Source organism: Microplitis demolitor, chromosome 4, assembly GCF_026212275.2.
Source record: "Microplitis demolitor isolate Queensland-Clemson2020A chromosome 4, iyMicDemo2.1a, whole genome shotgun sequence".
NCBI lineage: Eukaryota > Metazoa > Arthropoda > Insecta > Hymenoptera > Braconidae > Microplitis > Microplitis demolitor.
In genome coordinates, this window is record NC_068548.1 from 14,235,736 (window position 1) to 14,299,054 (window position 63,319).

The following is a 63,319-nucleotide window of genomic DNA, read 5'->3' on the forward strand; positions in this document are numbered from 1 at the left end:
TGACATATATCAGTTCTTTTTTTTTAATGGTATTCAAAGTGAATAGAAAAAATTTTCAGCTGGTTAAAAAAAAAATTCCATTTTTTACGGGTAAAATGGGGTGCCCCTAAAAAATTTTCTTGTAAGTAGTTTACACAAATAAAAAGAACATTTCATTTAAATTAATAAAAAAAACTCGATTTCATACAAAAACAAAATTTTTCGAAAACAGTAAAAGAACAAACCTGATTTTGAAAAATTTTTAAAATAAACTTTTTTTAAAACAATTTTGGGGTAGTCCATTTTACCCCTTCCTCCCCTATATTATGTTCTATTATTTACAAATTTATAATATTTATTAATTAAAAAAAAAAAAAAAATTAATAATTATTTTTAAAATGAATATGATGATAATAATAACATGAAATAATAAAATTTTGTGTTAAAAAAAAATATTTTGCAGAAATATAATTGTTAGATTTTAAGATAAATGGTGAAGGTTGAGCACTGCTGGAACGAGGGGTTAATTTGGCGACACCTAGTTTCATTAACAACGCCATTAAAAGTAATGGCCGACTTGGGGTGCGGAGGGTAAGTGAGTATAGAGGGGTAGTAAAGAGAGACAGAGAGAAAAAGAGAGAAAGAGTAAAACAGAATAAGATAATAGTACCTAGAGATATGATAGCAGAGGAAGAAAACCTTGCGGGAAGCAGCCTCTGGTCTAGGGGAGCTGGGAAATTCTAATTATGGAAGAGGACCTTGATGGTGGATTGCTAGAATATGCTTTCTCTTACTCTCATGTCCGCGCACTCTAAAACTTTCTCGTTCTTTCTTGTTATCTCTCTCTGTATTTACATCTATATGTATACTTGTGAACCACGCGCTTACTACTTCACTAATATATGTATATGAATGCATCTATATCTATATCTGTATACTATAATACTCGGTATTACTCGTTGGTATCCAGATATCTGGGCTCAGTGGGAATACGCGGTGGGAGAAATTCAAAGACAGAGATATACTATGAAATGAGACGGGGCGAATGAGAGACGTAGTCATATCTCATATCCAAGTTAAGCGGCATAATTGCTCTCACGGGTGATACTTGGAGCTCATGGTTAATTTATTTGCAACGATGCATCAGAGACAGCATATACTATATATGAGAAAATGTTCGATTCTATGTATACATATATAAATATATATAAATTACTCAACAGTAAATCCCAAGTTATGGTAATTTAAATACAACTATTTTAGTTAATCTAATTATTAAAAAATGGTTTAAATTTTTTGTTGTTTTTATTTAAATTTTAAATTTATTCTTAATCACATCATTTTTTATTAATCAATATCACGATAAGTGTTATTATACTTCATTATTAATCGTTTTAATTAACGATATCTTGTAAATACACGTGATATTTTCAATTCTTAAGCCGACAAGAATACATTTGATAACGTAATCTCAAATAATTAAAATTGTATTGGTAAGGATTTAAACTTTTTATTTTAAATAGAACGCTTGAGTATACACGAAGAAATTGTTTTTAATTGATATACTATATGGTATCATAGTAAAGCTGGACCATGGCAACCTGCAGAAATTGAAATCAACACATGCAAAAATGATTATTACTTTAGCAAAATTAATAACTGTGTAGTAACTTCCTGGGTCATAATATCTAGGCTCATCGAACCTCAATCTAGCCTTATCAAACCCAAGTAAGCCTCAATCAAGCCTCACTTAGCTAAACATGCATTTTGAGCCTCAAATAATGCTCATATAGTCTCGATTAGCCTCAAATGAACCTAGTCTCGACTCAATGAATCTCAAATAATAATAATTTTACGAGTTTGATCAAATGTAATTTAAATTCGATTAGTATTATTTGAGGCTCATTGAGGCTCTGTGAGCATTATTTGAGGCTCAAAATGCTTTTTTAGCTAAGTGAGGCTTAATTGAGGCTTACTTGGGTTTGATGAGGCTAGATTGAGGTTCGATGGGCCTAGATATTATGACCCGGGTTGTGATATAATCGTTGTCAATTTTACTATGCTCATAGCAATTTTTCCATTGTTGGTTTCAATTTCGGTAGGTAGTTATCATGGTCCAGGTTTATTATGACACCATAAAATTTTAAACGAGAATAATTTTTCCGTGTAGATATAGGGATGATGGGCGAAACGGGACCGTTTTGGAAACAATGGATTTTTGTGCATTACATACACACTAAAACCAAGTGTTACAAGTGTATTATTTTAACTCATATTAAATGTGTTCTATGTTTAAGGCCATAAACGAAACTATAATTTTTTGTCGTTATTGAAAACACGTTTCACGGTGTATTAAATATCTATAGATTGCTTATGGCGTTTCAATGTTATTTGGCAAGGGTGTTAATTTTGACTATACACTTGGTTTTACAGTGATGAAAATAAAGTTTTTTTTAAACTATACTCTCAAGCAATTTAAAATCCAACAGCAACATTATAATTATATATTTTTCGTTATCAATAAATTTGCTGTTTTATAAATAATCGATAATTAATCGAGAATATCCAATCATTATATCAATACAAAGTGAAAAGATAATCATTCGGACAAACCATTTAAGAGTTTATACACACAGTAACCAACATTCAAACTTTGATTAAATATCGATTATATCTACCGATCATTGTTCAATTATAAATTTTTAAAAAATCACTAATGTCAATATTTAATTACATACATTAAATATAAGTGTATTTTTTTTGCTTTAAGCAAACAACGAAAACCTCAAAATATATCTAAATCACTAAAATTATTTTAATTTTATTCTTAACAAAATACTTTTATGTTTACCCATAGATATTTTTATTTAGTTAGATTATCCAACTGTCTCTGACCATAAAATAATAATAACAATAATGATAATAATAATACCAGTAAAGTATATACTCGTTGTCAAGTTTTTCTTGGTGGTCCTTAACTTGTCTCACAGGTGATCCATCATTTTTAAAAGTGGCTTAAGGTATATATATATAATATTATCTGAAGTGTAAAGAAACTACCAACGACATTGGACACTAGATAAAACAATTTTAAAAAAATATGCCAAAAGTTTATATTTAAAATACTTGTTAATACTTATTTCAATAATTATTGCGATAATAATAACAATAATAATTATGATTATTATTTAAAAAACCCTAAACTATAGAGAAAAAAACACTATCTTGAATCAAGACGAATTGACTTGATCCAAGAATATTAGTATGAAGAAAAAAATTTTTTTTTTTTAATTTAACTTATTGACGGGATTATAATTTTGCTCGATTGGAAAATAATAATTTTTCTTCAGAGAACCTCTTATTCTTGTTTCAACAGTCTCTTGGTTTTTAAATACCTTCATTTCACTGTTTAAACCATGGAGAATAAAGAGACCTCTATGTCGTTGTCATAGTATTTATAGTTGATTTAAGGCTCTAGTATCTCAGACGTATGTTGGTCTAGTGGATACCATGCATGACTTCTAATTCAAAGGGCGCCAGTTCGATCCCGTCATAAGTCAGTGTTTTTTAAAAATTAAATTCAAACGTCAAAATATTCACTAACCTTGACGTCATGTTTTTCATTTAAAAACGAAAGTAGATGTGTTAGTATGATAGTGCCTTGAATCAAGTCACTACTGTCTCAAACCAAGAGAATGAAATGATACTTAGATCAAGAATATCGCGCTATTGGTCAAAGAGTAAAATAATTTCGTTCGAATCATCATAATTTTTGATAAGACTTGAAACAAGAGTTCAATTTTGTCGAAAAAAAAAAATTCCTGATTCAAGTTAAATTTTTTTTGCGTATAATTATTATTATTATTTACAAAACCGTATACTATGCATACTGAAGGTTCAGTGTTAACGATCAGGATGTCTCAATACACATTTGCGTATGCATAGTAGTGGTATGTTATGAATCCAGTTAATGTCATTTAGTCCATGTACGTTGTTAGTCCCAAATTACCTGTCCTTGTATAAGTTATATACATGAAATATCCTCATGTCTCTCTTGAGTCCTTCAATAGTCCATGTTCGATCGGTGCAATTATCATCACTTTATTACCGATGTAATTACCCAAATGATATCAATATAATTAATAATCATTGATAAAGATTTTTACTTGTCTGATTATTAATTTTATTTGACATTTTGACTTTATTATTTAAAAATTATTGTTATTATCATACTTGAATATCTTAAAAATTTTCGTGGGATTGTGTTTATATTGATAAAAAAAAATTACGAGACAATTTAATTCCCAGGCGTTTTTATAGAATCAATTAAAAAATAAAAATAAAAATTAACAAGCGAATTGTCTCAGTTAAATCGCAGGCTAAATCGTTGAATTGTCTCACCACAAATTTACTAAAACCAATCTCGACATTCTTGAGCTCGATTTAGTCTGACATTGCGCATGTAATCTTGGCAAAGAGCCTGATACACTGGATCTAGATGCATAAAATTTAACATTTTCTAGTATTCTCTTATTTCTTAACTGGAAAAGCTGTATAAGAGCAAACCAACTTGTGATTGGCTGAAAGAGCCGCAAGTTTGCCAGTATACAGTGCGCCAAGTACAACGAGATGTACCGCAGCATCCGTCTCTTGTTTGTGTTCAACTCTCACAATCTACTTTTGTTCCATACACATATATATTTGTGCTCTACCTTCCGATATATAGATATAGCAGTATAACAACAGCTTTATTTCATCTTCTGTCTTGCTTTGAGAGTAGAATTCCCGCGATGGTGGGTGGTGGATGGTGATATAGAGCTGAGAGGCGGAGCTCAACTGGGGCGGGGCACCCCACGATTAAATCGCCGTGGCGCACGCAAGAGAGACGGCGGAAATGCGGATTCATAGGGTGGGAGATAATTTTCGGATTGTACGCACGCGGTGGTCCCGCTTGTCAGGATTCACTTTGCGACGTTACGCTGTCGACAACGTTCTGTTCATCCCTTGTGTTATATATATATATATATATATATATATATATATATGTATAGATATATATATATATACATATATATATGTATGTATGTATGTATATATATATATATATATAGACCACGAGTATCTTTTTAACGAGTGGCTGAGTAGTTTTATTCATTTGAATAATTGAATAGTTAAGTGAGCTAGTGGATGAAATAGAACAAAAATACAGTTGATTTAAATAATAACGAACAAGTGAGTAAAAGTGAAGTGTTTATCGGAATTGTTTAATATAAGTTTATTATAGATTAATAAACAAAAAAATGAATTAATGTTTATGTTAATATGGCTGCGATGCATTACAATACGACAATGGTAGCTGAGGATATTCATTCACGTCATCCAAGACATACTTATAGTTTAGATGAAGCTGGTGGTGGATCACCTAGTTCTGAAGAAGCTAGATCACCAGTTGCTGGATCACCCGTTGGATCCACCGTTGGTTATACCAATGCCAATGAATCAAGAAGAGATTCTGATAATGATGCAATCAATTCACGGTTGATTAATTACGACTCGTTCAAGTTTAATGATGATAATCAAAGAAATTCGTTTCGGGAAGAACATCCGGCTACGAAACGTTATCGTAAAAATCAAAGTGATGATAGAATTTGCGGAGAAACCGGGATGTGCGCATCACCATCAGATGACAATGAAAGTCATAATGAACAACCTTCATCGGAAAGACACCAACGTGGTACAACGGGAAAAACATCTTTTTGCATTGATGCACTTCTTGGAAGGGCGACAGGAAATAATCAAATTCGGCATTCAGATGTCGAAACGTCATTAAGACTTTCAACGTCTAGAAGAGATTTAGACGACGATTCCGAAACTCGTGGATCCGAATCACTTCTACCACCGCCTTCACGAACAAGTTCCGGTTCTTTAGGCAATCCACTGCATCCATTTGTGCCTCGAATCGAACGGAACCCTGTGGTATTGAGTCCAATTACCAATTCACGGATGCTTCATGCTATTAGGGAATCGAATAGTATGCGTTTATCATCATCGTATGATAGATTTGCTGGTACCCCAGAAGACTTGGCAACAGACGTATCTCGTTATGACAGAAATAATGATGGTAATCAGGAAGATGATGCAACTACTGACGTAGATGTCGAAGAAATGAGAGATGATGATAATCAAAGAAGAACCAGTAGTGCTAGTCCTGGAAGCAATGGAAGTCATAGTCCTGCATCAAGTCCGCCAATTTCACCAGGTTCAGAAGACCTTATGTCCAATCCGCTCAATAATTCGGGAATAAGTATTGTTGGCCATCCAAACAATCGAACAGATAATCTATCTTGCGGGCCATATAGTCTAGGTGCTACAGGAGTCAATGTAGCCGTCGCTATGAGACAGAGCCAGCAAGGTCTTTTATTACATTCAGGTAGTCCTCTGATACATCCCTCGGGACTTTACTACCACCCGGCAGGGTCTACAAGTGCTTTTCACTCTATACACAAAGACGCACAGTCTTTAGGTCATACAAGGGCTGGAACCGCCGGCAGTGGAGCTGGCTCGACTGCTCCACCACATCCTTCACCGTCACAACAACAATCACATCATATTTATCCATTACAACTTGAGTGGCTTGCGAGAACTGGGATGCTTTATCCAAGACTACCTGCTGATTTAGCTGGTAAGTGTTTATATTTCAATATTCCCCGGGAAAAAATATTCAGATATGATCATATATGATCATGTATGAATACTTAGATCTGATCAAATCCGAAAAATGGCCCTGCATGATCATACCTGTTCATACATGATCATGAATGATTATAAATTGTCCTGCATGATCATACATGAAGTCATGTATGAGTTCATATATAAACATACATGAACAGATATAACCATGCATGATCATACATGAAGTCATGTATGAGTTCATACATAAACATACATGAACAGATATGATGATGCGTGATCATACATGACGTCATGCATGATCAATGATCATATATGCGATCATGCAGGATCATACATGAACTGATATGATCATATCTAAGTATTTTTTCCCGAGAGGGGCTATTTTTATAAAATTTTGAGGTTACCCAATTTAGCCCCCCCCCCTTCCCTATACTCATTTTATCGATTTTTAAAAACTTGTCTTATATATGAATTTCACTATATATAAATGTATGTCAGAGTGAAATTGAAAACACTTATAGATAACAATAAAAAAAACGTCAATAATGTTAAAATTAGATAAATATTGACATTAATTGTTATAGATATTGAGAGTTAATTGAGAAAAGTTAAATAATAATAAAGGAAATGAAGATGAGATAGGGGAAAATCTCGTCGTCATTTGATAACAAAAACCGTTAACACCGATACCTATCTTAAGAAAGTTATAAATTGTAGGATTTAATGCTGTCGTAATTGCCATCATATTGATATAAAGAAAAAAAAGAAAAAATATTATTACATTACGTTAATGCCGACGCTTGTAATATCCGATTACGTTATCGGTACGTGGGATCAAGCTATGAGATATCGATAATCAATTTTATGATCTATAATATCCGGCATAACAGCTTAGGTTTTTCCAATCATTTACTCTTGAATCAGTCGAAAAAGATATTATTACAATAGAATATTATAAATAACTTTTTTTTCGTTGAATAAAAAAATGGCACTAATTTTATGATAGTGAAATATATGTCAACTTAATTAAGTACAATTTAAAAAGATATATCGAAGATAAGTAGTATCATTGAGTCACATCGTTAAAAGTCAATATCATAAGCGTTTCATTTTTAAATTAATTTTTTTAATGTATATTATTTTTATCATCAATGAGTTGTTCGGGCTTAGAGAATATGGGTAGAATAAAAAAAAAGATAAGGTATTTAAAGCAAACATTACCTTTAGCCTGACTGATGTATCACGTCATCTTGAAAAAGCACATGTTACTGTGATAGCTCTCGACACCTATTATCGACTATTAGTTCATTTCGTTGTCGCGTAAGGTAACTAAGGAGACACATCAGTATTGAAGCAGGCAGATTGGTTTAGAGACAAGATACAGTTGTTGACATGCCTAATGGACTGTTATGTCCTGTCATATCACTAAACTGATATATAGGTACTATACTCTACATTATTAAATTTTTTTATTTTACTGAAAATGATAACATATCCAAAGTACTGAAATAAAACAGCTTAAATTATAAAAAACACCATAACGTGTTGATCAAATTTATACTCCTTATCGTTATATTAAAACCGATTGTCTCTATGATTGATTTTACTTATTTTTCTAATATTTTTATCTTGAATATATTTTTTTTTGATTACTCAGTATTTGGATAACATTTTTTTTTTTAAATTAAGAAATAATTTTAGACACAATTCTAAACGTTTGTTTTACATATACATGGAAAAAAATGATGCTCAAAATTTTAATAGTATGTAGTTTATTTTCGACTCAAAATTAGTATGTTCGATACTAATATCAAACCAGGATCATTATATATATATTACAAAATGGCTATTATTTATATTCAAATTTGATACACATAGAGCAAAATTTGTAATTTTGTATATTAAAATTAATATGAAAAAGAATCGATAAATTGGTATCTACAATTATTACTATTCAAATAAGCATAGAAAAATTTAAAAAATGAGGAACCGAAAAATTAGTAAACGTACATATTAATATATAAAGATCTAGTATACCAATTTTTCATTTCATTATTTACCATTTATTCGATATATGTATATAGTAAATTAATTTATAATAATGAATACATAACATTTTATATCAATTATTAGTCAATGGGATAGAATTTATAAAATAAGAGTTAAAAATTTTCGGTATTTTTATGAGCAACAAAATCAGTATCCAGTATACTAATTTTTCATTCTATTATTTACCACTTATTCGATATTTGTATATAATAAATTAATTCATAGTAACGAATAAATAACATTTTATATTAATTATTAGTTAATGGGATAGAATTTATAAAATAAGACTTGGAAATTTTCGGTATTTTTATGAGCAACAAAATCAGTTTCCAGTATACTAATTTTTCATTTTATTATTTACCACTTATTCGATTTATGTATATTGTAAATTAATTGATAATGATGAATAAATGATCTTCAAGCTAATAATTAATCAGTGATATCGAATTTATAAAATAAAAGTTTGTAACTTTTTCAATTTTCGGCTGGAAAAATCAGTATCTAAGATAGCAATTGTTAATTTGACCAATCATTACTTTTAATAGATTATGCCATAAATTAATTAACTTTCACTAATAAGTCACGTATTATACTTAAAAGTAATGATATTTAGTTAGATTTTGAAATAATTGATAGTAGTTTTTAGAAATCTACAAAAATTAGTAAACTACTTTACATTAAGCAAATAATAGTACTAATTATTGATAACAGATTACACTTTTTACCATTATTTATTAATTTTTAATATTTTATTTTTTCTGTGTATAGTCAAATAAAGGTAATATTTCTTTTTCATTTAGAGAAGGGGCTAGAAAATAAATGGTCTCACAAATTAAGTAGCCAATTTTGCCTGTCCATAAAAAAAAAAATTTTGAACGAGATATTTAATTTAATTAATTCAAACAGAGGTAAAAAAAATTAATTTTTAGAAAAAATAGCGGTAACTACTTTGTCAAGCCAATCAGTCGAAGCTTTCATCGAACAAATTGGTCGGCGAACGAATGAACGCACACGTTAGTAACAATGTAGATTGTATGCGTGAGGATGAGGACGCAAGTATTTTGGCAGATGATCCTGATTGGTAGTTGCTGAGCTACTCTAGAAAAAAAAAACATTGATATATATACACATATCAAGGTTTTTTTTTAGTAGTGGATTTATTAGTATAGGAATAAATTGGTGTTGGTGAGACGTGAATGATCTCACGAATTGTAAAAATTTGTGGCAGCACCATGTGATTTAAAGCACCATATATATATCACAGTATATACTATCAACGTCATCAATAGTTGATGTTTATCTCTTTTGCTCGATGGACCAATTGTAAATAGTGATGTCGAACGATTTTTATTTACTGAATATTCGGAGCTGGGTTATGAAATATACAAGATCAACATCATGTTCCACTATCGCTCCATTGGCATCGCGAGCACGCATTTTTTTTACATTCTCATTGAAACATGTATTGTTATTTAACTGCCCCACAGTACCATGTTATATTCAAGTATCACGGGACATTTTATTATTATATAACATTTTATAAATACTCTATAGATATGATACTTATATTATTTATATACAATGCATGAAAGACGTCATCATCATATATTAATAGACTATTGATGTTCACCAATTGCAACAACTTTGATTTAATTTTGTAAAGTACTGTAATGAGAATTTAAAGATGAACTAATTTATTTTTTAGACTGGTTTATCATTTCCTAATTGTTAGATAAGTTTAATATGTAAATATTTCAAGCAGTTCCTTTTTTATGTCCTTTAAAGTAAAAAGTGATCACTACCTTTTTATTTTCTTGAATTTAGTACTGGTTTTTTCGTGTTCATTTCTTAATGGTACTACACGGATATAAATATAAGGTAACAGTTCCTAATACATTTATGAAATATCATCTCGTATCGTTATGGTAATGATTACTTGTAATTATGGGATATAAGCCCATTCTGGGAAAAGTTCTCATAAGTATGAGAACAATTGCTGTCATTATGGTAACAGTCATCGCATGTGAAAGAATTATGGTAATGATTACCATATTTATAAGAATAGTTCCCATAAGCAAATAGAAACCAATCCTATAACCATATTATTATGGTACTAAGTGCATATGGAAATAAACTCTCTATATTATGGTAACCATTCCCATTATACTATCGTAAACGTTACCATATATTATGGTAATGGTTACTATAATATATATAGGTACCGTTCCTATAGTCGACATTTCAAAAAAACCGGTTACCATGCTTTATGGGAACCATTCCCATAATATATTGTAATTGTTACCATAAATTTCTCTCCATGTAGCACATATAGTAATGAAAATTATCAAAATTATTAAATTTTTTTCTTATGATTCAAATTTTTTTTTACCTTTTTTAGAAGAGGTCCGTCGCACCCCGGAAAAAAACTTTTGATAGATTTGTTTGAGATAGATCAAAACAACTTGTACCTAGTGCTCAAAAGTTACAAAAAATAATTAGCGGATTACTTATCTATAGATAGGGGGGAGGGGGGTGCTTACATTTATAATGCATATAAGTCCTTTTTTGTTAAGGGCCCCCCTCCCCCCATTCTACAATAAGTAATATGAAAAGACTCATTCAAGCAGTTTATAATAATTGAATCAATAAGTAACGTATACAATCACTATTTGTACTTTTTTATGCATTTATGTATTTAAAAAATAAACACTAACTAAAACGTCAAAAAATCCATCATAAATTACCAACTTAATTTTTGGAGTAAATGCGATAAACTGTCGAGTAAATGCAGAGCGGATAATTTTTTGTTTATTTAAACCCTTCGAAGTAAAGTTTACTCTGAGGAAGAGTTTATTTATATTATTCATGGGAAAATTCCACCGAATGATATACGAGGGGCAAAAATTATTAATACTTATATAAATCATTCATTTATAATTTCGCATGAAAAATTGTTTTTAATAAATATAAATTCATATAGCAGCATTGAAATTCTGTAATCAGAGTGAAAGCGGATCAAATAAAAATTCCCAATCGCTCCAGAAGTAGTCTGCTGGCAAAAACTCTCTATTTACACTGAACGCGGATATTTTTTTTTTAATCTGTAAGTCTATGTAACGGAGTGAATTCGGATTTGAAATTCCCTCCAAATTTACTCTTTTTATCGAGTGTAGAATTAGAATGATATAAATGAAAAAACAAAAAATTGAATTTTCAGCCAAATCCTTTTGAACTGAAAAAAACTTTTTTTGTTCGGTCGGAAATTACCCATATGAAAATCACATATATGGTCAAAATATATGATAAATATCCGAAAATATATGTGGCCAATGTAACTATATTTTCTCATATATTTTTTTTTGTATTAAAAAATATAATATTCATCATATACGAGTCTGTATATCTTTAGCATATATAAAATATATATGTCAATCATATACAAAAAATATATTTTTATCACATATAAAAATATATATTCTTATCATATGCAAAAATTATATTTTTTTCATATATAAAAATATATATTTCTATCATATACGAAAAATATACTTTGATCATATAGATAGATAGATAGATAGATAAATAAGTTTTATTTGATCTTGGAGTCGAGACTCCCTCAAGACCATCAATTTTACATTAATTTAATTTTTAGTATACATTAGATACAGTGCTTAAAGTAGTGAAAATATAACAGTAATCATATTAAATAATTTTCTCAGACAATATTTATTAGTTGATAGTTAATAGTTAATAGCCAATGATAAATAATTATATAAAAACATATATTTATATTGTATATGGAAAAAAAAGTTTCTTATTCGTATGACGAACTACAATTAAATTAGATCTAAATTTTAATATTCTCTTTAAATTGCAGATAAAATTTTCAAAATTAGTTAATTTGATGCGAATATATGATATACCCATATACATATACATACACCGAATAAGATATATGCTAAAATATATGGTGCCATATATAGTATAAATTATATGCTACCATATATTTCATTTAATATAAAAATTTTATATTTTTTGAATATAAAAGGAAATATATCAATACAATATATTATAAGGTAAATGTAAATGGATATTTAGCTTCATATAAAAAACATATAAGTTACATATATGGAATACATATATTTACTACTGTATATAATTTTATATTAAATCGGCCAAAATCGTTATATGAGTTTTTATAATATACAATATACTATGTCATATATTTTTTTGTTGCAAACATATATAATTTTATATATTTTAACCATATGTTGATTTTTCGTACGGGTATTTCTAACAAAATGGATTTTCGAGTAGAATGAAAATAACTAAAACATAAGAAATAAAATAATTGGTTAAAAAAGAACAAATAATATTAGAACCAATAATAAGTAAAATCAATTGACTTGATTGATAATAGGAAAGTTTAAGTAACGGAGATAAAATTATAATACGAATATTTGAACGGACAATTTGTTCAGGGATATTCTTCTCTCGCCAATTACTTTGACAAACTCGTGGAAATTTTTTTGCCCTCGGCAATTACACATTTCTCCTGTCATCCGGGAAAACGACGAGACCGATGACGTACAACGAAAGAATAACCCACGGTCTCGTACAAGAGCCCAGCAATGGCCGATTGAAAAAGAGAAAAGGTAATACATATAAAACTGTATAGAGAAGGGTAGCAGAGAAGGGATGATACTCGAGAGACGAATAGAGAGGGGTCCGTACCGTGGGGTCGACGGATGATTTAATTAGTTAATTGTGCGTCATTCATCCGTCTATTCATCCCCTCGGCCTTCCATCACCTCATCGTCGTCATCCTCTCCCTCATCCTCATTCTCTCATCCCACTATCGTTATCTCCTACTCTCTCTTCATCCACACAATTGCCATGGTATCCATGACAACCATTTTTGGACTCGTAGGCATTTACCAATGTACAAAAATAAACCTCTGATAAACACTAATCAATTATTATTTTTTAATTTAATTACAATTAAATCATTGTCATCAACGCAATTTAAAAATTGTTTAATAATACACTAATTCATAATAATAGCGGGGATAAAATTCTTCATTAAGCTTTTATACAAGCATATATATTTTTTTTTTCAAGCATAAAAAGAAAATTACGTAATTTGCATTTTATTTTAGTTGTACTTGTACGCTTTCGAATTAAACCATCGCATTCATACAATTTTTTTTCTTTGATAATTACATGCATCGAGCTTTGTATAATATCATTTAAACGTTAATTATGAATTAAAAGAATAAAAACAAACAAATAGGATAATAAATGTTATAGTATGATAAATTTTATTGGATAATTATATGTATAGTAGGTACTCACCTGTGTATGTTGAAACTGTGGGATGGAGTACAGGTAGATGTGATATATGTACATATATATGTGTACGTGTATTGGAGAGCTCATCGCTCGATCGTTGGCGCGTATTGGTGGCAATGGTGTTTCTGAATTAGCTGGTAGCTAGTTTGGCTGTCCGCGAGCAAACAGATCTTGGTTACCCGATGTGTAACGTTCGTGCTTGCATTTAACGGATCGCACGCTTTCACATACTACCACATAGTATGTATATGACTTTAGCTGGCGTGTATGTACAGTTGGCTGACCACACATTAGGCATTCGTGTCGCGTTAATTTACTACTGAGGTACATCTCAAAATCATTACTCTGTATTATCTATTTTCATGGTGGTTTGTTTATATATTACGGATTGCTAAATAATCATCGATATTGTATAATCTGATATATATCTTTTATATTCATTAAGCAATTGATAATAGTTATTTATGTTTTATTATTTTTTAAGTAAATAAATATAGTTTTATGATTTTTGGGTTTAGGTCCAAAAAGGAAAGTTATAGGGGGAGGGGAGGGGGGGGGTAAGGGGCCAATTTCCCCCCTCTTCCCTTTTTAGGGGAGTGTGGGGTAAAATGGACCCCTTGGGGCAAAATGGGCTGGCATTAATATAACATACAAACACTCATTTCTTAAGGGGCCCATTTTTCCCCACCTTCCCCTACTTAAAAATTTATTTTGGTATTAAGTACAAATACACTTATTATTTATACAGTAGAATATATACAATACTTATAAGTATTAATCTCAAAAATGTTTATTTTAGCAACAAATGACAATCCGAAATATTGTTTATTTCCTAATACGTAATTGTTCCGAGGATGTTTATGGAATATCAACCCATACAACATTATGGTAATAATTACTTGAAATTATGGGATATACGGCCATAGTATCTAGGAAAAGTTGCCATAACTATGTGAATTATTCCATTAATTATAGTGATAGTTCCTATATCGTATGGTAATTACTTTTATACTACTATGGTAAAATTTACCATATATTATGTTGTCATAATAATATGGTAGCGATTACTGTAATGGTATGGTTATCATTACCATAATATTATAGTGATAGTTACTATACTATTGTAGTCATCGTTACCATATTATTATAGTAACCATTACCATAATATGTATCATGGTAATGGTTACTATAATATTACAGTAGCAATTACCATAGTAGTAACGATTACTTTGATAGCATCGTAACCATTACGATGATATTATGGTGATGGTTATGATACTATTATATACGCTGAAAAAAAAGTGGTAATACTTGTCATCTTAACGAAGTAACTATTCCTATTCTTACATTTTAATGATTCTCATTCTTTTATGTTAATTATTACTATCGAAGATGGCATTCGTATCTAAATAGTAACCATTCCCATCCGTCATGATAACCATTACTATCTTAGAAAGTAAAATTCAAAATTTTTCAGACATAAGAAATATTACGATCTAGATGGTAACTATTACTCTCGGCAATAGTAATTATTTCTATACGAGAAACGAATAGTTAACATAAACGCATTATAATGATTATCACATACACGATTGTAATCACTCCCTATCGCAAGATGGCAATAGTTATCATTTTTTTTTCAGAGTTTACGGTAACAATTACAATAATGGTATAGTAACGATTATAATAATAACATGGTAACCTTTATAATGATATTATGACGATGGGTACAATAATTTTACGGTAACGATTACCATAGAGGTATAGTAATGATTACTATGATAGTATGGTAACCATTACCATAATATATTTTGGTAATAGTCATCACCATAGTAGACGGTTTCGTATACCATAGTAGTATCGAAACCATTACCATGATGGAACAGGATTATGACCTTAATTATATAGAAACTATTCGAAGATCGTATAGGAATGAATCTCATATGGATAAGAATGGTTGCCATTATTTGTATAGGCACCATGCTTATAACCTATATTAAAAAAAACCTGTTACCATACAGTATAGGAACCATTCCTACTATATATTGTTGTAATTATTATCGTGCATTCCTTTCCATGCAGTGATTTTTTTTTTAAACTCCAGAACTTTGAGTGACAGAGTAATTTCGGATTGTTATAAACTCCATATACACTTTGAATTACTCTTAATTTTTTACTGTGTCAAGTTATTGATACAAATAATATAAAATTAATTTTTTTTTATTTGATAACACATATATTGTAAAAGATAAAAGAGAAAAAGCGAGAAATACAGCTCGAGATAGCGGATGTTTACGACGTGATTTGTGGATATACATCCCCAACCAAGAGAGCCACTGAGTTCGGGATTAAATTCGGTCATTTAAGGCCAAGGGAAATATAGCTCAATAAAACTTTAGCCAACTATACGGCAGAGAACTAAAGTACAATGCTGTCGACGAGTGAAAGGGATGGAGATTTCTCAAGGCTTTTCACGAGAAAAAGTATAGATTAAACGTAAAAATTCGCGTTGTTTATCTTCTTTTAGCTCACACGTTCAAATGTAATAACAGATAAAAATAAAGTGAATAAAATAAGTTTGTAAGAACAAAAATAGTTAAATTTTCTAAAACCACCTCACTTCCTGCAGATATATATTTTAGTTATAGATATAGATACGTATTCGACACTATCTGGCATTCATTCAGGATTTGGTTGAGAAACTGAGTAAAGGCGGAGCATTACGGGGGTGAAATAGGGTGTTAGAAGCTCCGCCTTTGCACCCTTGTAAATTCCACAGTGCATAGACTATTGTAACGCGTATATATCACATCCACACTGTCATCAGCTAAATCGTTCAAGTATCGAGGTAATAGTTTGAATAATAAATCGTTAATGTTTCAGACATAGTTTCAAATCTGTAATTAAAACTCACTTATGGATATTAATTTTGAAAAAAATTTTACAAAGAGATTCTTTCTGTGGTATAAAAAAAAAATGTCTATTATTTTAGCCTCTTAAAACTTGTCTTAGGATTTTACAAGTTAATTTTTTTTTATACCTCATTGGACTAAAGTTGTCGAATAAAAAAAGGTTGTTGAACAATTTAGATTTTCGAATGAGTTATATGAGTTTTAAAACTGGAAAATGCTTCCCCAGGGCTTCGAAATGTAGCTGCCACTTATTATTTTTTCATTTTGCCGCACATTTCAAACCCTCTTGACATTCAAAAATTGAGATTTTGTAATATGATATTGATATTTATTATCAACTGTAGTTAACTAACTGATTGAAAATACAATTACAATTAAGGAAATATTTTTTTGACTCAAAATTTGAGCCATATTCTGTATGTCAACTTATAATTAGCTACTAATTTTAGATCTCTCCGTCGGTCATTCAGATCAATAATTTAAAAAATTAAAAAAATTATTCAAATACTGCACGGAAAAAAATAGGTGCTGCAACAGGACACCGCCCTGTCACTACAACTGGATTTTCCTGTTGTACCAATAGGAAAAATCCTGTTGCATCATCTATTTTTTTTTCCGTGTGTTATTAAATAAAAAGTATTAGGTCAATTTAGAAGTACATGTAGGTAGAGCGTGATTTTTCATAATTTCGCTAAATTTAGGTATCATTGAATACTGAAGATCTTCGAAATTGTAAACCTCTGATCTTTGGTTCCGCACTTTTAAAAAAAATCACAGTTACAGGATATCCCAAGATTAAAAAAAGAATTTTTAAGCAGAAAAATTCCGATACCATTCCAACTCGACTAGAAATTTCAGTTCGTTTTTCATTAGTCCGAACCAAGCATACGAAATTCCGAGTTTGCGTCCAATCCCTGCGTAATTAGAAAAGCACGAGACAAAAAAAGAACGGTAATTCAGTCAATTGAATAAATATAACTATAGTAAAATACTCTTTTACTATACTTAATTTTTCGCCCAAACACGTTTATTGACTGGATTACTGTTCTGCCTAGCAATGGTTACTGTTTTTTTCTTCTCCGTGTAAAATAATGAATAGTTAAATGAAATGGTAAACATTTGAGAGATGATAAACTAAATAGTTGTAAAAAAAGCTAAATTTCCCACAGATAAGTGTATTAAAACACATACCGAGTGCTTGAAGAGGGATATTCACTGTTAATTAGTTTAAACTCGTAACTCGACACTACACTACATACTGGCAATGACGAAGAGGAGTGGTCCTACTCGTTTGAGAGCTTAACGAAGCTGTTCTCTCTTGTGCTGCACTTCGTTAGCGTCAAGAGAGCAGACGATCAGCTCGACTGACCGTAAACGTTGATTTGACTATCAGCTTTACAATTACTACCTCACTATCTGACTTGCCCTCACATCTTTAAATTCTTAATTTTTATTTTATATTCTTTTGCGAACTTCGATACGCTCACAGAATAATCAATTCAATCGTCTATCCAAATAATCAAATTCATTCGATTTATTCCAATAGGTTTCCCGAATCGAAATTCAAAAAGTAATTTAAGCTGCCAAATTCAATATGAACCCTAGGGCAAAGAGGTTGGAATTATCATTTTAGATTATGATGATCTGTACTACAAAATGATAATTTGAACCAAAACTGGGTAACCTTGTTCATTTTTACGAAATTCGGGTTTTACGAAATTAAATGGTTAATAAATGGTTAAATGAATCAAATAAATAGTTAATATTAATGTATAAAGTACTCAACCTTTGACGACTAGTCCATGACAGTCATTAAGTGGCCATAATGTACAATGTTTACCACTATGACAATCGTCGATCAGAGACACGAGATTGATTATATTCATTTATAGGGTCGTAAATTTATAAACGCCGTGAATCGACCAATGCAACCCCAAATAAATTAAATTATCATAATAAAAGTTTATTTGTAAGGGTGTTTTCGTAGGGTGTTTATATATTTTATCTTCTTCAATTTAACCATTACTACAATTACATTTGTCTCCTTTTTTCTTACTTAGAAAAAAATGCTTCAGCTCGTTGTTTAGCTCGGGATTAGTTTGACTCGATTATCTCAGATAATTTAGACTGCATGTATCTGTTTGTGGATTCAAACGAGAGCGCGAATTGTGTATTGTCCATTTGATAGAAGTTGCCACCCTCCTTGTTTACCAACATCTGTCACTATTTATGGGCTACGTATGTATTTCATATAAACTAATCTTTCATTTTGCCTCTGTCTAATTTTGTTTTCTTTATTTATATTTTAGTATTACTTGAAAAACTTTTATCTAAAAAATTGTTATGTTAAATGTCATATCCACTTTTATTTATTAAATCCGGGGTAGAATGAAACAAAATTCTAGTGAGACAAATTGGTCTATTTTCTTCGAAATAATGTCTTATTACGCCCTAACTTCTTAAAACTAATTTCTCCAAATTAATATTATATTTAAAAAATAAATCTAGAAATATATACTAACCATAAATCATACAGTGGAAAGCAATATATATGTAACAGAATACATTAAAAATAATATTGTGTACCTGGGGAAAAAAAGATGCGTATGGCGATCATCTAAATCTAAATGATTGTCATAACTTTAGAGCTGAAGGGAGAAAGAAGAGATCAGAGGTGATGAAATAAATAGTGAGTAGAAAGGACTAACGATTGAGGGTAAACTATGGACAAATTATAGTGGCCATATGTGCCCCGCAGGGGGTAACCACCCTTGCGACGATAAATAGCCCGCTAAATGCTACATACTAAATGCTAAGTGTCGAAATACTTAGCATTGAACACCCAAACTCGAGTGTGCTCAATGTATCCCTATTATGTCGATAAATATCGCAACTTTTTTCTGTCCTTATGCTCAATGTAGACCGAACAGTTTAAAGACAGCTTGTACTACACACGAGTCATAATATTTTTTCGCACGTGCCTATAATATTGTTGCGCCATATGTAGACCAACAATTTAAAAGTAAATAAAGATAATTAAAAAAATATTAAATAATTCAATTATGTGACTAAAAAGTATTCTATGACTTGATTTATTTTAACCAAATATCTATTGTCATTTTTTGAATAGAATTTTTTTTAATTTCAATAATATTGTTGGTAAAAAAATGGATACTTCAGTTTTATTAAAAAAACAGTTAATAATTTTTTTTCTTTATTTATTTTTCAACTCTCGTAAATTTTTTAATCATAACTGAAATCATAATTCATAATTTAATTATTATAAAAACAATTTAATGATTTATAAGCTGTATGAAAATAACATATATGGTCAAAATATATGATAAATATCAGGAAATATATATGGCCAATTCTACTATATTTTTTTTTTAATATTAAAAAATATAATATTCATCATATATGAATCCGTACACGGAAAGAAAATTCTAGTAAAATTTACGATAATAATATCATAATTTGTCCTATTGATTATTGTAGTGGTGGACTAGACTTTCAAAATCGTAATTTTTACGATGTAGCGTTGGAAATTTCATTTAAGAAATAATACTTCAGACAAATAATACCAAGTCTTAAGCTCTCTAGTATAAATTACGATATGAATATCATAAAATTTCAAGAGAAACTTTAAATAAATGAATAAAATAATAATCGTCCGGACGTTGGATTCGAATCCAAGTCTTTTCGAGTTCGAAGTATCGGACGCCTTGGACCACTCGGCCATCGAGGGCTTAACTCAAATTTATTTTTAAGGTCCATATAAACGATTTGAATATACATTCATAAGTCATGAGAGCGTCTCTTGCGGAGGACGCAGCTAATATTTAAAAATTACGATAAATTATCGTGATTTTTCGAGCTTACATCGTATTGTAACAGAGGCAGCACTGTAATATTTATTTTATTCAAAAGTACATAGAAAGATAAATATAAGAATAAATATAGGTTTTGAATTGTAATTTTTATTTCTTATTTTTTACGATATTAAATTGCAATTTTTGAAGTAATTTTTAATCCTAAAAGTCTTTGTTAAAATTACGATGTTAAATAGTAAAAAATATAACCAATATAGTAAATTTTGAAATAAGATATTTTAAAATTGACGCTAATAAAAGCCTAGTCCGATATTAAAATCGTAAATTTTGCTACAATTTTCTTTCCGTGGATATGTTTAGCATATATAAAAAATATATGTCAATCATATACAAAAAATATATTTTTATCATATATGAAAATATATATTCTTGTCATATACGAAAACTATATTTTTTTCATACATAAAAATATATACTTCTATCATATACGAAATATATACTTTAATCATATAAAAAAACATATATTTATATTGTGTATGGAAAAAAAAAGTTTCTTATTCGTATGACCAACTCCAATTAAATTAGATCTAAATTTTAATATACTCTTTAAATTGCAGATAAAATTTTCAAAATTAGTTAATTTGATGCGAATATATGATATATACATACACCGAATAAGATATATGCTAAAATATAACAAAGAAAATATATGGTGCCATATATAATGCAATCATATATTTCACTTCATACAAAAATTTTATATTTTTTGAATATAAAAGGGAATTTGTCAATACAATATATTATAAGATAAATGTGAATGTATATATAGCTCAATATAAAAATCATATAAGTTACATATATGGAATACATATATTTACTACTGTATATAATTTTATATTAAATCGGCCAAAATCGCTATATGAGTTTTTATATTTATAATATACAATGTACTATATTATATATTTTTTTGCTGCAAACATATATGATTTTATATATTTTAAGCATATATTGTTTTTTTATACGGTAAGTTAAACAAAACATCAATTAGAAAAAAAAAATTAGAACTTAAAGAAAACCAACACATGATAAATAAAATAATAGAAATAGATTGAATATCATTGAATAACGATAATCAGCTTGAAACGATCCCCTAAGTTAGCACGATAGGCTCAAAATAGTACCTGCATGCTTAGCCCAAACCAAGCAAAGTGAATCACACGTCAGACAATCCATACGTCCCAACTTGTCTGGCTGGCATGTGTACAAACATTGACAGCTGGTTCATACACGTACGTATGTAGGAATAACGGACTAATAAAGTAGAGCTTGTTAAGTCGGTTTAGTAGTTTTCCTCATCCTTTATGACTTTACCATGTCACGGAGCATTTTTAATATCAACAATTCATAGCATTTCACTTTGGCTCATTATTTATATAAATTGAAAATATGTATTTCGTAATAATTCCTTCCATTCGTATTATGATATAAGATGAAATGAAAATATATATAGAAAATAAATAAATTAATTTTATAAATCGTCGGATGGAATAAAAATTGTAAGAGGGTTGGTGTATATCATGGATCGAATCGGTGGCTGATCACTCCTGTCCGTTTCAACCTAGACTCATTGGCAGAGCTAATTGGAAGGGCGGTACACCACGGACGTTTTTACTCTTGGTTACACTTCTTCCCCTATCTCATTGCTTTTTATCTCTCTCGAAATTCGAATCATATCTCCCCCCATTGCCCAAACAATTCCACTGGGATTTATGTCGTCATATAATTACATTAGCATTGGCTGATTTTTATTGGATGATCTTGCTTTGAATACAAATTTATTTGACAAAAAATTAATGTTCAATAAAATTTATACGGACTAATTTTTTTTTATGATTAATATAATGATTTTTTACTGAAAATATATGAAATTTCTTTAAAAAACATAAAAACAATGATGGATGTAGAATATAAATACTAAAAATAATTGTATTTTTTACAGGTTGTGCAGCTCAACATGCGCTTTTAGGTAAAACAAGACGACCCAGAACGGCATTTACGTCACAACAATTACTCGAATTGGAAAAACAATTTCGACAAAATAAATATCTGAGCAGACCTAAAAGATTTGAAGTTGCGACTTCGCTTATGTTAACTGAAACCCAGGTATTTAATCATTTATTTACAAATAATTTTATCGTTCCTCAGTTTTTGACTGCACAGAAAAAAAGCTAATTTGAATCAAAAAGAATATACTTGATCCCTGAATAATAAAAGTGTATTAAAAAAATACATTTTTTCGATTTAATTTGAATTATTCATTATGAATCTTAATTTTGAAATTGCGGTGAAAATATTCGTCGTATAAAAAAATTTTTTAAACAAAAGTTGTTCAAAATTTAATTCTATAAAAAAAATGTCTCTTATAATTTTTCCATAGGACTAATAAGAAAGCCGTAACTTTAAAATTAAGATTTTAATAATTATCGAAAATTTGAGTCATTCATTATGAATCTTAATTTTGGAATCGCGGTGAAAATATTCGTCGTATCAAAAAATTATAGGAGACATTTTTTTAGAAAATTAAATTTCCTATAATTTTTATTTTAAAACTTTTTTTATAAGATCAATATTTTTGCGGTAATATCACACAATTAAATCATTCATTTTAAAATTAAGGCAAAAATCTTCCTAATTATAACTTTTGATCAGAGATTAAATTTTCTCAACTGAGATTCTAATATTTGAACGATAATATTTCTCGTTTTTGATGCAAGTAAACATCTTTTCGAATTGAAAAAACAAATAGACTCAAAACAAGAATTCAATTTTGAAGGAAAAAAAATTCGCGATTCAAGTTAATTTTTTTTCTGTGTGAAAAAATTTCGCCGAGTAAAAATAAGGGGATTAACAATTATTAATGCTCATATAAATCATTTATTTATTATTTTATAAAAAAAAAAAAATTGTATTAAATATAAATTTATTTTAAAATTAAAACTCCGTAATCAGAGTGGAAGCAGATTAAAATAAAATTCACACTCACTCTGGAATGATTCTGTTGATAAAAACTATCTATTCACTCTGTACGCGAAGCATTTTTTTTACCTCTGGTAGTCTGAGCGATGGAGTGAATCAAGATATGATTTGATTTCGAATTCATTTTCAATGCTACAATGCCAATAATTGGATTTATCCATTAGAAATTCAACTTTCATAGTAATGCTATTTTATTTGTTAATATTCAAAAATTTATTTTAAAAAATTATGTTGTTTTTTTATGAATAATAAAAATGTTGATATAGATAAAAGTACTCAACAAGACTAATCCCATTGCATTTCATTTGATTCCTTTACTGGAAATCACCGGCATACTGCCAACTTAAACGTAACTCGAAAGCATTGCCCATTCCCTGACAGATGGCTCGGCAAACACGCGATTCTCGTGAAAGTCTGATTTATGGAGGGCTCAGACTCTGATTTGTTTCGATAATTTACCGATTCTGTCTCTGTGTTATAGCGATGCAAAAGCACAAATAGAGAAATAAAAAAAACAAGTGTAGTGAAAAAAAAGTATATAAATACTGATAAAAATAAATAAATAATAAAAGAAAAAAATAACGATTTAGAATACTTAAATTGTTTGACGTAACAATTTACAATTTGTAAGCGACACAATTTTACGTATAAGAGTAACTCTTAGAGTTACAGGTATCCTATTCGTGTTCGTGTGAGCATAAAAATATGAAAAGAAAAAAAAAGATCTCAAAAGGAGGAAGGGTGGTATAATATGAGAGGAGTCGAGAACGTGGCACATGAGGGTAGACGACGTGGTGGAATGAGATTGGCTTGTTGGCTGAATCCTGCGCTGCTAGCGTATGATATGTTGTCCGAAAGATTTACATGGTACTCTCGCGTAAAGTGAGGGCGAAAAATCGAGTTCCCTTACTTTATACATATATATTTATACAAAGATATTTTATGACTCTCTTTCCACTACTCATGTGGCTTACGGTGCGAATACAAATGCGAGACTGTCGAAATCTCGTTGTATCTTGTAAGCTATTTGTTTCACTGAAATTTAAACAAACACTTGAGATATTAAAAACAATCACATTTACTTAAAATTCCTGTAATCAAAAAAAAAGTGTAGGGGGTACTTTTTTTATGTTTAATAAATATGGTATGCAATTTTGGGATTTTCGACTATACGGAATTTTTTTCAAACAAAGAAAAATCAAATGCAAGTACCAAGAATGTCAAAATTTTCTATTTTCTATGAGCCTCATTGTTAGGAAAGGAATGTTAAAAAAAGTTAGATTTTCGATTTTTTCTAACTTTCCTTTCATACCGAAAAAATGAATTGCTAACTGCTAGGGATAATTTTGTTCAGTATACTGATGAAATTCAGAGAAGATTGAAAATTTTAACGCATTTTTGATACGAATTTCATATTTTAAGAATTTCAATAAATTTTCTTGAACACGGAAAAAAATGATGCTCAAAATTTAAATAGTTTGTAGTTTATTTTCGACTTAGAATTTGTATATTCGATACTAATATCAAACCAGGATCATTATATCTATTACAAAATGGCTATTATTTATATTCAAATTTGATACACATAGAGCAAAATTTGTAATTTTGTATATTAAAATTAATATGGAAAAGAATCGATAAATTGGTATCTACAGTGATTACTATTCAAATAAACATACAAAAATTTTAAAAATAAGGAACCGAAAAATTAGTAAACGTACATATTAATATATAAAGATCTAGTATACCAATTTTTCATTTTATTATTTACCATTTATTCGATATATATATATACAATAAATTAATTTATAATAACGAATAAATAATATTTTATATCAATTATTATTAGTCAATGGGATAGAATTTATAAAATAAGAGTTAAAAATTTTCGGTATTTTTATGGGCAACAAAATCAGGATCTAGTATATTAATTTTTCATTTTATTATTTACTAGTTATTCGATTTATGTATATTGTAAATTAATTTATAATGATGAATAAATGATATTTTAAGCTAATAATTGATCAGTGATATCGAATTTATAAAATAAAAGTTTGTAACTTTTGCAATTTTCAGCTGTAAAAATCGGTATCTAAGATAGCAATTCTTAATTTGACCAATCATTACTTTTTAATAGATTATGCCATAAATTAATTAACTTTCACAATATGTTACGTATTATACTTAAAAGTAATGGTATTTACTTACTTTTTGAAATAATTGATAGTAGTTTTTAGGAATCTACAAAAATTAGTAAACTACTTTGTATTAAGCGCAGTACTAATTATTGATAACAGATTACACCTTTTACTATTATTAATTAATTTTGAAGATTCTGTTTTTTCAGTGAAAAGTCACAAATTCTGATTTTTTATAGATTTTATTGGAATGTACTGAATTCTAATTCTCTATAAATTTTGTGGGAATGTGACAAGTCCGAATTTTTTCCATGTTTTTCCAAAAAGTTCTCTTCCAAGGAGTTTTTTGGAATGCAATGTCCTGTTTTCCATAGATTTTCCTCATATTTTCTTGGAGACTGTCCTTTTTTCTATAAATGCTATAAATTTTCATAACCTGTAAACTTCTGACGTTTCTGTCTATAAAAATTAAATCTGATTCCCTAGCAAATCCTAATTACGACAAATTACCGGAATTTACCGCAAAAACCATAATTTACGATATCTGTAATCATGTCCGTAAATTGCCGTATAATCCGGTAATTTATGACAACTTTGCAGGAATTCGCCGTAAAATTTACAGTATTTACGGTACTTAAAAAAATTTCTGCAAAATGCGGTATTTTACCGTTTACGGGTCTTGCGGGAAAATTCTGCATTTTACGACAAATTTGCCGTAGATTACGGTATTTTGAGGTAAAATAAAAAAAATTTACCGTAACTTAGATTCACTAGTGAATCGTCAATTATTATAAATCAAATTTAATTAGACATCCCATACATCTTATTTCTGCACATATATTCTTGAACAGTTTTCAGTGTCTCTTGTAAAATATTCTCAATGTAGGTTACGTCCTCTTAGAAGTAAAGCAGTAATTTATAGCTAATGAAGTAGATTAATTAACAATTATTTGCGAGTTAATAAAACTCTAAGCAATATTATTTTTTTTATCAGTGTAATTCAAATACCATTAATACCACTGATCAGTTAAACGATATTCAAATGATTATCAGGGATTAAAAGAAATACTAATGTGTATCGATTAATTTTTTGTAGGCGTTCTATCCAAAGTCTTTCTAGTTTCCATCTGGCTAATTACACAAATCGAATGCGATTGTTTCTTATTTTCGTTGTAAGAAGGTCAAATAAAATGGGACGTTCAAAAATATGCACTATCAATATTTTCATAATGAAAAGTATAATTTTTTGTCAATAAAATACGGAAAAGCTGAAGAGATATTTTATGAGATAAAATAAAAGTTTTAGTTATTTAAGTAAAATTTTATGTGTTACAGGTAAAAATTTGGTTTCAAAATCGACGAATGAAATGGAAACGAAGTAAAAAAGCACAACAAGAAGCACGTACTGTGAAATCCGATGATTCAGGGACATCGTCAACAGCACCAGCAGCAACAACAACGACAACCACAACAACAACAACTGGGAGTGCCGGACGAACAAATTCGTTGACGGCACGTGAATCTGCAAGCAGCAGTAATATTAATAGTGAAGTTGGTGCTACCTCGAGTGCCAGCTCAACTGCTTCAAATTCAGCAGCAGTTAATCCTACCATCGGATCACAGTCTGATGAAACTCGTGGTAATTCACACGACAATCATCCAAGACTACTTAGCGAGCTTCGTGAACCTCTTTACAGGCCTTACGTTGTTTGAATCTTTTAATTTTATCTAACATTCGTAATTATAATTTTACCTGTAAATATACTTAGTTCGTAGTTTGTCTGTCACTAGACGAATTTATGATTTTAAATAATTAATTTAAAGTCTGTATTATTTGTCACAAATAAATCATTTTCCGATAATAATTATTCATTATTTATAGTGATCATCACTTACTAAAATTTTTATATGGTAAGAAAAAAAAAATTTTGACTGAACAAAATAATTATATTCAGATCATATTTATAAACTATAGAGTAAATATCTCCATTGTCATTCACGAAATTTTTTTTTTCATAATCTGTCATTTTGGTTTCGATTAATTTCAGTCTCTACTAAAAATAACAATATAAATTTTTCCCTTACATACAAGCAACCAATTTTAATTAGTTTGGTCCCTTATTTTGTCGAGTGTCCAAATAATTACTTATGATAAATATAAATATATATTATTATACATACATACTTATACGTATTTTGCTTATGTATTATAAAAATATTTAAAATAAAAATTGTAAATAATGATTGTGTAATGTAAGATAGAAACAAAAATGAAAATTGTGATTATTATAAAAAAAAATCTAATATATTGCGACAAGTTCCTATAATAAATTATCAACACAAAAATATTAAAAAAAAATAAAGTGCTAATTTATTGATAAACCCCTTACGGAAAGAATCTTACACGGAGAGAAGAGAATAGCTCTGATTCCTATGCTAACACAGTAACCATTACTATGTTACATATAAACGAAGATTTTTGTGAAAATTCTGAATGAATTTGCTGGGAAAAATCTTTAGAATTGTGGCAAAAATTTAAATGATAGCTCATTCGATGCGGAATGAAATTTTGAGCAAGATTTGTTCTTTATTTTTTTTATTTATCAAAATTTCAATTTTTTATTAACAAAAAACATAAACAAAATACAGTATCTTAGCTTTTGGTTAATAACTCAATAACTATAAGTGATATCAAAAATCTAAAATAAGATCCTTAAAGAGGAGAAAATTTCTGAAAAAAAGTCTCGACTTTCTGAATCCTAGCTCCATAAATAATAATTTTTATTTAATGTTGAAAATGGGGATCCGCGCGGCTGCTATCACATGGCGTGTCGAGGTTAGAGTAAGACAGCAGCCTCTGTTAGAGTAAGACAGCAGCCTCCTCTCTTTAAGGATCTTATTTTAGATTTTCGATATCGCTTATAGTTATTGAGTTATTAACCAAAAGCTAAGATGATGTATTTTTTTTATGTTTTTTGTTCATAAAAAATTGAAATTTTGATAAATAAAAAAAATAAAAAGCACATTTTGCTAAAAATTTCATTCCGCATCGAATGAGCTATTATTTATATTTTTGCCACAATTCTAAAGTTTTTTCCCAGCAAATTTATTCAAAATTTTCACAAAAATCTTCGTTTATATGTAACATAGTAATGATTACTATGCTAGCATAGGAATCAACGCTATTTTTTTCTCTCCGTGTACGGTAATAATAACAATATAGTATGGGATTGGTTCCTATATTGTATGATAACAGTTTTTTTAAAATACTGAGCATAAGAATGGCGCCCAAACAAATTATGGTAGCGATTCCCATCTAAGGTACCGGGGAGTAATAAAGCTAAGGGAAATTTTGAATAGAATCAAAAATATTGCATTTAATTATCGAAATCATTAATCTTTACTTCAACACATTAGCCATAAAATGTAATCAAGTAATAGTAATTTTTACCATGAACAAACAAAAAAATTATACTTTTACAAAAACCATACGAATAGGCCTTATTTAGCTACGGTGGGGTAATAAGGCTTACGGGTTAAACAAACTGGAATAGTTTAACTATACTTAATAAAATTGGTATTAGAGATGAATCATCACTTAAATTTAGCAACAATACTTTTGTAAGAGTCAGAAGACTAGATTGTTTTTTATAATTTCTTCTGCGCTACGACAGCATATGACGGATGATGAAATATAAAAGACAGAGAACATGGTATCGGGACTCTATAAATTTGTCGTAACATCTCTATGTAAGACCCTTCTTCTAGAGTAGCCTTTAGCGGAGGCGGTTATTATAAATATCATTTCTGTCACTTAGACCTTATTACCCGACAGGCCTTATTACCCACGGGTACCTTACATAATTTTCATTTCTTTATGATATAGGAACAGTTCGTATGCCATTATGATAATAGTTCCCATACTACTATGGTAATCGTTGCCATACTGTTATGATAACCGTTATAAATTATGATATTGATTACAATGTATTATGGTAATAATTATTGTGATATAAAGAATTTCTGAATGGTATGGTAACCATTACCATACATTATGGTTATACTGGTACACATTATGGGAATTATGACCATAATATATGGTAACGTTTACTATTGTAGTATGGAAACTATTGCCATAGTAATATAGGAGCATGGGCTATGGTCTTATGGAAATGGTTACCATGATGTGTAAGGTTTATTCCCATACATACCTAAGAACCGTTACAACGCGAATATAGAATCTATTCTTATAGGATATATGTAATTATGAGAACTATTCCCATGAGTATGATAATCATTATCATAATTTCATTATCATACTACAGAAACTACTACTACGATTATAGGAATCGTTCTTATAATAGTTATGAAAACTTTTCTCAGAAATTATGGGCGTACAGCCTATTGATTCTCAGAAATTTTTTTTTGTTTTTTTAGAAATTTCTCAAAAACGACTAGATACATCAATTTTAAAATCTGATCGGCTTTAGAACTCAATAAAACGCGTCGATTGTCACCTCAACCTCGAAGAGCTCGAAAATGTATTCAGGTCGTCAATTGTAATGTTGAACATGCACTCCGTGAAATGCTTTTCAGCGAAAACAGAAACTAATACGAAAAGAGTTCTCCCATTATTTTAGAATAATTTGGCCATATTGAGTATAGTATACAGTTTTTATTTTGATTTCTACATAAAATTTTCAATCAAATAATTTATAATTAGATAACACAAATAAATTATATTTTATTTTTCTGTGAATATTTATTGCTGAGTAATAATAATTTCTGTTATAGCTTTAGACCAAAAATTAGCTATTATTAAATAAGTATTAGCGATACAATTTCAATAAAATTTAAGTAAATGACATATCTGTCGGGCAGGACAATTACGAATATTGTATGATGAAATTTCCGTTGAAATTTCGCTATAAATTTCTGGAGTTATAACAACATCCCACGGACAATTTAATGAATCGAGTGTTAAAGGATATTTTGAATTTTCTGAAGAATATAATTTGATGATTGAATATGATTGATCGGAAACTTTACAAATAAGAGGATGCCCATCTGTTGGCTATAAAGAAAGATTTTTGAATTAGTCGTGTTAACTAATAAATGAAAAACAAAACCGATATTTTAGCAGTGCACAGTCGTAAAAGTAGTTTAGTTAATATTTTTGTTCGTATCGAAACACAGCTAAAAGTTGTGCAAACACAGCTAAAAGTATAGCAAATTTAGTGGCGCCCACTGAATTTGCTATACTAATACTGATTAGACGGTTTAGGAAGTAACGAAGAAGGTGTATGGAAAAGTCAAAACACGACTAGTTCCTGTGCAGCACAAGAACGAGTCGTGTGCAAGAAAAGAAATCTGGAAAACGGTTGACTATGTGGGCCAGCCTCAAAACTTTCTACGGTTTTTGATTTCAAGAAGCTCAAAACACATCTGGCTACATCTGACCATCTCTCATCAGTTCTGATACTTTGTTATAGGATAGTCAACCTACCCTAGCGGTTTTGAATCATGGTGGATACACCATGTATACACTGTGGTAAAATGGCACAAACTTACCGTGGACCCACGGTGTTTACACTTCCACGATGTTTCTACTGTGATTCAAATCCATCAGAGTATCTTAAATATCATATTCATTATCTTCTTTTATAGAAGGGTATGAGTAACCAACAAACGTCATTTATAGTTAGGTACTCGCAGGGTAGCACAGAATAAGATTTGATGTACATCATCATAGGTTAATTTTGGTGTCATACTGAATCGTACTTATTACATCGCATTTAAGGTGTGCAGAAACTATTGAATTCAGTTACTTACGACAAAGGAAACAAAACTTGATTGATAAGTTTTATCAAACTGATCCAAAAGTAATCCATTTTTGTCACGAACCAATGAAACCACCCCCAACTTCATACGGACTTGAACATAAGTCTTAATGTAAACCTTGTAAGGGCCTAAAAGTTTCAATTGTTAATAATTTACTGAGTTAGGTGTGAACGAGTTAACTTTTTATGAACTTGTCCAAAGTAAAAATTACTTGCCATTGCCATCGTGCACCTGCTTGTAGTCTATATGCGGAATAAGACAGTTTTCGTAATCACCACTTGTAATTGGTGATAAGTGAATCATGCTGGCGGAAGAACCTTGGGCTCTCAGTGGCTTTCGAAGAATTAGAAGCGTAAATGCTTCATGTTGAGAAATATTGCTCACTTGAGCAGATTGACATTTGAGCGGGCGATAATCCATTATGTTACAATCCGTGAAAGCCATTAAGTCTGTGGTACTAAGAAGAAAGATATTATTATATTTTCAGGAACGTTTTTCGATAAACAATCAATGAAACAACTAAAACGATAATGTATTTCAGGGAAGAACTACTCTACTGCTCCTCCTTTTCCTCATGTTCTAATGACATTCCTGCTCTGTATACAGACAGGAAATATTAATTGTGGCTCTCCCATCTACAAAATTTTGATGAAATCACTGTGAAAACTTAAATTATAGAAAATAGTACCTGTTACCAAAAAAAAAAAAAAAAAAAAAAATCTGACTATCAGTTGACCCTGCGGGCCAGTCCTAAAACTTCCCGCTGTTTTCGAGCTTCTTGAGGGGTGGATAAGGGTTAGTTTATGTATGCACGTCCCTGATTAAGAAAAATCATTTAATTCATGTTAAGTGTATGGCTATATATGTGTGTGTGTATGGCTATATATGTATGTGTGTATGGCTATATATGTGTGTGTGTAAACAAGTATACATATGTGGGTCATTCCGCCAATCAAAATTTTCTTTAGAGTGACCCCCGCGGATTTTGTTCAAATTTTGTGGAGTGATTCTCTACATCAGAATAAATAAAATTATTAATGTAAAAGTTATTACTCATGAAATCCAAAATTCCTGGAAGCCAAAATAACTCGGTAGTGAATAAGAGATCCCCAATAATATTCTGTCAGAAAAAAATTATAATTAGTTAAAATTCAATACTATAATAATTAGTTATACATGAATCTCATAAATAGCGATCAATATTACCAAAAAAAAGTCTTTCGTCTTTATATTGTGTAATAAGAGCTAGCCATGGTATTTGATCTTCTCCATTTGTATTGATAACATGATTATTACTACCCGAACTGCATCCATATGCGGCATTTATAATCAATAAGCTTATCAATATAGTTACGGTAGACCCCATTTTAAAGATTTGATCTAAAAAAGATCCGTCTTGCAATTAAGTATAAATATAATAGAATATTAAACTAATATGCAGGTTATGACTTTGTTACTTTTGCAGCAGAAATATATTTCTAACGTAGCATTTAATGCAATTACAAAACCAAATTACTAATTAATATGATATAAGTTTTGCGCTTACCTATATTTGCTATTTTTTTCTCGTACAATAGAATAGCTGAATTTTTGTTCCTATGAACAACTGATTTTATATAAATAATAAGTAATTTTTTAATTATTATATAGTTAAAATATTTATTGATCTATATTTCCCATTCTATTAATAGCTGTGATAAGCACTTTTATTAGAACATTGACTGAAGAATGGGATTTTCAGCAGCTAAATTTAGAGAAAGTAATCGACTTTTAATATCCAATATAATATCCATAATTGGGTTTTTGAAAAAAAAATTTATTGTAATAAATGGAAAGATCATTGGGTAAATGCACCAATTATTGACCAATTAAAGTTTTTTTTTGTAAAAAGCTATAAAATAAGTATTAAGTTATTAGCCGAAATAAATAATGGATTTTATTATAGTTAAATACTTGACTATTGATAATCACATTCTATCTTTATTAAAAATTATTAAAAATATCTTCATTTTATTGTTTAAATCTTAATTTATCGAAATCACTAATAATTAACCGGGGGAGCCCAATAAATGACCGACTGTTCTCTAATTAATTGATCGCTGAAATAAATCAATTTTGACTCAAACTATATGTATGTAATTGATTTTATTTAGTACTTTTAAAGCATTGACATAATTTAGATAGACTTTTTATATCTTAAATATTACTTTTTTATAAACAAATAATAATAATAATTATAATTGGTGATCGCGGCATTCAAATCTTTAGGTGAATATTTTTTATCTAATGCTTGTTTTTTTTTTTTTGCTTTTTGATTCAGTCATTTTAATATTATTTTCTGATGCAACTAGTTCAGATTTCTAAAATAAAATAGATAAAATTTAATTAGGAAAATATATGGTGACTTACTGATATATTGAAAGAAACTAAATTACCTAACCATAAAAAAAAAAATTCAAATATTATTTAAAATACAAATATACTTTTTACATTAATAATATTTACATTAACTACACCATTGAATGATTGAAGTACTTTGAGTACTTGACAGATCCACTTTTAAGGTTAGGACTCTTAAATATAAATATACGGTCATTTATTGGATCTTGATAAAATCAGAAGTTCCAATAAATGACCGAATGAATTTTTTACTGGGTAAACGATCTCTGACAGATCCAATAACTAACCGGTCTCGAAATAATATTAAAATTCATAATTTTACTTCAACTATTCATAAAAGTTGACATCTGATCTCCAACTAACGTAATAACACAAAAATATTTAATATTTAATCAATAAATGTCATTAAGTTCATAGTAAAAAGCACTCTCCGTTCAAGTGTACCCTAGTTATTTTTGATCGGTTTATAATTAGACTTGTTGTAAACAAACACATAATATATATTTAATCGTTATATCGAATTGAAAATAAATCTTGAATCCAGTACCAAAAATACGCCGGCAGTTCCTGAACAAACCCGAGCACGTGTGACGTCACAATGTTAGTTTTTACTCATTGTAGCATACAGCTGATAGTATTTTGACTTTTAATCGATTATATCTCGTTATTATCGTCAATATATCAATAAATATATAAAAAATATCAAACCCTAAAAGTTCGAAGAGCTCGAAAATATATTCACAACAATTTTTCGAGCTCAAGAAGCTTAAAAAACAGCGGGAAGTTTTGGGGCAGGGTCAACCGATAGACAAATTTTTTTTTTGAAAGAGTAGTATTATTTCTAATAGATCTTGAATCCTAACAAAGATGAAAAAGTAAAATGCGATGAATTTGTCGTCTACGAACAAACGTAGAAATGTCGAATGCACCAACTACTTGCTAAAACAGTGCACATCAGTATTTATGATATGCTAATCCCCAGTTACGAATTCCGTAACGTGGGTACTGGATCACGATTCGCGGATCGTTGTGCCACGAACGGAATTCACTCGCTTGGAAATATCTACTAGTATCTCAGGCAACATCACAATCTATGTGTATATATAACGTAAATGTCGTCAACATTCTCATCATTTTACCAAATTTCCATTTGCTTTAGAATCGACTTGATAATACCTTGGTGAATGTAAATTAAACAGAGAATTATATATATATACAGTACATACATTAAATGTACATACATATACATTCGGTGGAAAGATTCGTGTGTGGAATCCAGTTTACTGTTAAAAATTCAATTATCTTTGTATGTTGAAATCACGAGGGTATTGCTGTTGGAACTCATCTGGAAGAATGGTGATTATGTTAATTTGACGAAATCCCACCAAAGGACTATTTCAAAACTACTATTCCCTACAAATGTTGACTTTACTTTGTTTTATTATTTCATTTTCAATTCAAACTTTTCGGCATTATATTACTTTTTATTCATTTTTGTCATAAAAAGATTTATTTCATTTTATGACACCATAGTAATATAATCCAAAATTAAGAGAATAATTTTTTATTTGTTTTTAACATTTAAAAATAATTTTTACGAGTTATTAACAGGTTAATATAAAATGTATAAATTTAATCATCTAAATATCCGACTTTTAAACATTACTTTAAATTTTAGAGTCAGCGATGTTTGAAAATATCAATCAATCTATTGTTTTTTTTTTTCATTCCAATGATTGCTTTTTTTTCTCAATTTCAGAAAATGTTTACTTGAAATTTGAATTTCTAAACTTTTCGTTCCATAGTCTGTTCCAGAAATGTTAGAAAAAAGCATTATAAAAGGTTTTAAAAAAATTTTCATCCATATTTTATGAATTATAGTACTATTTGTTTCATTGCCAGTGTGCCAGGAAAGTTATAAAGAAGTATTACAGGACAGGTTAAACATTATCTTATGAATATTTTTCGAATTCCTATGGTGAGCATTGATTCTTAATACTCTTCAAAGGTTGCGAAAATTTCTGAACGCTGAAAATTCATTTTCGTAAAGTTTCCGAATAATGAAAAAAAGAGTTTGAGCATCGAAGGCTTTAATTCTTTTGATGTTAGACTTGTCGCTGAATGTAATATGTTGAAATCATCAATGTCTTAAAAATCAAGTATGAAGGGCTAAATTTCCATTTTAAAATGATATTGTAATCTTCCAAGGACTACCATACTTTTCATTATAAAGCTGAAGTTAGCGGCCACGCAAAAAATTGCTGGCCACTACTTATTATTGTCATATCACTATGAAGCTGAAGCTAGTGGCCATAATAAGTAGCGGCCAGGCAAAAGATTGTGCTAGCGACCGTAGTAAGTAGCGGCCACGCAAAAAATTGCTGGCCGCTACTTCAGCTTTATGAATATTACTACAAATATACTTTGTTATTGAATTAGTACTTAAGCTTCGTAATTTTACTATACTTTGTTGCTTAATAATGTCCTAATTTTACAAAAATTTTGAACAGTGTATTGATTAATTTTAATTATTGATCAAAAAAGACTTATGTGTAATATAAACGTAAACCCATTTCCACCCCTGCCCAATCCCTATATTAATCTTAAATAATCGATTTTAATAATTTTCTACTTAATGCTATTCAGTAAATTAATAAAACTGTCATTGTATAATTTTCAGTCTAGTAGTTCTTGCATTAAAATTAATTTGAAAATTTCGAATGTCATGTATATTTAAATACACGAAAACAGTATCTATAAATCATCCATCGTTATTGTTGACAACTTTTTCATATTCAAAATCCCAATTGTAATTTGTTCGCATTATAATTTCAGGTCGTTGAAGCGTGTGACGAACAACCAATTGTTCAATTTCACCAGCCTCCCAAATCACATTTTACATTACTAACATCTCTTTACTCTTTATATACATATACATACACGTTTTTTAAAATAAAAGCTATACTCTCCACGTAATTTGACAAATTGCCCGTCGAGTAAAATACATTGGCAATAAAAAAAAAAAAAAAAAAAAAATACAATAAATGCCCGGAGGATATATAGGTTTGGAGCGATTGTGAATTTTTCGTAATTGGCCGTGCACTCAATAGAAAAATTAAGCGCTCAACCAATCATTTATCTGTGTGCGTTCCACATTCGCTATACCAACCAATGAGTATTACTTGGCTAAATTATCCTTTCTCATACCACTAAATTAACAAATCAATAGCTAACCAAATAATAAATATAAATAAATAAAATATCTAAAACAAGTTTAATCAATAATTTAAATGTGTCAGGATTTATTCCAGAATGTATCACTTTATTTCAAATGCTAAAACATCCGCATCAAATAACGAATGAGGTCCGATTCACGAGACGTTATAGCCCAGTTAAAGGAATCTATACAACAAATGATGAAAAAAGGAAGTATACATATAGATAGATAGATAAATTGTTGAGACTAAAACGATGACAACGAAGACCCTTCCGCACCAACGACTTGAGAGGTGGAGTACTCATGTTTATATGCATTGTATTGCTAAAACCCTTTTAACCGAATTACATTTAGTGATTCCAGCAGTCACTGGGAGAGCTTACAAAAGTGCGTGTTTGTGTGCGTTTTCCAACAGTCGTTGTCGTTGTCGTAGTCAGTCGTTTAACTCGTCGGCGCCATCGTATCTTGGGGCGTTGGTGTGATAGAAGTCAAATGGTGGTGGTCGAGAAACTAGGTAACACGCGCGACGAGAAGAGAGAAAGATACTACTATCTTTCTCCATATATTTTTCTGTCTTTGTCTGAATTACAGTACAAGTATAGACTTGATGGAATGAGAACAGCATCCCTGAATCCTGATTCCCTCGGTAAACAAGTGCTTGGGTGATTCACTGCTTGTTCACTTCGATATCGGGCGTCGTTTGTTTCTCTACAAGCACATCGCCATCGTGTCGTCTTTCCTATTTTCCCATGATTCCCAACATACTTTTAAAAGAACACCTTAACACAAAATACTTCCAACAATTTATTTTTTTATATTTTATTAATCTTCTTGATGGATGTATATACATTTTTGTTCCTTGTTTAATATTTTTTACCCCTAAAATGTCCTGTAAATTACTTAGACACTGTAACAGGATAAAATAAAAATAAAATACAGAGTAACGATTGTGGAACTTTTTATGCATGAAAAGGGTATGAAAAATGTGACCGCAAATAATATCGCAAACGATCCTTTTCTGAGTTGGCTCACGATAAAATGGTGAAGAATAAAGAGGAAGGGAAAGAAAGGTTATAAAAGGAATGGGAACTTGAGAGAAACTAAGGGAAGAGGTACGAAGATCCTTTCGCGTTGGTGCGGAGCTTCGTCATTAGCTCTAACGAGGTTAGCCTCGGGCTGACTATACACTCTTCCTCTTCTACTGTTACTGAATAGAACACCACCATCCTTATACAATTCATCTATCTTTGTCTCACTCTTTATCTGCTTACCAGCCAACAATAACGTGGCATATCTGACGACGACTTGGTGCACACAGACAAGAGCAAGTCCTGGATCAGAGCCCAGGGATCCTACCCTAGTTACTTGCTAAAACGTCAGAGTAGGGATAATAAGATCTGCGACAATCAACTCAAACGTCGCGCGGCACGACCCCTTGGGCGAACGAGCAAGCGCCGTCCGCCACGTTACGTCCATACCATGGCTTTCTAACGTTTATACCCTTCATCCCTTACTCATATACATTTACATACCTTTTACATTTATTTTTTATTTACTTTATCTATGTACTAAGTATATTTTTCTCACTTCTCTTACAACTCTTTTTAACATCATTTTAACCCAGTTCATAATCAATTTTTACTATTTTTTTTTTTTTTCATTTCATACTATTCCGACTGACTGGATCTTGATGTAGAATGTAGTATATTCTCAAAATACTCATTTCAATTCAAAATAAGATAAGGCTATTCGGCATCCAAAACGGAAATAGATTTCTCATTTTTTATATATTTTGACATTTTTAGATGAAATTTAGTTCAAAATTAATTTCTAATGAATTTCGATGTTAAAAACCGTAAAAGATAGGATAATGGAATTTTAACCATAACACAGAAATCAATCATGTAACTTTAATTCTTTCTGAAAATTTGAAAAATTATTCTGAAACACCAAGTAAAAAAAAAAAAACAAAATATAACTTAATATGGGTAAGTGTGTGCAAACTCATGCATTTCAGTCCGAAATGAATAGGCTTGCGCATACTTACCCACAGCGTACACTTGCCCCACATGACTCTACATACATACCTATAATAACCATTCTTATAATATTATGGGAATGATTCCAATAATGGTATAGGGATGGTCCCTATGATATATAGGAACCATTCCTATAATAGTATGGGTACACTTCCTATACCATTATGGGGACCATTCCCATAATACATAGGAATACTTCCTATAATTTTCTTTCCGTGTAGACTACATTGAAATTCCGTGAAAATTCTATCAAGACAAATTCAAGAGATAGGTTTCTTTAAAATTTACTAAAAATTCTCTTTAATTTTTGTTTTAGCGAAAATAGAATTAAAAATGACAAGAAAGTACTAATAGATGAGCATCTTATCTTTATTTTTAGTGATGAATTTTAATAGATTTATTTTCAGAATAAAGGGATGATGTGTATACGAGGCATATACATTAGGGATTGTTGACTCAATAATATTTTCAAGTATTAGCATTAAAATTTGATATTTTATATACATATACATATCATTATTGTTGATGGTATATGGTAGATACGTTCAAGTGATAAATACAGAATCTATTTCTATAATAAAGTTGAGGCGTTTTCTATCTGCGGTCATTGGCCGAAAGTGATCATGTAAGTGGGGAAAGAGAAAAAATACTTGAGTAAGTATTTCTGCTCTCAGCTTTTATCTGATCTGTAGGTCTTTGCTTTGTTCTCGACTACTTGGGGGTTGGTGTTGTCCAAGGGTGGGTGTGTTACTGGTTACTATATTGTAGGCAAAATGTGGGGTTGAAAGAGCCAAGAAGGAGATACGAAACTAACCGCAACGTAATCAACGTAAAATGGCGCCTACAAGTGAGCGAATCAACTTCTATCTTCGCTATTATTTAACTTTTTTATGAGCATTTATTATATTTATATAAATATCGAACGATACCTCAAAATTTTGACAATGTAATGTAAACAAATAGTAATTTTCATACTCAATTTTTGGTAAATAAAATCAAACCTAAAATTCAAACTGCAAATAAGCGTAATCTAGAATATAATTTGAACCTCATCTAGATAACGCTTATTCACATTTTTGCGCTATAGAATTTCGATAAAAACTCTATTTCGACTAGTGAAGTAGAATATATTCGAATTTGACCGGTGCCAAAAGTCGGCTGTTTACATAGTCGATATTTTTATTGTTAAAATAGATTTTTATAGAAGTACCAAAATCTTTGAGAAATATAAAAATATATAAACAATAAAGACTACTTTCAATTATACCCTAAAATGGAATTCTTTCGGCAAAGCGAAACAAGCTCATTTCATCCATGAGTTACGTGTATTGAAAGAAGAAATATTTTGTTCTCTTCGGTGCTATGTCACGAATCAGCTACTGTCGATACTTGAGCTAAAACGACATAGAAATTCAGGAAAGCAACCCCCGACGCTTCATTTCACGATGGGTGATTACTGATTGCTGTAGAATTTTTGTGTATAGTAATCTTTCTTAATCGATAGTCCATTTTAATACTTATTGGCATTAACAACAACTTACAAAAACGTTTAGTAATAAATAAATTTCTGTGTTCCGTATGCGATTTTAATGAAATTTCTTGCTTGAATCACGAACGGTCACGCCTAAGTCGAAAAATAGTAATTTTGAAAATCGAATCAAATTATTCGTAACTTTTCAAAGTGTAGTCATTAGTAATTATCTCGTAGTTTCGTGTCTGAGTTTTATTCACTTTTGACAAAAATTTGAATTATTGACAAAAATATCATAATTTTAAGTCGTTGGACAGAAAATTTTTGAATAGTTCATCAATTTTCGAATGATTCGAGAACTTATAAATAATTCTTAAAGGTTCGAGTAATTCGAATATAATGATTTTTGTAAATTTAATAGATATGGTACCCGCGGAAAATAAAGCCTGTCGGGTAATAAGGTCTAAGTGACAGAAATATTTAAAATAACCGCCTCCGCTAAAGGCTACTCTAGAAGAAGGCTCTTGCATAGATGGAACGACAAATTTATAGAGTCCCGAAACCACGTTCTGTCTTCTATATTTCATCATCCGTCATATGCTGTTGTAGCGCAGAAGAAATTATAAAAAACAATCTAGTCTTCTGACTCTTAAAAAGAATACTGATAATTTTAAGTGCTGTTGAGCAAAACAATCTAGTGATCTTCTGATTCTTAAAAAGTACTGTTGCTAAATTTAAGTGATGATTCATCTCTAATATCAATTTTATTAAGTATAGTTAAACTATTCCAGTTTGTTTAACCCGTAGGCCTTATTACCCTACCGTAGTAAAATTAGGCCTATTCGTATGGCTTTTGTAAAAATATAATTTTTTGTTTGTTTATGGCAAAAATTACCATTACTTGATTACATTTTATGGCTACTATATTGAAATAAAGATCAATAATACATTTCGATAATTAAATGCAATATTTTTGATTCTATTCAAAATCTCCCTTAGATAGGCCTTATTGGCCGCCGGTACCTTATCTAATAATTTGATTCGATCCTATACGAATAACTCGTAAGTTCGAAATATCCTCACACTCCTAATATCCAAATATGATCACATAAGATTCTATAAAGCCAATTTTCTGATATAATCAGATATGGACCTTCCATATATGATCACATATACTTGTTTTCCGAAAGCATTATTTTAACTTAATGAATATTTTCAATAGTCCCAAATTCGAGGATCAAAAATTTTTATTAGAAATGATAATTCATACATTATAGCTAGTTTTATCATTAAAAAATGATGAGTTAATGCATATATTAATTACTATTTCTATTGAATATTTTCGTTATATTGAATTAGAAAGTTTTAAGTTTTTTGTATAATTTTACCACGCTTCGAAAAATATGTCCTTGTCATTTTTATTGATCACCATCGTCATTGATTGAAAATTTATATTTATTAATTAGAGTTTTCAAATCGTCGTTGCTCAAGTAATCAAATATTTTACTAATACAAGGATCAGATAATTCTAAAATAATATCAAAAATAGGGTATTCATCAACCTCGTCAAGTAATTTTTTTCTCACAAGAGCTTTTCGAAAACAGCCATTAATAATAGTCGAATAATTTGGAAACATTGAATTATAGTTTCCACTTTTCAAGGTGTTTAATAAATTTTCGTAGCTTAAATACCTAATTGATTGATTTAAATTGGCTTTCACAAAATTATAATATGTAATAGTGCAACTTATTATTTTATTTTTCATATTTTTATCTTCCCTCTCATATTCATTTTGTTGTTGAAATAAATTTTTAGTTTCACTACTGATTGCGATCAACGCATCGTAATTTTTTTCATTGACATATAAATTTAAAATTTTCATCTTTGCTATATGGTTAGCAAAGTAGTTTCTAATTATTTCAGGAGTATATTCATCTAAAACATAATTGACCTCCTCATAATCATACGCAGAGCAGTCACCTTCATATGATGAATTACGCATGAGTTCTGGTACTTGTGAATACTCAAAAGGTGTGTAGCCTTTCCTACAGATTTCATTGACATCGGCGCCATTTTTAATTAGACTAACCACAGATTTCTGTCGTCCATATTGATAAGCAAAGTGAAGCGGCGTTCTTCCATCTTGATCTTTAAAATCAACATAGGCTCCAAACTGAACAAGAATATCAATGCAGTGGTCAGAGTCAAAACGAGCTGCAATGTGAAGAAGTGGAAGGCCTGATAAGTTACTAATTGAATTAGTATCGACTTCATATCTCAGATTATCTTTAGAATCCAATTCATAAATGTCATCAATAACCAGTATGAGTATTTGAGATAAATTACTTTTAACAGCGCTATGCAAAATTGATCTAACATTGTCACAGTCTAAGTAAAAGTTATCATTTTCAATCAGATACTTAAAAATATCATAATATCCACGTTTAGCAGCAATGCTAATTGGTGATAAGCCTTTATTATTTTTTATATTAATTTCAGCGCCTCTGCTTAGTAGCAATGTAGCTATTTGTAATTGGCAGAAGTTACAGACTAAATGCAATGGGGAAAATTCTTCATTTCCATACATTAAACACATCTTATTAACATCTGCTTTGTAGTCCAGAAGTGTTTTTACGGTTAGGTAGTGTCCACCTTTAATAGCGACATGAACTAACAGTTTTATATAATTATCTTTAGTAATACTATCTGTTATATATTCCACGAATAATTCAAAAATTATTATATTGTCTCTTTCTATTGCAATGTCCAGTGGAGTTTTACCCAACAAATTTAGTTTAATGATATCAGCTTCTTTTTTCAGTAACATTTCAACTATTTCAAAATAATTTTTATTAATCGCTAAATGAAGTGGAGTATCGTGCGGTTCTTGGTCAACTCTATTAACTTCAGCGTTTTTATTCAATAGAAATATTGCTATTTGTTTACATTTATTTCTGATCGCAATACGAAGCGGAGTATATCCATTTAACCATGACGGGTTATGTGATAATCCAAAAAAGTTGATTATCTTTTTGACTTTTTTAAAATGTCTTTTAGCGATAGCAGTTAATAAATTGTCATCTGTGTTCTGATTATAACTTTGGTTTTCTGTCAATTCAAAAGGATTAGAATCAATATCTTGAGATAAATTTTTCTCAGCAGTATTTGATAAATTATTTAAATTTTTACTATCACATTTATTCTCTATCGCTAATACAAAAGGATTAGAAGAATCTTGTATTTTTGTTAAATCTTTTTCAGCAATTGATGACTCATCTGACATGTTGCATTGACATTCTATTGATTCGAAAAAATTACTAGACCCACAATGATCTGCGCTCTGATTATCGCATTGATTCTCTACTGTCCATCCAAGAGAACTAGACGGCTTTTCGATTTCCATTAGATTTTTTTCAGGATTAGGACTCATTAAATCGGCTGTGGGCTCATCACATTGATCAGAAAACATTGATCTAAAGGGATTTGAAGCCTCGATTACATCTACTGTTGATTCTTCTTCAACAATAACTTTCGATTAACCATCTACATTATGATTTTCGTTTAGATTTTCAACTGCTAGTTCCGAAAAACTAGAGCCCTTTTTACATTAATCAAATCATTTTTGTCACTAGCAAGTACTGTATGATCCGTACTCGGATTTCCATAGTGATTATCCATCGTTACGATGTACCTAATAATTAAAAAATGTATACCTAAACAATAAATATAATGCGTTGTATTACATAGATTTTTTTCAATGATTTCTTGAATTTTTAATTAATTCATTTTTCTTTTTATTTCAAACTAAATATTACTCATTTGATTTTACATCCGTCAGAAATTATAATTATAGCATTTAATTCTTGTCATAAAATAAAATTATTACAACAACATTGTTTCAAAATGTATATAAATTTATTATTATACTTACTATTGATATAATTGGTAATTGTCTTATGCCTCAGCTTCTTATAATCCAGATAAGATGTTATTTTTTTAAACTGTTTAATTATTTAACACATTTTCATACCATTCACTTGGGATACTCAAAAATATGTATATTATAGGGCTTACCGTTGAACCATATATGTAAGATTCCTATATGGTTATCCCCTGTGAGTAAAAGTCGTTCCAATATAATGTGACAGATGGCGACTTGTGCTTTTTCTCTAACAAGCGACTAAGTAAAAATTGGTATTTCCATAAGTTGATGGCAACTTTCTGAGAAAGTCAGTGGCAAAAGTTGGCATCCCATTAATTGACGAAAAGTTGTCTTCAACTTTCTGGGAAAGTTGGTAACAATTTGTAGTCAACAGTTACAAAAATTAAAAGTTGTCAACTTGACGTCAAATTAGTCGCAACTAATGTAAACCAACTTTCTGATCAGGAAGTCCGGCTATCAGGGCTGATAATTACATTCTTTATTATACCGACTGACCATATAGGAGTGTTACCCAGATGACAACAGTATCTTCGTAACTCGCAATCAGTAATGGAGAGTTTCGATCAATGTGCTGTCAAGTTGCGGGTAACATTTGACTATCCAACTTTTGGCTTCAATTGAAAGAAAGTTAACTTTCTGATAGCCAATTTGGCGTGCAAGTTGTCAACAAACTACTGCTGTAATCTGTAGCTGCAATATCAAGGCAACTTGACAAAGAAGTTTTCATCAAATTGTTGACATTTTTTCCTTTCCCAATAAATTATCAAAAAATAGTCACATACATCAGAAAGAGCTATTTTTCAAGCATATTTAAAAAAATCTGTCTATCGGTTAACCCTGCAGGCCAGCCCTAAAACTTCCCGCTGTTTTCGAGCTCTTTGAGCTCGGAAGCATTGCTGTGAATACATTTAACCCGATCTTCGAGCTTTTATTGAGAAGGCTTCTATAATAATGCTGGTACATAACATTAAAGAAAAACAATTTCTCTAAGATTTCTCTAGGATTTTCAGAGACGTCTTCTATAATATTCGAACTCATAAAAATAAAGGAAAAAAATTTCTCTAGGATTTCTTGAGTTTAAATGTAGTGTAAATTCATTATTATTTTCATTAAAATTAACAAATATCATAATTTCAATAAACTTAATTCTTGAACACGTTTACTTTTATAAATTTAAAGCATGGAAAAATGTAAATATACAGCATTGATTATTGAAGCAAATCGTCTTAAAAAAATTTCATTTAAAAAAATTCACATACAAAAAAAAAAAACAATCAAGCAATTTATAGCGTTAATTTCTAATTCGCAAGAAGTATATATTCATTTATAATATATTATCGAAAAAAATTATCACTACATATTTTATTCAAATTAACTGATAATATATTAACTGATAACTTACTCTTGAATGCATAATTATACATTGAAGAACTTTGCACTACAGTGTCAAAGGTGTATGTATATATATATATATATATATATATATATATATATATATATATTTATATATTTTTAAATTTCATTCATAAAAGTTTACTATTTATATAAAAATATGTATGCATTATTTACTAAATAAAGATGTTATGAAACAGTTTCCTTAGAGAATTTTGAAATAGTGTAATATATTAACCATCTTCATTGCTGGTTATCGGTAATTTATTATTTATTATTTAAAGATAGTTCTTTATAAAACAACGTTATCACTGGACACAGAAAATTATTCCATTAGTTGCAAAACATTAAAGTACAGTTATATTACAATTATTTGCCAAATGAAGTATTTATTATTATTTATTGTAGCAACTTTTTGCATTGGATTTATTACTACCGGTCATTTAAATATATTTCGTGAAGAGCAACAATTGTTACCACATTATTATGTGCATAGTCCAGGTCGACTGCTTGTCTGCATTAGTGACGATCCGAGAGATGCAGTTATCTGGAATAATGAAATAGAGTGGAATCCATCGATAATTGATGACGATTACATTGATGAAGAGATGGACGGTGCGTATAAATACAATTTTGTTGAAAAGTTAGTCAAGAAATTTGTCATTCCCCTGAAATTTATATTTATTGTTCTTAGTAGATTTCATAGAAATCTAACTACCCTGATTAAGAAATATGATTTGTTCCATGTTAAGTGTATCTATATATTAAACGATTAAAATTGTTTTAAATCTTTCCAAATTATTTTGAATTATTCCAAATCATTTTTTTTAATCAGGGTACTGTATTTGTTTTCATGACGCAAATTTACAAAATTTTACGATTTTCTGTCTCAGCTAGTCGAGTAGGTTCCAAAAATACCATTGGTTCAAATGTTTATATATATTCGATATAACGTGCCGTTCTCCCACGATAGTGACCACAATTCTACTGCAATTCTAATGAAACTTCGTATAAGGTACCTGCGGGTAATAAGGCCTGTCGGATAATAAGGCCTAAACGTTAGAAATGATATTTAAAACAACCGCCTCCGTTAAAGGCTACTCTAAAAGAAGGGTCTTACATAGAGATCTTACGACAAGTTTATAGAGTTCCGATACCACGTTCTCTGTCTTCTATATTTCATCATCCGCCATATGCTGTCGCAGCGCAGAAGAAATTATATAAAACAATCTAGTCTTCTGACTCTTAAAAAGAATGCTGATAATTTTAAGTGCTGTTGAGCAAAGCAATCTAGTCTTCCACGGAAAATGAATTGTAGTAATGGCAATAACAACTGGACTTCCATTTACCACAGGCTGTAGTATGACATGACACAACTCCAAATTGTGGTTAGATTTACTACAATATTGTAGTTAAACGTCAACTATCGAAAAAAGTAAGATATGCCACAGCATGCGGCATTTGTAACTCCAATTGTAGTTCAATTTACTCGATATACGGTTACGTAAAAATAAACAGTATATAACCTGAAATTTTTATAAATTATTTTTAAAAACCACTTATTGAGTTATTTGTATATACTAAACATGGTAATTATTTACAAATAGGGACCACCCATGCTGGGTCATGTTAAGTTTTTTGTTATCAAATTGATCAATTTTTTTTTAATTATTCATTGTTTTATGTACTTTAAAAAAAAATACATCAATATTATCAAAAAAGATTAAATAGAAATTTTATCCAAAAACATGAAAGCCAATTTTTTTTCCAACTTTTAAAGGCAAAAAAGCTATCGAAATCTTTATTTTTTTTCTCACGACATTTTTTATCATAAATGCGCCGTAAGAACAAGCAGAATAAAAAAAAATTAAAAATTGTTAATTTTTGGGTTTTAAAAACGTCAGGTGATTATTTATGAGACGCTTTAATAATTGAATATACATAACAGATTAACCTCAAACTGGCGAAATAGCGGGAAGTGCTCCTTCTGTAGTACTCTTAACTCCCGCCTGGAGTATTTGTTACTGCAGTGTGCAGTAGAATTAACCGCAAGATAAGAGTAAATTCAACTTATTAACTTAGTAAAATTTGTCGCATATTTAGTAACTTTTATCATTTATGTGGTATTTTTAACTACAAACACATTTACTGCAACCTTGTAGTAAATGATACTACATATTATTTTCCGTGACTGATTCTTAAAAAATATTGTTGCTAAATTTAAGTGATGATTCATCTCTAATACCAATTTTATTAAGTATAGTTAAACTACTCCAGTTTGTTTAACCCGTAGGCCTTATTGCCCTACCATAGTAAAATAAGGCCTATTCGTATGGTTTTTGTAAAAGTATAATTATTCGTTTGTTTATGGTAAAAATTACCATTACTTGATTACATTTAATGGCTAATGTATTGAAACAAAGATTAATGTTGCATTTCGATAATTAAATGCAATATTTTTCATTCTATTCAAAATATCCCTTAGCTAGGCCTTATTACCCGCCGGTACCTTAATAAGCAATTTATTTCCATTGCGGGTGCCGAATGCTCTTTTAAAAATTATGTTTGCATAATATTATATTTCATGATACATAAATTTTTTTTTGTTTCATTGTGTGATAAGTATTTAGGAAATTGTAAGCTTATGTTAGCTTCAATAATAAATTTTTAGATTATGACTATTCAATGAATTCAAGTAGCGAAGAAAAACAATGTGATATTGACATTGATTCTTGGGAATGTTTCACTGAATGGAATCATCATAATTCTCAATGGAATAGAACATCATCTTTAGATGTTCCTATGGGTCCTGTTTATGATAATCGATGGGAACGTAAGATTATTTCAATTAATATTTATTAATCATAACATTAATGCAGATGAATTAAAAATACAATAGTTAATATAATAATCAAAATAAATTTATTTTTATAGATTTCAAAGAACTTAGTAAGTTTGATGAAAATGATACAGAATTTTATCCGGTGACAGATAATAGACATAAGAATTCTACTCACTTCACATTTCACGAAAGTGGCGCTTTAGTAGTTTCGATTCGCGGATTAGCTAATGCACAGTTTTTGTTATGCAGAGGTCAAAATTACAGTCATGATTTTTGCTATTGGCTTATTATTGGTGGTTGGCATAATACTATAACGGCGATTCGAAAATGTGAGAACGGAATACCGTCAGGGATTCCGACTCCTGGATCTAATTGCAGTATTCTACGGGCTTCTGTAACACAAGTAAATTTTAACTTTACATAAAATAGTATTAATACATATTATTATTAAAATATTATACATTTTCTGGCACGGGATAAAACAAGACGATTTCAGATGAGGGTATTATGGAGTAAAATACGTCTTACAGAAATCAATATAGGTGAATTGGTTTCTATGCGGTTTTTAACCCATTTGAGTTGATTCTTATTATTAATGAAACGGGGCCTAAACCCACTTCCCGTTTACCTGAGACCATTTTCTCACCTATTTTAAGTATACTCGTGCTGCGAAGTCCCTACTTCCTTCCCAGACGACACCCTTAGTCAAAAAATGTAATCAAGTGACCAAGGGTGGACGTTAAACGGAAGTTAGTTCAAAAAACTCCCCCCATTGACGTGTGATGTCTAACCACAATGACCACGATTCCAAACCTCTGGGCCTAACACTCCTTCTGTATCAGGAAATAAAGAGACTCTGAAAGAAGTGAGCTTGAGAAGGCCCGCTTGTGGTATCAGTTCCCTGTACTTGTCAAAAGATCGATTCGAGACAGAATGGTAAGACGCGACCTCGCATTACCCTAAAAAGGGTTCTTTCCATTCATAATCAGTTAAGATGCAAACAAGCTATCATCTATCGTCCTTTGCGACTTTCTCTCGAGGAGCTCGAAAACAGCGAGAAGTTTTGGGGCTGGCCCGCAAGGTCAACCGTTTATCGGGTGTTTTTACTATTGACTCGATACCGAATAACGAAGTCCTCATTAACTGACTAAATGCCTCAAGTGCCTTAACTCGAAATAAGAGACTAAAATTAATACTTACATCGTTCTGGACGTAACAGAGGATAAATGCCCGAGCTGAAAGTGAGGGCTACAATTTCTGGTCTAGTCATATTTTTTATCCCGTGCTATATGTATAATTTCTTTAATCTCCTGAATTAGAATTCAGAGATTTAATATCTGGATCCATTCGAAATAAGACAATTTAAGACTATTAACGCATTGTACAAATTCAAATGTTGATTTGAATAATTTGAATGACACATGATTATTTTGAGGTTTACAATAACCTGATGCGAGGAATGTAGGATATTCTATCCATGCGTTTGCTATTCTTGTTTTTTCTTTCTTTTTAGTAGGGAATTACCCACGTGGATTTGAATGTCTTACTTTACTCCTTAGGTGCCTAAAATACTATAGAGGGTTAAAATCTTTAAAAAAGTAAGGGTAAAAACTCTTTTTGAAAAGTTTTCTGCTCTGAAGAAGAAACCGCTATTTTTCAATCCAGTAAATCGTATCGGCTTTAAATTGGCTTATTTCGATAAAATATATACGGACATTAGAACTCTTTGTTTCAACGCAAGTAATATAACAAAAAATGTGATTGCCACAAACAATATTTTTTTTTAAGCACTTTCCATTAACTGAATTTGAGTGGAGAACATTCATAATTGAATGGGAAGCTGAAAATCAAACAATCAAATTATTTAATCCAAATGAATTAATTTTAACTTATTCCGATCCTGATTTTACATCTAATATTGTCGATCAAATTCATTACGTCTTTTATGGAAACCCAGATTCTAACATGAAAATGCTTTACCGTTTTCATGAATGTAAGTATGAAAAGTAAAAATATAAGTATATAGTCAATCTGTACATATTAATTCAATCCATTTTTTTTTTTTAATAATAGATCACTATATTTTAACACATCAACCTGATGCCAAATTAACTAGCCCACCAGTTAATGCTGACTATTTTCACACAATTTGCGTTGACATGTTGGTCGGCTTATGTCCAGAATGTGAATTACTTATAAATTTAGTCGATGGAAACGGGACAAAACAGAGAACAGAAATAATTTCGAGATCACTCGCTTATCAAAATATCAAACATGACTTACCCATTTGGCAATATGTTCGAATAAATGCTTCCAATGTTGATAAGTATCAAAGTCCAATTACACTGGAATTAACAACAAAACTTGCAGCCACTGGAAACGATACCAAGTACCATTGGGCTTTAGCTCGATTTGAAAAGTGCTTACCAGATAGTAATTTAATCTTCTTACCAAATACTAATTTAATTATTATTTCAACTTTTTCGATGTCTTAACAAGTAATGTTTGTAAAATGTAGGAGCTGTCAAAACAATATCAACAAATGTAGTTAGTCTCAATAGTCATCCATTTCCATCATGGCCAAACGTGACTTGTCAAAGATTTTCTTATATCGAAGAAAACACTGAAATAATTAGTTCGATTTCGAATTTCTATTATCCACCAGGTTTGAAATGATTATTTAGCTAATTTCATATTTATAAAAATGACTGTTTTTAATAATCATAATAATAATGTGTATAGAGGATTTCCCTCTTTGTCCGAACTTTAGTTTTGGGCCATACTGCTCTACTCCTTGCAGTAAGTACTTCAGTTATTATTGCAATCACATAACAATGTGTACGCAAAATGGTTGCTTTTGCACACAAGGATACTCTGGTTTTAGATGTCAAAAACGTGAGTGATTTAATCCTTTATCAATTGACCTCGAAATCCCACTCTATACTCAGGGGGATCGTTGTAAAACAGGAGTGAGCTCGTAACATCCACAGCAGGGGTGTATTGTAGAAAAATAGTATATTACACTACGAGCCGAAAGTTGATGATTCCTGCATTGCGGATCACGATGCCCGAACCGAAACCGAAAGGGACACACAGTAACACTACTACTCTCACATTGCACGCACACTTATCTACGATGCTTTTTGATTCACGCTTTCCCCACTCACCCCACACCGAGACGTTTTGAGGCTTGCAAACGCTGGTTAATCAGTTTCACAACGACCTGCCTGAACATAGAGTGGGAATTCATGGTCAAGCGCTAAAAGGTTAATACAATGATCAAAATTCAAAATGATGCGCTTATTAAATATATTTTATCTAGCATGTGAGCGCGGATCATACGGCTTCGAGTGCCGAAAAACTTGTGATAATTGTCTCAATGAACGGTGCGACGGATATGACGGCAAATGTGACTCTGGATGTGTTCAATCCACAGATCGTTTTCATATCCCACCTTACTGTAATATTGGTAAAATATATTAATTATTGAATTTCAATAAAAAAAAAAGAATTCTTTTCTTGTAACTTAGCGATTCAAATATCAATTTTTTATTAATTTCTCAAGTCATCGAGTCTCCACCGGCTCCAAGTATCGATCATATTAATGAAACCACTGTGAAAATATTTTTACCGGAACTGAATGAATATAAGCATGTTATAATCTTATTCATATTTGAAATTGAGGTAATTAATTTTTTATAATTTATTAACATATTATAAAAACATTTAATATACATTATTTTTTTATACAAAAAAAAAAAAAAAAAAAAATTATTCAATAGTCAGATTCAGAAAAAAGTCAAAGTAAACTTGCAACAGATGAAGTACTTGACATCAATAGTACTAAAAAAAAAATTTACTCCGCAATTTTTACTAATTTGACTATTGGTACAAAGTATTCGGTAAGATCATTAGCAACTATTCATTATGATGAAAATCAATATAAACATATGGAAGGAGCATGGAAAACATTTTCGACTTTATGCGATTGTAAGTTTTTCATTTTCACATGTTAATGTCGTTTAATAGTATCTTATACATCTTGTGGAATCGGTGTTATACTCGAGTGTGGGTTTGGTTGCGCGGGTGAAGCAAGTGTTACCATCCCAAATATCACGTACTGAAGCAAGTGCCCTTGTATAAGAATATAACCTTGAGTAAGGCTTATAGTTACTGTAGTGTCTCTTTCTGCATATGTACCTTGCGCAAGATTATGTAGCAAGAAACTAAATTGAAAATTGTGCATGATTTGCTCATGGTATGTAGGCAAGAATATTGAAGATATTTCTAACATGGTGCAGCCAAAGTTTCTGACACATTTCTTACCCAAGAAGCTTGCGCATGGCTTGCGTGAGATCTACTCAAGATGCGCGATACTCCCTATACTATTCCTTCCCCCTCGTTTTAACTTGAGCAGATCTTAAGCAAGCCATGTGTAAGGTAAATTTGATATTCTTCCAACGCTGATTTCCCCCTAGAATGGTATAATAGCCACCAATATTTTTGTGTAAGGCTAGCATAAGACTTGCAATTCAAATCTGCCCCAAATATCTGGAGCAAGACCCATAGGTGGAAGGTGATACTAGCAACTATCGCACTTAAGAATAGGTTTGTGCAAGCCTTGAAAAAAAATGCTATATGGGTAACGCACGAGATAATACTCGATATCACTAGATGTATACTATAGTTGATGGGATGAATGCATAATTTTTCAATTTTTAGGGGACTCGAAGTTTGAAATTGAATCTGGTGAAACAAGTATATTACTCAAAAGAATATCTCAGAAGGTAAGAGATTAATATAAAAAGTTGTTTAGATGAATTATATATGTAATATAACTTTTTAATGTTAATTATCTTAATTATTTCTTAAAGCAAGCTTCTTCATGTTCTGATAGTTGGTATAATGTGGAACTAAGAATGATATTCAATTCTAATAAGTCCTATCCCATAAATATAAATCATGTCCCTCACAAATTTCCTATGTTATTTACAAATTTAGCTCCATTTACACACTATAGAATTTGTTTAAACAATGCGGATGTTAAATTTAATTTCTGTCAGGAAATTCATACACTTGAAGCTGGTAATGTATGATTATGCATTTATGAAAAACATAAAATCATAGTAATTGAAACGTTAAAATTTTGAATCCTATAGAACCATCAGAAGTTGAATTGATTAAACATGATTCAGTACATGCTACGGAAGCAGAAATTGGATGGTTTCCTCCAATTTTTCCAAATGGAAAGATACTGGGATATAATTTAACAATTCGAGTAATTAATTATTTAAAGTAGGGGAGACTGGGTACGGTTATCTCACGGATTGATTGTCACAGCGGTCATCGATCAGCGTCGAAGAATGCGAGGGCATTACCTCCCTTTCAACGCTGATCAATGTTCGTATTTCGGTCGTTAAGTTTTTTGTTATGACCGCTGTGGCACTCCCCCCCCCCCTCCCGGAGTTGCTTTATAGACTTTGATTTGGCTTGGATAATTAGAACGTCTAAAAGCTGGGAAAGTAGAAAGTTCATCAGGGACTGAACAAGTGGATAATAGCTTGTTCCAAACTGATTGATTACACGTGGAGGAAACCTTCTTTAGGGTATTGAGGAGAGGTTGCGTCTCACCAACGCAGATCATCAGCGCAGGGAGACTGGTACCACGGGAGATCTTTCCAAACCCACTTCAACCAGAGTCTATTTATTTTCTGAGATGGTATAGTAGTGTTGGACCCTATAGAGGTATGAGCTCGTGGTAGCTGTGGTTAGATAACACGCGCAATGCGGATTTTTGATTATACCTCGGTTAATGTCTATCTTACTCGTTACTCGATTATATTTTTCAACTAAGAGTATCAACTGTATCATACCTGGTCTCCTCTAACGTAAAACTTATTTTATCTTCAACGAATATTTTTTTTTTAATTAATTGTTAGGTAATTCAACATGCAGGTTGTGAAGATAGTTTTTTAGAAACTCCCAAAAGTCTAATGACTCCCCGAACTGTACTATTGAATGATTCAGATAGTTTTAGAATGTCATACAAATTCACTGATTTAATTCCATATGTTATTTATGAAGTTACGATTCTAGCTTATAATTCTAAAAGCCATGGAGATGAAAGTAAAATACGGATCGATACGGATCAACTAGGTAAACAGTTCAAAGTAATTAGTTAATCTTACAATAAATAAAAACAGCCATGTGAATAAATTATATTGATACAGAAATACCGACGGAAATATTTGAAGACTTGAAATTTGAAAAAAATATAATAACATGGAGAAAACCATCTAATTGCTCATTAATTACGGGGCCGATTATCGACGCACGATTCGTTTTAGTTGGACTGAGTGAATATGTCAGAAATTTTAGCTTTCAAATTTTGAAAGGAGAATTCAAAGTATATTTGACAGATATAAAAGGAATTTATGGTGATGAACAATACCGCGCTCGAGTTTATGTACTGCATTATCCCAAACGAATACACAATGAAACAGCTTACGCTGAAATTTCTTTCAAGACGGATCCAAGTCGTAAGTTGTATCAGACTGATTAGAAAAGAAATGTATTAAAATTATTTTATTCAATAGCACCACCAAAAGTTGAAAAATTAGAAATTGTGGAAGTCAATCAGCAAGAAGAAACGATGACATTGCGATGGCAAAAACCACTGTCACCGACAAATGGAGAAATTATTTACTATGCAATCAGATTTTCGGGCACAAATATTGAAACTACTGATATTGCTCAAGTATATCCTAATGAAACATGCAAACTGTGGAAAGATTTGCTGTGTACGTCTATTAAACAACCATTTGGAACTAGAGAATACATTGAAGTAAGAGCTTACAATAAAGGTGTGAATAAAGGTGGAGATGTTGATACAGTTGAATATCAACCACATGAAGGAGGTAAAATACGAGAATAATCATTTTTAAACATTAAAAGTAATTGTTTGTTTATTGATACATTATATTTAGCTCCAAGTGCACCTGAGATAACATCTATTGAAGAAATAGATAAAGGAGTAGTTGATCTACGGTGGAAACATCCTTGGATAACCGGAGGACCATTGAAAAGTTTTATGATTACTATCAAAATACTTTCGTCACGATTAGAAAAGCTAAGAGAAGATTTCAACAAAATTTATAAAAAAATTGAATTTCCGATAACCGAGTATAAAATGGACTACAGTACTCATATAAATCTATTACCATCTACACTTTATATACTATCAGTAAAAGGCGTTACCAAACTGCAACATGGTTTAGAATCATTTATAGAAGTTGAAACACGTAATACGTTGGCTTTTGAATTTGAACCACATCTTATTGCAAGTGGAGATGATTCAACAATTAAAGTTGTTATACCACCGATAGTTAATAACACAGTTAATAGTATTTTAAATATTGTAGTTAAGGGAGAATCAATGTGTGAGGAAGGTTCATCTTTAGATTCTACTCTTGAAAATGACGTTGGATTGGAATATCATGAATCAGCTTGGCTTGCCGCTTCTTTTACGGTAGAACCCTACACACCAAAAGAGGGAAGTAGAACATTCCAATCCGCGTGTGTGATTGCGTTCCCGGAACAAAGGTGGCAAGCACGCAGGTTGGGATGTCCTACCTTCTTCCGGGGTGTGCATACTATTTTTCACTAGATCTATGTCTAAAAGCTGAAATTTTCGCCTGTTTGTGGGAAGAATAGCGTATCCCTATCAAAAAAATTCTATGTGGGATTGTTTAGGAATCCAAAGAAATCCATGTAGGAGGATATGGGTACCTGGATGCTTGTATCGGAAATTCCTATGGAAAACTATAGATACCTGGATTCCTATGTAAAAGAGTCCATATAGAAAACTGTGGGTATCTGAATTCTCATAAAGAAAATCCATGAGGAAATCTGAACTGGATTTCCATATGGTGTAGATTCCTGTAGATATCATTGCAAGCTCCATATTGTAATCCACTCTGGATTCCTATATAGCTCGAGATGTCGTAGCTTTTCATGGGATACTACACAAGAATCTACATACGAATTAACCCTTTCTCGGTTGACCTTGAATCCCTACTCTTCATTCGGATTGTACGTCTCCATTTTCAAGTGAAAGAGCGCTAGTCTATTCAGTAGAGAAGGGGCAGAAAAAATAGTAGAAGTAGGAACATGCATGCACTAATACGATTGAACCGATATTCACACAGCCTTACTATGAACTGTGATTGGTTTTATCTTCACACAGCTCACACCGAGACTCCTCGAGACTCCAAATCGGGAAAGGGTTAATACTGGATTCCTATAGGAAACCATATGGAAATCCATCCGAAAATGCCTTGTGGGAATCCACCTGGAAATCTAAGCTAGATTCCCATTGAATCGTGTTGTTAGGGATGCACTAATTTTTATAACTTGTTTCCTCATAACAAAAAATAATGAGTCTTCTCTCTAAACAGGGCAAGAATTCCAACTTTCAGCGCGGGTCTGGTGAAAAACTTTTATTATACTATTCCCATTATAGCTTTGCTTTTTATTCACGGAAGTTTAATTTTAGACCAGAAAAAAAATGAATCGTGTATTCATTATTGGAGATGGTGAGAGCTACAATGGAAATATAAATTGTCCGCTCCATGTAGATAAATCCTATGTCGTTGTAATTGTAGTTCATGACAGTCAAACAGTAAGATCAATAATCTGGAAGTCACCAACATTCACAGTTGGAACTATTATCAAAGCTTCTTATGTTTACTGGCTAGTTCCGTTGTTGTTGCTTCTAATTCTTGGCAGTGGATTTATATATTTTTACTTGAAAAAGAGGTAAGACTTTTTATTTATTTTATTTTCGGTTACTGAAGGTAGAGGTTTACTAATAATTTATTCGGTTATAGGAACAAAAAAAGTATTGGCTTAAAACCTGATCGCCTTTCAGTCCATCACACTACTAAAAAAGTGAATGAGTACGTGAATCGGATACAAAATGTATCTCCCGATCATCAAGAATTGATTTCATTGAATCCTGGGTCTTCTGTTGAAGAATTAAGCCCATTTTCACCTTTCGCTTCATCAAATAATAATTTGTACAATGTAAATTTGTAAGAAACTATGAAACCTAAGTATAGCCCAAAGTTATAACAGTAATGTAATTGTAAATAACTGATACATAAATTATTAACAAAAAAATGAGAATTGAAATTATCTCAAAATAGACATTATTTAATATACCTAGATATTTTAACGATGTAACATATTCTATAATTTCACTATTTACAACTTTACTAGGCGCATTAACACATTCTTCAATCTTGACATGCTGAGATGATCCGAAAATTACAGCTCTAGTTTTCCTAGAATTTAACTTGATGAAACTTATAAATATGAAAATTTCATGGCATTACTTAACTCAAATAATCAAATTGCTACATTCTACGTAAATAATGCACCTAACGATGAATTTAGTTTTGTACACAGTAAAAAACGAATCGTCAAAGTGTAAAAAAAAGCGTGTCTTAAAATTCTTAATGCAAATCGTTCTGCACTTTTCCACCCGAAGTTGGCGCTCCAAAGTTCCCGTTACTGACGCTGGCTAACAAAATCTAGTGACGTCCCCGACGACGCGGAGAGGGAAAAAACAAACCCCGTAGTAATGAACACGAGCATCGATCTTCACTTCGATCTCTCGCATGGCACGTGCTGTCACGCGTTTTTTTCTTTTCTATTGTAACTTGTTATATCACTATACTGTGACTACTCGTCATATCAATACTTTACTTGTTATTCTAATTATATTTGTTATATCCCTTTTGGAAATCATTATTTATAAAATACGTGTACTGTAAGGAGGTGTAATTCTGGTAGTAAAATTAGTTTAGTTATTATCAAATAAACTTATTATTAATGAACTAAGTGACCGGCCTAACGGATTACCGTTTCCTCATTCTATTCACCTACACCAGTGAGAACCTCACGGACAATTATCAATCAACGGGAGAAACTGTTAGGAATTAAAATTATTGTTAACTGTCGGGAAGCGGCTTTTCCGAGAGCTAGCGTCCAACCACATTTTTTAGGGCTATCATGACTAGGAAAACGCCGTGTCCAGTGGTGTTAGTAAACATTTCTATACAAATTGAAAATTTGTCTCAATTTGTCTGTGCATAGAGAGGTTTTGAAGCGGCTTGTTAAAATGCCTTCGAGTTGAAATCATTTTTTAAAATTTTGCATCTTTAGGTCTCTAATTCTTTTTTAATAATATGTGGGGTTACAGACAGCACTATCGGAAGGCTATCGACATGTAATTAAACATGCAAAGTTCGCAATTGAATAAAACCGTCAATCAAGCCAATCAGTAAAACAGTCATTACTATTATTTATTTTTTTTTTTTATTGTGTAGCATTATTTGCCTTCTGATTAACCTTGATTTAAAACTCTGATTGAAACCAATGAATTCTGATTGAAAGTCTATCGGATTTCGATCGGAACCAATCAGAGTTTTTAATCAGGGAAGTGAGATATTAGATAAGTTTTGAATTTCGTGGTAATTCTTTGCTTCGCTATATAATATATAGGTCTACGCAGACTTCCAGGCATAATTGATCCACTGATTATTTGCTTTGTCTTGTTATTATATCACAATTTTATATTGTTATTGATTGATTTTGTGTCGATAGCTTCGTGTATACTTACGTCACCAGTGGTCGGGAAATTTTGGTCTAATTAAAATCACTCGATGCAATATAAGACTGATTACGGTTATATGGATCATAGATGTACTGTAATAATCCGTAGGTATAACAGCTTACACGAAAATATGATATTACCGATCGTTATAGTGTTTATTACTCAATCGCTTGGCACACAGGTAATATATTTAATTATAATGTCAGTTATACATATTATTTATTCTCGTTATTTTTTTCGCAGTGAATGTATTGTTGTTAATTTAATTTTCCAGGGAACCATGAATCTAGTTCTTGAGGATGCCATGTGTCCGGTTTACGATGAGGAATATTTCTTAGAACCTGAAACTTATGTAAATGATGAGAATGCATGGGTTGTAAACATGACGCTAATTAAAACACTTTCGATAGAAACTCAAGTAATTATTGTTTCTCATTTTTACTGTTATTATTACTCATATTTTGCACAACTCAAGCGCGAAAGCACTGAGGGTGCTTTATGATCAATCTATTATTTTTGACTCGTTCATTTTGTTGCTCAGATATCAGCCTTTAAATGAAAAAGGATCGAAAAGAATGTCAAAGAGTGTCATCCTCGTTTATCTTCATTTATCTTCATTCATTCTTATATAGTTCTAAACTCCATTAAAAAATTTTCCTACGACTCTTTCGGGTTTCTCTTACTAGAGGATATTGTAAAGAACGAAAACCGTTAGTATTGTAATGGGTTATTCCCAACGGGAGCAAAGTAACGGGTAACTCTTTATAAAAAGCCATAGATAGCGTCATCCTCATTAATCATCATTTATCCTAATTCATTCTAATAAGGACCGAAAGTCAATAAACGAAGTTTTCGAAGGACTTTTTTAGGGATCTCCTACATAGATAGTGTCATCCTCATTTATTTTCATTTATCCTCATTCTTCTTTATATGGGTCTCAACTGAAAAATTAAATTATTCCCAGGACTTTTGATAGCTTTCTCTACTAGAAGACATCATAATGAACAAAAAACGTTAATATTGTGATAGCTTATTCCCATCAGACACAAAGTTACGGGCTACTCTTCATAGAAAGACATGGAAAGTGTCATCCCCATTTATCTATATTTATCCTCATTCATCCTTATATGGGTCTTAACTCAAAAAATAAATTATTCCTCGGACTTTTTATGGCTTTTTCTACTAGAGGACCTCATAATAAACAATAAACGTTAATATTGGGATAGGTTACTCCCAACAGGAGCAAAGTTACGAGCCACTCTTCATTGAAAGACGTACAGCCTCATTTCCACCCAATCTTCATTTGGATCTGTACTCAAAAGTCGGTCTATCAGTTGACCCTGCAGTTCAGCCCTAAAACTTCTCGCTGTTTTTGAGCTCAAGGAGCTGTATTGTGAAGAATACATTTTTAAGCTTTTCGAGTTAAAAAGTACTTTCGTATGCCTTTGTTTTCGGAAAATAACGTTTTTTAAGATGGCAATCGGCGCCAATAACATAAAGGTATTTTAATTTTCAACTCATTTCAATTTTATATATGTCGCAAGCTATCAATTTTAGATGCTAGACTATAAAGCCTTCTCTTGAGAAAATTCGAATTTCCTATATTTACAAGGTTATAGCCTGTAAATCATAAAATAATGTATTCGTAATTTTTAGGGATATTTCTCGTTGACAGGAGCATCAATGGGTGAATATGTTGTGAATACTGGAATCGATGTACAAATGAGCTTATGTGACTTCATTGAGGAACCTATCATAATGGGCCGTGTTCTTCAAGGATTCGGATTGTCTGTAGACCATTGTCCACCTGACGTTGTAAGTGATAATTGATTATGGGATATAGAGGAATTTAGAGGTACCATAAAGATTCAACATATTTTTTTATCTTTTGAAATAACGGTTTAATGATCGATACTCCTCGCCATAATGAGACTTATGGTTTATTTTTTTGCACTTATAGTGTAGTGCTATAAGCCCATTCAAAACCATCAGTGCTTAAAGTTATCTTAGTGCATTTAGTTTTGTTAGTACAACACTAAGTTCAACACTAATAATTTCCAATTGTGTTGCATACGATGTAATAATCTATATAAATCTCATGGTTAACTAATATTTTTATCTTAATTCTAACACTTTTTAGGGTCTTTATGGAACTGAAGGTTATATATTTCCAACGGATACATTACCAGATGAATTCCCGCCTAATAAATACATGGTTGAATTTGGTATATCGTACGAGGAGAAGCCATTAATAATATACCAAGTATTCTTCACCTCGCAATAAAAGGTCAATTTATTTTTTAGAACTGTGAAAAATTATTGTATTGTATAATAAACTAAAATAACTAACAAAAAATTAACATCGGTGCATTTTAAAAAATAAAATAAAAGATTGGTAAAAATAATTTTTTCTCTTCAAACTAAATATTTTAGCTCTACGTCACTCGCAACATCGCCCGGATAGCTACTTTTATGACCGTCCCAGGTTCGGAGTCATAGAAGTTGATCCTTTCTGTACACAGTTTGAACCTTTCACCGGCATACGTAGCTTTTCTGCGCGAAAATTTGGTCACCAGATTTTATTCTTTTTAACTTCCCGCTAAGAAAATTACAAATTTTCAAAAATTTGGGAAGTAATTGGTTTCACCCCGATTTGTGAAAATCGAAATTCCAACAGATGTCGACGTTTTGAGGTTTTAGGAAGCTATTCTGACTAAATTCAAGATGATGTCCGAGTGTATGTATGCATGTATGTATGTACGTACGTACGTATGTAAATATTCTGTAACTTTTAAACGGATGAACCGATTTTGATTTTCGGGGAGTCATTCGACGCGGCTTGTTATTTACTATAAACACTAAGAATTTGAGCTTAATCGGTAAAGTACGTTCGGAGATATTTCAAAAATGAAAGTATTTCAAAACCATTCCCATAATGACATGGGAACCATTCCCATAATAATATAAAAACAGTTTTCGAAATGTAATAGTTTATAAATAATTATTTATAAAAAATAATTTATAAAGAATTATTATTTAATTCTTAGTATTTGAATAAATAAACTTTTATATTGTATTTTACTTGATATATAACCTAAAATTATTTAAATACTTTTTAAATTTCACTCTTGGCGCTTGCGCAAAAGGCGTGAGATTTTCTTTCATCACGATAGCAAGGACTGTGGTACGGGAGACGTATGTTCTGAAGGGTTAAAGCATTATGAAATTACGTTTTAAAGTTATATAGCAAAATATACAAAAAATATACAAAAAATTATTTATTCAAATACTGAGAAATAAATAATAATTCTTTATAAATTATTTTTTATAAATAATTATGTATAAACTATTACATTTTTTATTTTAATGAAAATACTGATATAAAAGTACACTTGTAAACAACTTTCAGATGTATATCTATATATATTCAAAAGGGCGGCTAGAAACCACGGGGACAGCCGAAATGAAACGAAGTGATACGAACAGTAATTTTTTTTGTGCCT

General features: G+C 30.6%; 3 protein-coding genes across 4 annotated transcripts; 2 read left to right on the forward strand and 1 right to left on the reverse strand.

The window, feature by feature from the left end:
* The first annotated feature begins 5,130 nt into the window (after nucleotides 1-5,130).
* Nucleotides 5,131-27,769, forward strand: LOC103576331 (uncharacterized). Its single transcript, XM_008556493.1, has 3 exons — nucleotides 5,131-6,661; nucleotides 22,818-22,981; nucleotides 27,328-27,769. The coding sequence occupies exons 1-3, from the start codon at nucleotides 5,302-5,304 to the stop codon at nucleotides 27,703-27,705; spliced, it is 1,902 nt and encodes a 633-aa protein (XP_008554715.1). The 5' UTR covers nucleotides 5,131-5,301; the 3' UTR covers nucleotides 27,706-27,769.
* Nucleotides 27,770-42,197: 14,428 nt separating this feature from the next.
* Nucleotides 42,198-45,027, reverse strand: LOC103576522 (ankyrin-1). Of its 2 annotated transcripts, none has more exons than XM_053738202.1 (2): nucleotides 44,893-45,027; nucleotides 42,198-44,652 (listed from the first exon to the last, which is right to left on the reverse strand). In XM_053738202.1, the coding sequence occupies exon 2, from the start codon at nucleotides 44,428-44,430 to the stop codon at nucleotides 42,379-42,381; it is 2,052 nt and encodes a 683-aa protein (XP_053594177.1). In that variant the 5' UTR covers nucleotides 44,431-44,652; nucleotides 44,893-45,027; the 3' UTR covers nucleotides 42,198-42,378. The 2 variants fall into 2 exon arrangements, with proteins under 2 accessions (XP_053594177.1, XP_053594176.1); XM_053738201.1 differs by having other exon boundaries at nucleotides 42,198-44,674.
* Nucleotides 45,028-46,614: 1,587 nt separating this feature from the next.
* Nucleotides 46,615-58,234, forward strand: LOC103576526 (uncharacterized). The gene is made up of 19 exons (XM_053738493.1): nucleotides 46,615-46,911; nucleotides 48,968-49,129; nucleotides 49,231-49,541; nucleotides 50,927-51,131; nucleotides 51,212-51,571; nucleotides 51,657-51,803; nucleotides 51,881-52,033; nucleotides 52,461-52,607; nucleotides 52,704-52,822; nucleotides 52,921-53,128; nucleotides 53,861-53,925; nucleotides 54,013-54,223; nucleotides 54,298-54,416; nucleotides 55,078-55,294; nucleotides 55,369-55,677; nucleotides 55,735-56,055; nucleotides 56,125-56,666; nucleotides 57,693-57,955; nucleotides 58,027-58,234. Exons 1-19 carry the CDS (start codon nucleotides 46,677-46,679, stop codon nucleotides 58,232-58,234), a joined length of 4,302 nt encoding a protein of 1,433 aa, XP_053594468.1. The 5' UTR covers nucleotides 46,615-46,676.
* The last annotated feature ends 5,085 nt before the right edge of the window (nucleotides 58,235-63,319 follow it).

What these genes read in the sequence shown, in the direction of transcription:
- LOC103576522 (XM_053738202.1), bottom strand. Translation starts at nt 44,430, where the DNA reads ATGTTTTCTGATCAATGTGATGAGCCCACAGCCGATTTAATGAGTCCT.
- LOC103576331 (XM_008556493.1), top strand. Translation starts at nt 5,302, where the DNA reads ATGGCTGCGATGCATTACAATACGACAATGGTAGCTGAGGATATTCAT. An exon ending in ACTACCTGCTGATTTAGCTG is followed by an intron (nt 6,662 to 22,817) that starts GTAAGTGTTTAT and finishes TATTTTTTACAG; the next exon opens with GTTGTGCAGCTCAACATGCG. An exon ending in TTATGTTAACTGAAACCCAG is followed by an intron (nt 22,982 to 27,327) that starts GTATTTAATCAT and finishes TATGTGTTACAG; the next exon opens with GTAAAAATTTGGTTTCAAAA.
- LOC103576526 (XM_053738493.1), top strand. Translation starts at nt 46,677, where the DNA reads ATGAAGTATTTATTATTATTTATTGTAGCAACTTTTTGCATTGGATTT. An exon ending in GCTTTACCGTTTTCATGAAT is followed by an intron (nt 51,132 to 51,211) that starts GTAAGTATGAAA and finishes TTTTAATAATAG; the next exon opens with ATCACTATATTTTAACACAT. An exon ending in TATTTTTACTTGAAAAAGAG is followed by an intron (nt 57,956 to 58,026) that starts GTAAGACTTTTT and finishes ATTCGGTTATAG; the next exon opens with GAACAAAAAAAGTATTGGCT.